Genomic DNA, 72,089 nt, shown 5'->3' on the forward strand with positions numbered 1-72,089 from the left:
AGCCCTACTGTAGGATGGGGGAAATTAGCACTTCATGGCTGTGAGTATAAGATACCATTTTTATAATCATCTTTATTTCTTCCAACAGTGAAGAAAACTACTATCTTACTTTAGGATTATAAAGTAAAAATGGGTCAGGAACATTTCTTCTTGTCTATATCCCTTTTATTTGGTCACATTTCCTCTCCTGACACTATTAGTCCAGAATTACATTTTTTTAAAAATGACTTAGTTGAATTTTTATCCTTTGAAATTACTCTCACTAGATTTCTTATAAATCAAATCTTTGCTGAAGTGAATTTTCACTTATTTTTAAAGTTCTCAGTCCCTAAGGAGCACTATATTCTTTGAGTTATTTTGGTTAAGATTTTATAATTTAGTTTTGCCTAGAGTTAGGATTTCAGATGATTTAAAGCATTGTCAATTTTCCTTTTAGTAGTAACTCGTGAAATATACCTAGCCTTTTAGAAGATACATATTTTTCAGGAAAAAAAAGTCCCCAAATTTTCATATTCCTATAGACTCACACCATTTTAGAGAAGCTATCTAATTTAAACAGTTTCAAAAACTAGTCTCACTCAAACATTGCTATTTAACTTTCCAAAGAAGCTTGAGATGTTCAAAGAAATTTGTGAATCCTGACTATCACATTTAAGTTACACACCAGAAGTTCTTTCTTATTCATTAGGTTTCACTAAGTAGTCACCAAGAAAAAGATAAAGAGATAATACTTAGATAAAAATACTGTTATATCTTATCTGTCTCCTCTGAAGTGGTAAATCTAAGGCAGGTTTTATCAATGTTTGAATTATTGACATTTTGGGTTGGGTTTTTCTTTTTTGTGGGGGAAGGGACTGTCATGTACAAGGTAGAAAATTAGCAATATCTCTAGCTACTTTTTTTTTTTTTTTTTTTTTTTTGTCGATCGTGGGGCTTGAACTCTGGGCCTGAGCACTGTCCCTCAGCTCTTCAGCTCAAGGCTAATACTCTACCATTTGAGCTACTGAGCCACTTCTGGTTTTCTGGTGGTTTATTGGAGATAAGAGTTTCTCCTACTTTCCTGCTAGGACAGGCTTTGAACTGTGATCCTCAGATCTCAGCCTCCTGAGTAGTAGGATTACAGGCATGAGCCACTGGTGCCCAGCAATCTCTATCTACTTCTAACAAATAGATGCCCATAATAAACCCTTACTCACTCCTAGAGGGAAAAGGAGGCCACAGATGCTGCTAAACCTCCTACTATGCACAGGAAAGCCTTCTACAACTGATAATACAGACTAAAATGTCACTAGTATAAGTTAATAGTGTCTTATCTTGGTTCTTATGAATGTCCATGTAACAAAAAAAATGTCCCCAGACATTGTCAAAGGTCCCTGGTAATGAGAGGTAGGAATTCTGGGGGAAGGGAAAATAGCACCACAGGAGAACTGCTACTCTATAAAGAATACAATTTTATACATCACCTAAAGATTGTAGTAGACTACAATAGGTTCTTTTTTTTTAACAGAGGCATATAACAAGGGAACAAAAACTTTATGTCAGTGAAAAATGAGTCATTTTCTGTGCAACAACATCTGATTGCAACTGAATCTCAGGTAATTTCAAAGTCATCGCTCTGTAAAAAGAACCACTCACTTGTAAGTTCATCTTCATCAGTTTCTCCCTCAAATTCTTTTCTGTACAGATGGTTTACAGCCTCTATCTGTGGTGAAGTTGTCATGGTACTACTCTGTTCTTTGTTTGCTTCACATTCTTGAACATAGCTGCTTTCAAACTTATGTAAGGTTAAGACACTACAAGAAGCAGGGATAACTATGTCCTTCTCCAAAGTTAATGCAGAATAATCAACTAGCAGATCCTCACTTCCTGATTTTCGATTTTGAAAGAAACAGTCTATAGGGAGATGTCTGATAAGATTATGAAGACACTGGAACAAAACTGTTTGATTCCTGAAATAAAAAACAAACATAATTTACCAAATCAAGGCAGCATAAAGCCATAAAAAATACTGTTGTCATCAATTATTATTGATTTGCAAACAGCATAATCACAAATAAAACAAAACCGCATATGATCATTGATAAAATTCTGACTACAGCCTTCCAATGTACATAGCCTATACCAATTCAGTTAATAATATTAACCAAGGTACTTCTTGATTTTTATTCCTGAGTAGTAACATCAATAAAATAGGTTTTAAGTTCCACTATGGAAACAAGGTAAAAGGAGATTTAGTGGTGCACATAAATGAAACTCAAAAATTAAAAGATACCTTTTTAATCTGTAAATAGTGCCAAATCAATTCATTTACCATATACCAGGTATGGCTCTGAATTGTCCCACAATAGTATCAAACTCTTCACGGAGACCTCATGCTCACTATGTTCACACATGCTACCTTTCTCTGGATTGATTCCAACTTGAGATGTATTACCTGGTATATATTGTTAAAATGCCTTCAAATTGTGTTCTTTGTTTCCACTTGAAGAGTGTCCCATAGACATCTCTTGGCTCTATACAAACGCATATTTCTGGAAATTCTTTGATTACTTCACAATTCATGTATTCTACAAGCCACATCTTCATTAAATTCAGGGCACTGTCAGATGATGTGACTTGAAAACAGTTTTTGTTCAACACTGTGAGAAGTGAAAAAAGATCTTCTATATGCACTACAAAGAAATAGTTCACAAGTTCTATCATTAAAATCAGTGCATTATCAAATCGTCTCAAAATGTTCTGATTCAATTAAGTATATGATTAAAAAGTATGTACAAAATTACCTGCTGGTTTCTTCTCTGGAAATGTCAGTAGGAATTTCTCGTTTGAAAGATCTTCAAGACTTATATAAAGTCTGCCACATGAAATAAAGCGATTTTCAGGACTTTTACCATTTTCTCTCTCCTTAGTTTGTAGTAGCACAATACAACAAAATTTATTCAATGATAAAAGTGGTGAAAATGATGTCACACCAACAATTATCTCCTCACACTCTTTCTTAGATGGCTGGTCACCAACAAAGCTTTCCTCTTCCTTGTGAGGCAACTTGATCCTTTTTGCCTCAGATCCTATTTCATGTGGCTTCACTTGTGGTGCTGAGAAAGAATCCGTAGTCAATCTAATCACCTTATTTTGACAGTTAATTAACCGAGAGACAGGGTTATAGGTTTTATCGATTAATAGCGATAACGTCACATCATTCAGGGAACTGAAAGAAATAGAGCATGGCTTACTCTATAAACTTTACATTTAAAGTCAAATAGATGATTAAATGCTCATATTAACAACCAAAAATCCATTCTCTTTTTTTAGGAAAATATTATTTCAACTGTAAATGTAACGAATGATTTAGAGAAAATGGAAATTATGGAAAGAAAATATGGAAAGCAGAAAAATATATTAAGTAATACCAAGGATAAATCATCAAAATCGAACGTACTGTTCAGTTTCCTCAAAATATACATTAGAAGACCACATATATTGACATACATTCACACACACACACACACACACACATACAAATCAAGTCTAATTTATAGAGCTTATACTGGTCCAGGATTTATGTAATCAATCTGAAATTGAGACAAGTAGGAAAAGTAAACTTCTACCAGGGTTAATTTCTGGTGGGTAATTAAATATATTTTAAAGTCCTTGGGTTTTTAGGTATACACTGATACAGTTACAGATAAAATAGTATAATACCTTTCATGCTTTAAATCTGGGGGTAGGGGTAATGAATGAATGGAGATATATATGAAATAAGATTAGTAATAAGTTGTTACTAGAGTTCAATGAGGGGCAAAGAGAGTTCACTATAATATTCTCTTGACATATGCAAAGTTTTCTGTACATATAAACATTTTTAAAGAAAGTTTGCTAAACATACTAAGGAAATAAAGAAATAAGGGGAAAATATAAGAAAATAAAAAATGACCACTCAGTCGGCCACTGGTAGCTCACACCTGTAATCCTAGCTACTCAGATCAGGAGGATGAAATCTGAGGATCTCTATTTGAAGCTGGCCCAGGCAGGAAAAAAAACAGTGAAACTCTAATCTCAAATTAACTAGCAAAAAGCCAGAAGTAGAACTATGACTCAAGTGGTAGTGCTAGCCTTGAACAAAAAACCTCAGGGACCTCAGTCAGCCCTGTGTTCAAGCCTCAGGACCAGCATATAAAAAGACTTAGATCTGGAAAGAGCAAACTATAATTATTGTAAGCTTACAATAATTATAAATAGTAAAGAAAAACCAGAAAGTAAATGATGAGGTTAAACAGCTGAAACAAGGTAAATTAGTAAACAAAAAATAGACCAGAAGGTACTACTTAAGACTCATCAAGATATGAAGCAAACATAAAAATATGCTAAGCAAGCCAGATGCCAGTGGCTCACACCTGTAATCCTAGCTACTCAGGAGGCTGAGATCTGAGGATCGCAGTTCAAAGCCAGCACGGGCAGAAAAGTCCATGAGACTCTTATCTCCAGTAAAAACCACTAGAAAACCAGAAATGGCGCTGTGGCTCAAGAGGTAGAACGCTTGCCTTGAGCTGAAGAGCACAGACAGTGCCCAAGCCCAGAGTTCAAGCCCCAGGACAGACAAAAAAAAAATGCTAAGTAACATAGAGAGTACAGAAAGAATTAGCCTAACAGGATTTCCCAGACTGCATGGAATTCCACAGAGATAGTAGAGACAATGAAGAAGCTTCATTACTTGAGCTATACTTCCAGCTACTGATGGTCACTTATTAATTTCATAAATGCCATCTTCTTCATAATAACTTGCACAGATACTTGCACAGCTGTGTTGGCCAAGACACAAATGGCTATTAAGTCCTAAATATGTGGCTAGTGTCAACCTCATGCATTAGAGATACAAAATACAAACTGAAATTTAAAAGTAGTATATAAAAATAAGTCTACAGTATCTTATCAATAATTTTTATACTGATTATATGTTGAAACGATGTTTTAAATATATTGAATTCATCAAAGCAGTAAAATTAGCTCACTTGTAAAATTTCCTGGGTGGCCTTAATTTCTTTTTTATTGTTATTATAAAGGTGTTGTACAGTATGGTTGTAGTTACATATAAGTTAGGTAATGGGTACATTTCTTTTTGAACAGGGTTACCTCTTCCCTGGTTTTCTCTAGCTTTTCCCTCCTGATCCTCCCATCACAAGTTATACAGTTCATTTTCAACATAGTATCTAATTAGTATCATGGCTGCATTTGTTCACTCTTTGTCCCTCCATTTCTGTGCTAATTTCAATTAGACACTATTAGTGTAGACTCCAAACCAGAGGGTAACAAGGTGTCATCATGTTAAAACTTACTTACACCATCAAAGAAGATGTGGTTTTTACTCCAACGATTAAATTATCATCCAATACACGATACCATATCTTCTCTATTTGCTGGTCTGAATGATGAAAAACGTCTGGCAACTTTTCATTGAAAGTATTGGCAGATTCTTCTTCCTCTTCTCCTTCCCCACAAAAATGAACAAGAGGTACCTTACAGAAAAAAGTTTAAGTAGGTGATTACAAAATGCACTCAATATAACAAAATGAAATAATGTAAATCAGCCTTGGGTTAGTGTTTATGGCCTAAAAACACCAAATAAAGTATAGACTATTATATATTTAATTATATATAATTTAATAAAATAAAAATTATGAATTAAATATATATACTTATATGCATTTTTTAACTATTTACTCAGAAGCATGGAATGATGAGGACAAGACGGATTATTCAACATAAAAGCAGCAGAAATATAATTCTATAGTCCACTAAAAATAGATTGACAATAAAATATGTACCACGGGTATAATGAAAGCAATCCAGTCTATACTTTTAAAACATTTTTATTAGTATACATTGGTTGTATGGGAGCTGAGGTATTGCACTGTGACAACTGAACTGAACCCATAACAGTAGTTTTGTATTAACAAAACTGAGTAAACTATCTTTAGAGTTCATAAAATTTTTTGCTAGATTTTACTCGTGAAGTCCAGGCCATACTCAGTCATTTTCACACATGTATAGATTATAATTACTGATAGAAATAGTAGAAGTAGTAGAAGTAATAATATATAATATATACTAAGTGCTTACTTCATGTTATGAAATGTTCTAAATGTCATTCATGCATCAATTCATTTCACTCTTACAATAACCCTAGTTATCTTAGGTCAGTTTTATTGGCATTTGTATTTTAAGCAACTTGCCCAAGGTCACGTAGCAATCAAGTAGTAGAACTGGGTTTTACCTGAAACAGACTGAACACAACTTATCCATTGTCTCTATCTGGTAATTACTTAGTAAAGAAACGAGTACTTATACAATAGTGGTGATTCTGCCTGTAGTTGTAAGATCTGAGGTAGGCTATTTATCTGAATCCTAAAGAAATAGTTAACAGATGACAATAGCAATTTTAAAAAATTGTTTCAAAATGAATAAGTCAAATACGGAATAGGTCAAATACGGAACACTGAACATAGTGGCTTTAATGTATTCATTTCTTTCCTTTTTTTTGGTAGTGCTGGGTTTAAACTCAGGACTTTGCACATGCTAGAAAGGAGCTTTGTTATTTGAGCCATTACTCCAGGTGATAAACTAAATTCTAAACATTCATTTCTCTTTCTAATATTGGCAAAATTATTGGGGAAAGTTAAGGAAAGGAATGAGGCGACTTTAACAATGAATTTTGTGGGGTCCCCCAGGAAATTAGAACAGCAATATGTAAATGCAATATTAATAGGATAGCATTAATAAGATTTATAACCTAAGACTGAAATATAGATGCAAGGCATACACTATGACAAAAATACAGCTGATTTAGGGGAAATCAGTTAGGTATTGAAGTGACTTGAGGTACTAAAATATAACAATAATTTTTTCTATGTTTAGGATTTCTTATTTATATTTTTTATTCTGGTCTTTCTCTGTATATAATTAATATCTATAAGTGTGATTTTTATGAATTCTGATGACTTTTTTCTAACAATCTATTATACTGGTATGAGTAAATACAAGGTACATGAAGAGGTTCTTATAATGGTCAGCTACAAGGAAAAAAAGTAAAGTTACGACATGAAGATAGAAAGATTAAGAAAACAAAACAACTTCAGGACTTTTCCCAGAAGAATAAATGCTCTTAGAAATGAACAATGCCACTGACTAAAAGAAAACTTAACATCCTAATGAAATAATGTCATTGCCAAAGGATAGTTGTGTAATGCTTAGTATATTCTATTCAGAAATTCAGAAAATATATATTACACTGGAATAGCTTCTATCTAAATCATACAAATTGTAAAGTATAGGTATAGCCATTATGGAAATCAGCATGGAGGTTCCGCAAAACAACGAAAAATGTACTTACCTATAACCCAGTCATAGCACCTTTAGGCAAATACATGAAGGACAGGTATATGCATTACACGAGAAAGATACCTGCATACCCAAATTTATCACAGCTCTGTTCACAATAGTCAAACTGTGAATCAGCTACAGTACCCAATAATCAATGAATGAGTAAATATGATACACATACACACACAATGAGGTACTACTGAGCCACAAAGAAAAATAAATATTATATCATGCATAGGAAAATCAATAGCACCATCAAGTTAAGCAAGATAAACCAAATCATTCTTGTTCTCCATGATCTGGAGATTAACTAATTGCTGCTGCTGATGGTGATGATGGCAGTAATGATATTGGGATGTAAAAGTAAAAGGAAGACTACCTCTAGGAGATCATCAATGGGAACAAAGAAGGGGATACAGAGAGGTGATAAGCATTGAAGGACACACACACCATACATGTATGTACAAAGACAGCATAATGAAATCCAACAACCCAACACAAAACTGTTTTCAAAAGTGGGGAAAAGGGAGAGAAGGAATGGGAAGTTGGTGGAGGAGGTGAATCTACTCAAAGAATACTGTGTGCATGTATGGAAATATCACAATGAAACCTTTTCTTACTAAAATATATATGCCAAGTCCAAAATAAAATAAAAATTTAATTGTTAAACATTTCTAAGCAAAAAGATTTATTTCCCAAGCTTATTAATATTTCACTAAGTGAGATTTTATACCCTACAGAATTACATGCAAATTGGCAAAATAACTAGCTCCTTAATCAGATGCTCCTTAAATCCATAAAAGTTTGCCATTATAATCCCTGTCACTTTTCTTCTTGATGCACTGAGCAGAATTTCTACAAAATTCCAATTTACATAACATCTCAATTGTTTGCAGATTTTCAATTCATAAAATGATGAAATAGTCACACGATTTATTTTACCTCCTCTATATTTGGTGCACTTTCATCTCGAATCACGTTTATTAAAGTTTTCCAATATTTTAAAATAAATTTTTCCTTAAGCAATAGAAGATCCTTGAATCTCTGAATTACACCCAAATATACCTGTAGAAAGAAAAATAGTTACCAGAGACATAATTTCAAATGAAACCAGACATATCCTTAATTCATGAAACGCTTTCCCCCAATGCACTATTCAATTCATTTTTCTATAGAAAAGCAAAGAATACTTCTCAGAGTAAAACTATTTTATTTATACATACTGAATCTCTATTATAAAAGAAGTACTTTCCTGCCAAGTAAAATATAGCAAATAACTGTACTATAGAGTTTATGTATCAAACTGAGAGCACACCAATGCATTTGCATTCATTTAACTACTCATTTAAAAAACTTACCATCAATATGAATAAAAATCAAATTTTTACAACATGCTTACCATTACAAAAAATCCCATGGCCTTCTTCCTGAAACAATTTCAACTTCAAAAAAAATCCATACACATAGCAGATCTCATCATGAATAGAAATGATTATTTTGAATTTGACAGTTTTAAATTTTCTGTTCATGGAACCTTTACAGCAAAAGTTTAAAGATACCACAGAACAACTTCCTTGTAAGTTTATTTGTATGCAATAAACTAGGGCTACGGTCAAATCTACTGGGAAAAAATTACTGAAAACTAATGGAAAGAAACACCACAAATTTAACTCTGAATTAGGCAGAGAAGTGCATTCCTTTTATCATACCCCATAGATTTCAGCACAAAGGATAAAGCATTCATGAAATATATTTTGCTACTGAAAATTTAAAGAGTTGTGTCATTGAACTGATAGAAGTTGTTTCATCTCAGATGGATATCTAAGGCTGTTTAAGTATTAATCTGGCCTTTAATAAAACATGTTTTTCTATATTTAAAAAACAAAATGCAATCCCTATTTGGATTTCTTTATAATTAAATTTTAAGGCAGGCAAGTTTTGTTGTTTCTTTTAAAATCAATGAATAGAAGTTGGAGGGTGAATAGAATTATTTCTATATCTTATCTCATTATACTAAGTATATAAAATGTCTAGCTAGTATTTTAAAACATCTCATGTTGATCTAGTTTTGTGGGTCCCATGTCTCTCACACTCCATCACTAATTTGCTCAGAAACTGTGGTTTGGGTAGAAGATCTAACCAAAAGTACATAGCCAAATACTCTGGTTTCTCTTCAGATTGTATAAATCTTTCACCTTTTACCAAAGGTATATATAGCCAAATCTGAGCCGCTGGATGGGAGAGAATAGGATAAAGGATGACATGGACAGACTGAAAATGAACCTTTAGAAATTAGCAGTGGTCTTCCTTCTTTCTTCATCTCAGTATATCCCCTTCCCCATGACAAAATGGGGAATCACTAGACAAGTTAAATAATATGTCATGAGGTTTTTGTTATAAAGCTATAAAACAAAAATAAGCACACTGTAGAAATTAAAGCAGTAGAGAAGTGTACCTTGTTTTCCTTTTTTAGAGGCTCAATCCCATTTGCAAATGCAACAGATTGCCCATGTATATTTTAAGGGATGTTTGCTTTCTCCTTATGAACAAAAACTCACCTAAAAGCCAACACAGGAACTCCAATACAGGAGCATCCTACACAATGTGACCCCAGACCTTGCATTCTATCTTTTAGTATGAGCTATCATACATACACACAGAAGAGTGCACAATATAGAAAACAGTGTACACACTAAAGTGAAGTTAAAACCTGTATAACTACATACAAGTCAAATGGGTAGAGCTGCCTGGGGCCCTGTACAATTGTGAATTTCCCCTTCTCCTCTGAAGGCAACACTTCTCTAGCTCCTTTAAGATAACTTCCTTGCTTCTTTTCATAATTTTGGCACCCCTCCATTCGTTTGTAAGGAAGGCATTTAGAGGGTTTTTTTTTCTACTTTGTTTCTGAGTCTTTTGGATTATAGCATCGTTCTATGTGTATTAGGTTACAAAGTAATTGCAGATTTTTTTATGTGTATGCTGCTTCTGGGGCTTGAACTCGGGGCCTGGGCACTTTCCTTGAGCTTTTTCATTTAAGACTAGTGCTCCACCACTTAAGCTGCTGCTCCACTATTGGCTTTTTAGTGATTAATTGGAGCTAAGAGTCTTATAAACGTTCCTGCCCAGGATGGCTTTGAACCATGATCCTCAGATCTCTTCCTCCTGAGTAGCTAGAATTACAGATGTGAGTCACCAGGACAAAGAATAACTGTAGACCTTTAATTATCTGACAATATTCCATTCTGTGATTATAATTTACTTTTGTTTTATTGATACAGATTTGGGTTATACCCAGTGTGGTGGAGTATTATAAACAATGCTATGAATATTCTTATGTATGTTCACAAATTGCCACAATGTTCTACTCTATCTACAATGACTGACTAGAAAACAAACTTCATAGGAAAAAGAACAGTGTAGTACAATGGACTCTAGCTGTAGCACTGCCGGCCATTAGGCCTTTCTGGGTCTCCATTGTTTCCTCAGGCTGGGAGAGGGATCTAGACTGGTCAGTCTCTGAAAGGCCTCCTTATACATGGAATTTTACTAACTACATTGATAGCTATGGATTGTCAATTATCTCTTGTCCTCTACCTCCATTTGTACCTACCATTCCTCTATATGGTTTAAAAACTTTTCATATACCTCTTCTTTGTCTTTGCCACTTTTTGAGATTTTTTTTCTAATATGTTTGCTTTTGCTATTTTGTTCTGTGTCTCTTTCATCTTGTTTCCTATTAAAGTGATCTGATAAGGTTGGGATTTTTTTTATCCCAACACGGTTTTTAGTTGACAGTGTGTTGGTTATTTCCTGTGAATAATGAAAATGACAGCATTGTTAGGGATGGTGATTGTAGCCCTAGATACTCAGGATGTGGATATCAAGGGAGTTCAGGTTAAAGGCCAGCCCTGGCAAAAAGTAAGCAAGACGCTAGCACAACCAAAAAAGGCTGCAAGTGGTGTCATTCACCTGTCATCCCCGCAATTATAGAAGTGTGAACAGGAGGATCTCAGTCCATTCTAGCTTGAGCAAAAATGTGAGCTCCTATTGGAAAAATAGCTAAAGCAAAAAGCACTGGGTATGTGGCTCAAGTAATAGAGTGTTTGCCTAACAAATGCTAGCTCAAACTCTAGTGATGCCAAAAAATTTCTTCTTTGAATTAAAAAAAAAAAACTCTTGTGGATTCCTATGAGACCCAAGATAAACATGGTATTTCAAGAGACTGATTTGTTTTTGCCCTGTGTCTGGAACATTGCCACTGCCTCCAGGGCAAAAAGAACATCAATATTCTGTTCATCTCTCAGAGTTACAACATTGAAAGCATTCACTTGATCATTTGTTCTTATACTGTCAGCTTTTGAAGCTTTTTTTGTCGGTTGTGGGGCCTGAACTCTGGGCCTTGGCACTGTCTCCGAGCTCTTCAGTCAAGGCTCTAGCCCTTGAGCCATAGTACCACTTCTGGCTTTTTCTGATTATGTGGTGCTGAGGAATGGAACTCAGGGCCTCATGCATGCAAGGCAAGGATTCTACCAATGAGCCTCCTTCCCAGCTCCCAGCTTTTGAAGCTTTTAGTAAGAGTTAAAAAAATTCATCCACCATTTTAGGTTTTTGTTTGTTTTGTCAGTCATGGGCCTGGACACTGTTCCTGAGTTTTTCTCCACAAGGTTAGTGCTCTACCACTTTGAGAAACAGCACACTTCTGGTTTTCTGGTGGTTAATTGGATATGAGAGTCTCAAGGGGTTTCCTGCTTAGACAGTCTTTGAACCGCAATCCTGAAATCTCAGCCTCCTGAATAGCTCGGATTACAGATAAGAGTCACAAGCACCAGGCCTTAAGTTGTTTATAATTACTAGCACCTGGCCTTAAGTTGTTTTTAATCAGAAGAACTAGTCCTACTTCATAAATGAAACATTTCATAAAGCTATACTTTTTTTTTTTTTAATCTGTCGTGGGGCCTGAACTCGGCCTGGGCACTGTCCCTCAGCAAGTCAGCTCAAGTGGTAGAGCGCTCTACCACTTGAGCCACAGCGCCACTTCTGGCTTTTTCTGATTATGTGGTACTGAGGAATCAAACCCAGGGCCTCATGTATGCAAGGTAAGCACTCCACCTTCTCAGCCCTAAAGCTATACTTTCATATGCTATGCTGGCATAATTATTAAGTCAGTATAAAATATACCTTATTCTTTTTGATAGATGTACAGTATTCTATGCTTTCAATATAGTATAATCTATTTATCATAATCCTAATGATGGGACAGATTTGACCAATGCTGTTATTTACAAACAATTCACAATTTTGTAAAATCATCTGGGAATAAACCTCAGTGGTAAAGTGCATGCTTAGCATGTATGAGACCCTAGTTCCAATACTTAGTATCAAAACAATTTTGTAAATGAAACCTAGCCAACTCTTCTGCCCCAGCTAGCTCCAAACCATGATTCTCAGATTTCAGCCTCCCAAGTAGCTATTACAAGTATGAGCCACCACCAGAGAGGAACTGATAGAATATTCTATCTTGCCTCAGGTCCCAAACATAAAAGCCAATTGACCATGGACTGAAACCTCTACAAATTGTGAACAAAAATAAATCATTCCAGTTTATGGTAAGTATTCTTACGTAACACTTAAAACTGAGCAATACAGAATATCAGTATGAAAGAAGTGGCATCATTACTATAACGACTTGATCATGTGGTTTATAAGACTTTGCACTGACTTGTGGGAAGAATTTGGAAAGGCTTAGAAATGTGGATTAGAACTTAATGGGTGATTTTTGTGGGAGCTCAGAAGACCAGTAAGAATACAGAAAATTACAAGACTGCTCATGAGTTCCTATGGGAAGGACTCTATCGAGAATTGTACTACAGGCCATGCACCATTGTTACATTTTGTCCATGCATGAAGCTAGAGTGAGACTAAATTCAAAGCTGACAGAATAATTAATATACTGAAGGAAATATCAAGCCAGCTCAACGTTCAGGGTGCAGCATGAGTTTGATGAACTGCTTTTAGACAAATTTGTAGTGAGAATTGGCTGCAAAATACCAGAGCAGAGAGATTTGATAGACCTGCAGTTTGGGTCAGGAAAGCTTATATAAAGTTGGAACTAAGACAGCTATGGTTTCTGAAGAGATTAGTGCCATTAGAATATTAGGATGGTAGAAAAGATTGCTCATGCTTGTATGGCTCACAGGTGTAATCCTAGCTACTCAGGAGGCTGAAAGCTGAGGATCACAGTTCAAAGCCAGCCTGGGCAGAAAAGTTCCTGAGACTCTTAACTCCAATTATCCAGCAAAAAAAAAAAAAAAAACAGAAATGGAAGTGTGGCTCAAATGGCCAATCCAGAACATGCGGCCCTGAGTTCAAGTCTCAGTACCAGCAGGCAAAAAAGAAACGTGTCTTTAGGGTTATCTCAGGAAGCTAAAAGTCACCACCTATCTCAGGCTCAAGTAGGTAAAGAGTGTTAACTCAGTTAAGCTGTTCCCTAAAGAAGAAATCACCACTCTGGTGTTGTTTGCAAGCAGTATTTGCTTTATACTAGCACCTTTTTTTCAATACTCTTTACCTCATTTCCATAGTGTTAATCAAAAAGGAAAAGGATAATACAGACACTAACTAGTATTCTGCTTTGCAGAGGTGGAATCACCAAACAACGTTTCTCGTCGTGTTCGTCAAATGAATCCTCATCATTACACTCCACTGGCTCACTCTAATAAAAAAAAAGGTTTTTAAAAAAATTTAAACACTGAAATTTTGAAATAAATTGAAAATTCATGAGACTAACAAACTACAATTATAGTTTATCTAGTCAAAGGACAGTTTATTGTGTTATAAATTATTCCATAAAAGGCAAATTATATATTCTCTATAGTGTCTTATAATTGAAAATAATACTATGGTAACTACAAATACCTGATAAAATTGGTATACTACATTGCAAAGTGTCAGCTCATTCATTTTCTAGAAAATCCTAAAGTATTTTACCTAGGAAAAGTCTTACAAATGAAAAATCACTGGAAAGATTGCTGCATAGATCCAAAACTTCAGGGGCATAATTTCTCTTACATTTAGACTTTATGATACTTTGAGTCATTACTTCTTTTGAAAGGAAATTTCATATTATTTTATTCCTTAGTACATATGATCATGTTTATTGATACAAAATGTTATTCTTCTGAAGTACATTTAATTTATAGTTCTACTTCCTTTGAGTGGTGGTATTGGGGAATTCAACCCCTTCTGCTTGGTAATCAAGCACTGTACCACATGATCCACCAAGCTACTCCTACATACTTAATTTTTTAAAGCTTACTTATGAAATCACAAGTGCTTAAATGGTGGGTCAAATGCTTTTATGTATGGACATTTTCTAAAATGACTCTTAAATATAAAACAAATAAACAGAACTTACTGAGTAGTTTATGTCACTCATATCTGTTAGTTCAAATGAAGTCAGGCAATCTGAATTCAAAGAATCCTTTAAAAGGAGCAGCACTTGTTCTCTTCCATTTCCAAGAAAGTCATCTACAAGTGCTAAGCTAAATTTTTCCCACTTCGCAGTAACCTGAAAAAAATAAAACATTAAAGGAAGAATAGGAAAAAATCAAATGTGAAATAAATTAATATTTTTTGCTTTATGTAGTTATAATTTGTTCCCTTCAGTATTACAAACAAGTAAGAAAATGATAACATAAAAACTAAAATAATTATACAGAAGGATAAAAAAACACAAGGAATGTACTCGTTATCTTGCCCATGTAATTGTAACCCCTCTGTATGGTATTTTCACAATAAAAAAACACAAGGAATTATAACAACTACATAAAGATAGTTAGACTTAGCACTTTCTAGAGACTATCAGTCCTGATTAGACTGTACAACACCACAAAATCCTGTGTCAAAACCAAAACACACAACCAACAAAGCCAAAAACTACAAACTGAATTATTATTTAAATACTGTACCTGAAAGTCCTTTTCTGAAACAGCACAAACTTGATTGGATCTAAATGAAACAATGAAAAATAAGCTTCTTCCACTTGGGACCAAAGGTTGAACTGTACAAGGACCTTCAAATGGAAGCTGGCACATACTTTTCGGGATCCCATTGTGAAATAAAATGAGTTGATTCACTCGAGTAAGGGCAATCAGAGACATTCTTAACTGGTTGTTGACAATCTCAGTTGTACAGATATGAATGTAAGTCACCACATTAGTATAAGCAGGAGGAATAATATAGGTATCACTTAATACTTTTTGACTTTGAAGAGAATACACACAAAATTTGCTATTACAAGCTTCAGAATCTGATTCTAAAGGCTTTCTGGTATATTCCATTAGCCCTAATAAAACTATACCTAGATTTTGAATCTCACCTGTCCACAGAATAGAGGAAAAATTAGCTGATATGCTAATGATTTTGTCAATTTGGGAAGAGATACAGTAGAGTGTCTTGACGTATTGCCATAAAAGTAAAGGACCATTAAGGACTCTTACAGTCTCATTCATTTCATAGTCTAGACTAAAACTCAGACACTTTTCAAACTTATTGTCGCTGTGGAGAAACAGTAAACAATATTCAAAAACACTGTTCAATTTTTTGTTTTGTATCAAAATATAAGGGAGATTAATTCCAGTTCGCAAATCTGACACACAATTGCAAAATATAATTTTTAAATGAGAGCTTTCATTCTGTATGGGAAAGAATCCAGTGGACTTCAGAGCAAATGTTCTGGTTTCATTATCAAATGCCATCTTACTGACATATAATATGGACATCTCTGCAGGCATTTCATCTGAAAATTTTCCTTTAGACAGCTGAAAAATAAGGATGTCTCCATTATAACACAAGAGCCTTTCTTGTTGATTAAATGACATTGTTCATTTGTTGGTCATTCCACAATAATATCAAATCTTTGTACTGACACAGCTTTCAAATACAAATTGATTCCAGTTGATGCTTTAAATCCTAAAAAAGAAAGGAGAAAAACTGCCATGAAATAAGACAGAGTTGAAAACAAACCATATATTTCTGTTAGCAAACTATCACAGAAATATCTTCATTTCATAAGTAAATATGTCCACACTTCTATACTATTGTGACAATGTATTTTTTTGTTAGTTTTGTTGGTTGGTTACTTTTGAACAGAAGAATTAAATGAACAGAAGAAATAAATAATTGCAATCAATCATTCATATGCATTCTCTGCTAAGTACAATACATGCAAAATTTCATTTAATGTTTATAACTATTTTCATTAAAATAGTATTATTATCACTTTCATGTGAAAATCTTATTTTAGAAAAGACAGGAAACTTTCCCAAGGTTGCAAGAGTAACACACACTTAATAGTCCTAATCAACAATGGTGCTAGACTTGGATATAAGGCTCTCAACCTCTAATCTACACTTTTTCCCCATACATTTCCCTATTTTGAACAAGCAGGTTATAGCAAATGAAACTTGAAAGCTTGTTTTAAAATAAAAATCAAGATAACATCCTGTAACTTGAATGCACGTGTGAAAACCATGTTCTTGCCAGACACCTAAAATGGCTACATTCCCTGATTGCTTACTCAGGGTATACAGCCAGATACTATATTCTTCTCTACACAGTAGTGCTAGGTATTGTTCTTAGCACCTTTGCTTCACTGTTTATTCCACTTGATATCTTCATGCTATAGGCACTATTAATATCCCATTTTATAGATGAGGAAACTGAGGACATTACAGGATTTCCTGAAATGTCTACAGATATGAAGTGACAAGAGTTGTTCAGAACCAAGTAATGTAAGTCAAAAGTAATGACTGTTAAATGTTGTAGCCAGGGGGATGAATATCAGCATAGGGCATTGGATCCAAAAGGAAACTTTAGTTATAATTCAAATATTTTTAAGGGTATTTTCACACAACTTTTCAACAATGTGTTCCTATGAAAAGATAGACATATAAAACAGTCTGGGGCAAAAGATGTTAAAGTGCCATAATATATCTGACTACAGATAATGAAAATATATCAAATATTTTAAAGGATATATTCAAATACATTTTCAACAATGTGTTCACTTTTTCTCATAAACTATAAACCTATAAAACAGTCTGGGGTGAAAGATATTGGAGTGGCATACTATATCTGACTCAAGATAAGAAAACATGGGGACTGTTATTACTTCATTGTAGTTTCCACTCCAAAAATGGAAGCCTTTATCAGTCTTAGTGATGTTGACATTCTGCTCTAGAAAACCGTTGTGTTGTCCTGTGTAACAGTGCAGGCCATTTGGTATTATCACTGAATTCTATGAGTAGGAACGAGTACAACCACAAATGTCTTTCCAAATGCCAAATCTTCCTCCAAACAGTTGGGAGCTACCTTAAGTAAACCGAAAGACACTTCATTTTTAATTTCAATTTATAGACGTGTATAAAGAGTTCAAAGATCTCAAGGCCGTTTCCTTGTTAAGCAGCTCTCAGTCTGAAGAGAGAGAATCCCCGGATTATACAGCAAGCTCTTCAAAACCAACCGTTCCACAGAGTAACAGCTTCAGGCCCGGGGACGCCCGATTCTTTCTGGTGCCTGAGCATAAGGGGGCAAAGTGCGAATCCAACCCCGCTCCCCAGTCCCGGAAGGCCCAACTTGAAAATTGTGTCCTCTCTAGCCTACCTGGGCGACAGAGCCTCGCAACGGACGTCCCACTCGGGTGACAGGGTTTTGTGACTCCAAACCTCCCGCCAGCGCGTTGCATCCTGGGAGGCCCCGCCCAGAGGTTGCGTCAGACGCCGAGGAGGCGGAGCTTGCCATCCTGCTCGGAGTCCGTTGAGCTGGGAGGCTGGGGAAAGAGATAGCACCTCCCAGGGAGGGTAGGGACAGCGAATGGCAGGCGAGCTTTCTGGGGCGGAGCTGGAGGGGGAAGTGCCAGCGAACTCACAGCTGGCGGAGGCGGGACCGCAGTGCGGGGGATTCGGGAGGGAGGAGCCATAAGAACAAACGAATGGAACCCAAGCTGACAGCCTAGTCTGGCCGCCTCCACGCCCAGGCGGCCGTGTCCGATTGGGCCTTCTTGTAGCACTTCCTTCTGTCTTCGAGTGTCACGCGACCGCCTCCCCCTCCCGCCCTTCTCTGTCTGCCTCTGGGCTGGGCTGCTTGGGGATGAGATACTCGGCTGTCAGTGGTGGAAGGGGCGAAGGCTACAACTGCAATCACATCCGCGATTGAGATCATGGCCGAGGTAAGGAGTCCAGCAATACTGCAGCTCCCTCCCCACCCCCACCCCCGCCCAGGACACCGAACCTCCCTCTGAGGCCCAGGGCCGGCACGACCACATCCAGATGGGCTGAAGTTGAGGGTAAGCCGGGTGATGAACATAAATATCTAAGATCCTGTTGTGTCTTCCATCCAGAATCAACCTCAGAATAAAGCTAAACTCATCTCTGAGACTCGGAGGAGATTCGAATCTGATTATATGACAGGTGAGCACCGGGTTCTTGGGGTTTAGAAGAGTGTACAATGAGCATCCCCAACTTTGCTAGTCTTTGTGAGTGTCCCCGTGGAAGGTGTTGGGGACCCGTTTTACCCTCACAAGAACAATGCTCTGCACATTTCAAAGGTTTTCTTCTTCATAACATATGGTGTCTGCTGCTTCAAGTGAGCAGATGGTGCGTCCCTCCGACGCTTCCATTAAAGCGTTTAATGTAAGTTCAGAACCTGTGATGTCCCACAGTCTCCTCGTGTTTCTGGAACTTCAGGAGATTTGTTAGGCCCACTACACAGATGACATTGCCCATTCCTTGGTTCTGGTGCTAACCAGAACCATGTTTTTCACCAGAAAACTGGAGAAAATAAGCGAGGAAGCTCTCATAGTACTCTTGATGTATACTTAATTGGATATGCCAGTTCATTTTCTATTTTGCCTAATTCCATATCGGAGAACCCACAATGTAAACTTTCCAGTACTAGAACAAATTCTATGGAGTCCAGAATTGATTTATTGATTGAACCTTTGGGATCCAGGTGTCAAAGATAGCTATGCTGTGAGGTTACTTAACTGATGATTGACTATTCGTATAGTAACTAGTTACAACATACAGAATAAGTTACTATAAATATGGATTTTTAAAACAATCTTCTATTCTGCCTCAAGATTGATTATAATCCTGCCCCTGTCACTCTATGGCTTACATACCTGTTCTCAGCCCATTTCCATGTTGGTGAAATGCAAATAAGGTTAGGAGGGTTAAATGAAGAAGTATATATATTAAACTAGTATTGCTCAATATATAGTAGGACATATTCAAGGAATATTTTGCCTCAGCATTTGTTTTGGTTATTGTGAAAGGAGTTAACATTAGTAATGAGCAGAAGTTTCCTACAACTTTAAAACTGGGCTAGATTGTTCATCACTCGATGACCAAGAACAAATAAGGAAACCTGCTCTAAATACATTCATCAGTAAGTCTTTTCATGCCTCCATGCCAATTTTCTTCACACTCCAAACTTTGCACCAGAGAGTTGCAAAAGCATTCGATTCACTTTTAGCCTAGAGATCTCATTTCTAATAACATCACTGGTTCCAGTAAGAAGATAATGCTAAAATTGCTTTCTGTAGAAATGAAACTCATATTAATACAATTTATAGTATTTTAATAAAGTAACTCAGTACTAGACCTAATGAATCGATGACTCAGCAATAATAAGCTACTCTTGCCTAAAGGAAGAAGCAGAAAACAGGCAGTAATTTAGCAATAGACAAGGTCTTAATGGTAATGTTGGGTCAACCTTCTTATTTAAAATGAAGAAAGTGAGGTACAGAGAGATTAAGCAATTTTCTCAAAATCCCTGGTATTAATTAGTAGCTTGACTAGTGACTAGTGCTCAGCCCTTCTAGACTTTACTATAGTAATCTTTCTGTGACATGATGATGGCAAATTATATCATGTCAATTCCTAGCTTGAAATGTTCAGTGTATTCCACTGTACTTAGAATAAAATGGGGCCCTACAAGCCCATACCTGAGCCAATTTTCTCTCACCTTTCCACCTCACCTGTTACTCTTCTTGCTAAGTACAGATTTTATTTGACTACGTCCTGCACTGAGAATATACTGTACATTGAAACCCTGTATGCACAATTTGCATCACATAACTGAAGCAAAATTTAATTAAAAATACTTACTCTGAAAATATGTGACTGATACGATTTCTCTTTAAGTTCCTTTGAAAAAAATACAATGACCCACAAAACTTATTTAACTTCCTTAAAAAAAAATACAATGACCCACAAAACTGACATCACAGTCTAAAACATGACTACACAGCCTTGTTTGTTTCTTCAAACAAAATGAGTCTGTTTCCATCTCAGGAACTTTCTACCATTTCTCTCTGCCTAGAAGGCTTTCCTCAGTCAGTGTGCATGGCTAGGTTATCCATCCATCCATCCATCTATCTATTTATCTATCTATCATCTATGTGGTTTTTTTCAAGGTTGACATGTATACAAGAGACCTTCACTATTATGAAGTAGCTTCATTGTCCTGTGTATTTTCTTTTTTACAACTGTTAACGTAATCTGTAATTTTCTTGTTCATTTGTTTGTTTGTTATTCATTTCCTCCAATAGAAGGTATGTGGGTTTGGTGGCAGCATGTAGAAATTCAGAGCAGAGGCCCTATGTATCTTACACAGTTTACAATACATATTTATTGAATGATTCTAGTAAAACATAAATATATGTTTTAGAAGAGCAGTTATTCCAAATGTAAATCTGTCCTAAATGGCTCCCTTTCCCACTAAAATCTGAAAAAAGTAGTCCTCACAATATATGTAATACACATAAGCTTAATTTCGAAGTAATGTACTATAGGCCATTAAGTATAAAGAAGGATTTTTTTCCTTAAATATATATCCTTCATTATTTATAACAGTTATAAATACTAATTTAAAGAATTCTATGAGAATTAAAAATAAAAACCTTTTAAAACTTTCTTGCCTTAAAATTTGCAGTTGTTTCCTGAAATAGGAAGAGCATTTGATGAAGGTAGAGTTTGAATATGACAAAATATTGTGTTGTTTTTTCAAATTTACCTTCACCCTTCTAATCTTACTTTTAGAAGTTAACATTGTTGTGTAGAACATCCACTTTCCTTTTTATTGGTCTTTCATAGTCTCTAATACCATCAATGATATTTTGTTCCAAAAAGGCTTATGGCAGACTTAAATAAACATGTTTTTCCTAAAGAAAAATATTTATTTTCTGCAAGTGTATGTCTTCAATCATTAGGTACCCTTCAAAAAGTCCTAGAAGTAGGTTCTTGGGAATCTCAAGCACATTTTGTGCACGTAAAAATTGTTAACAATCATGGATAAGTTTTTAGCTGGAAAAAAATAGAAAAAGACAAGTCCATAATTACAGTACTGTTTTCTTCATTGTTACAGTGAGAAATTCCATGCTGAGAAACCTTTCCCAATCTTCTCTTTGTACCAAAGAGACTAATCTCTTGTGTTGATAATTCGTTCTGTTCTTCAAGTACTTCTTATATGTTTCATTCTGGAAAACAGTGTGTTAACATTAGAGAAAGAGCTGAAGAAGGGTAGCACACCTTTGTGAACTACCATCTAGTAAAGGTATTAAAATCAGAAATAGCTGTTCAGTTTAAGGCAGATTGTGTTAAGAGTAAAGAGTGTCAAGGTGTATTCTGCAAGAATCAAAGGCAAAGAGAAAGCTCATGATTGGATTAGCACACACTTAGAAGAAATTTCACAGAAAAAAATGTGGTGCTATGGTTTGGGTATGCCCCAAACCATAAAGACTTGTTTCACAGCCTGATAGTGTTGGGAGATTTTTGAAGTCTTTATGAGATAGAGCCTACTGGGAAGTCTTAAGGTCACTGAAGATATGCCCTGAAAGGAGATTTAACTTCAGTCCCTTCTTCTTCCTGATGTTCCCTGGTTACAAGATAAGCAGCTATTTTTCTCTTGGCACATTCTCCAACCATATGTACTATTCTCCTACCATGATGTGCTATGCTACCATAAGCACAAAAGTAACCAGGCCAACAGATCATGGACTGGAACCTCCAAAACTCTAAGCCAAAATAAACCTTTTCTCAATAAGTTGTTTATCTTATAGGGATTTGTTGTAGTGACAGAGTGCAGATGAACCCAGGTGGTGTTATGATGAACTTGGGAACATGGTGGAACTGGGCCAGGTACAGAAGATGATCCAGGCAGGTCAGATAGTTTGTGCCTAGGCACTGAGGTAAAAAGATGTAAAGCATGTTTAGGAAGTTCATTTTAATAAGCCTTAAAGAGAGAAGTATACATGGTTAAAATCCAGTTGAAATATAATATAGAGAGCTTTGGACACCCAAGTGTTGTGTTTGTACTTCAGTGAATGTAAAGAGCCAGGATTTGTTTTTGGTTTGTTGTCTGACTTCACAAGTTTGAATGCATATTCATTTAAGTGAATTTAGTAAATGAATTTCTTCCCAGTCTTTTGTGTGTGCATCAAGAGAGCAAAGTTGCAAGATCACTCTGTTTATAATTAGAATGTTAGATTTATTTGGTCTGATCTTATTTCACCATATTTATAAAGTAAGTCACATTGTATATTACTATTTGATATTTAAATCTTTAAATAAAAGACTTTTATCATTTAGATAATGTCATTTTATTTTCTTTTCTTTTCTGTGCTGCTCTCGGGGCTTGAACTCAGGGCCTAGGTACTGTTACTTAGCTTTTTTGCTATACCACTTCAGCCACAACTCCACTTCTGACTTTAATGGGAGATAAGAGTCTTAAGGACTTCCCTGCTGGGGCTGGCTTTGAATCCTTCAACTCTCAGCCTCCTGAGTAGCTAGGATTATAGTTGTGAGCCACCAGCACCAAGCTAGATAATGCCTTTTGGACAGTTGGGGTATTTCAAGTTTTTTTAATACATTTTTTGTGCAGTAGTTTTGGATTCTTTGTGTTAGATTGATGCCTAGAACTAAATTATTCACAAGTAAGTATTTTTGACACACATATGTAGAACTTTCTCCATGAAGACACCAGTATCCATACCTACCAGCCTTTTCTTACCACATCCATATCCATTTTTTTTACTGTCATTTTTGGTTGCTTAACTGATAGTTCTTTTAGTTTGCATGTGACTGCTCATAAGGGTAAACTTCTTTTCATGTTAATGTTCATTTGTGGCATAATTTTTATATCGCTTTTATTACTGGTATGGAATTTTGCTTTATGGCATTTACTTTTGGCAGTTTTTTAATATATGCAAAATTGCTCATTGCTTTGTTGTTTTCTTCATTATTGTTAAATAGTTTTACCCAGTGATTTTTTTCCTAGTCTCAATTTTTTGTTTTCATTTGGTTTAATTTTGAGATTTTATGTACAGTATGTATAAAGATGTTATTAACATAAATAACCATGTACTACTGCTCAAGGGTTTATACCCAGGAGTGAAATGAGTGGTTCATATAATAAGCGTTCAACAGGCTCATTACTGACCTGGTTCCCAAGTGATTGTACTAGTGTTCATTTTAACTAGCAGTATTTGAATGTCCTAAAAATTTTATACATTAAAAAAAAATCCTTGTCAATCTGCTACAGGTGTTGGGCAATCTCATTGTGGTTTTAATTTGTATTTCTTTGAGGACCAATGAGGTTGAACAATTCTTTATGGGTCCTTTGGTTTCCACTTCTCTGAAAAACACTTCTGGTATTTGGAGGCATTTTGTTCTTCCATGTAAGTTTTAGGGTTAGTTTATGTTTCTGCAAAAAATGAAAAAAAAAATTTGTTATAATTGTGTTAAACCAGAAGCCAGTTTGGGGAAAATGGACATTATCATTGTCAAAACTTCCTAATCAAGATCTTAAAAAAATATCTGCTGAAGTCTTCCTTATTGAAAGATTTATGATTTCTCATAACACTTAATTTCTTTTTTTATACTTTTTATTGTAAAGATACTGTACAGAGGGGTTACAGTTACATGAGTAAGTTAATGAGTACATTTGCTATGGAGCATTGTTACCCCCTCCTTTGTTTTTCCCCTACCATACCTTCCCTCCCTGCCTCCCCAACTCCCCCCCCTAAGTTGTTAAGTTCATTTCAACATAGTGTCTTGTAAGTCTCATTGTTACAATGGGCCAACCTGTATCCTTGCTTCGGCATTTTGTTATTTCCCTTCCCCTCCCCAAATTAGAAAAATGTATATCCAAGATGCAGGGCACCAGAATTAAATACAATGACAAACAGGGGTTATACCATAAGGAGAAGAACATACAAAAGAAACAAAAAAATCACATAGTACATTTAAAAAAAGCAGCAAAGAAAAAATCCTCTTGTGTTCATATCTTGGGGTTCATTTCACTTAGCATCGTCTTATATGGTCATATGTACATAGCTTTTTGACCTTTTCTGCTTGTCTGGTAAGATTATCCTAGATGTCTACTAGTTATTGCAAATAAGGGAAACTATAGGATCTATGTTTCTTTGGGTCTGGCTTACTTCACGTAATATAACTTTTTCCAAATCTTTCACTTTCCTAACAAATAACACTTAATTTCTTGTTACATTTTTTTCACAGATACTATACATGTTGTTTTTGTTCTGTTATTTAAATACTGTGCCTCAAAATTTATTTTCTAAGTGATGGTTTCTAGTTTATGGAAAATGCAGTTGACTGTTTTACATTATTGAATTCTGAAATCCTAGCAATTTATTAATTTTATCACTTATCTCTAGATTATATAAGATTTCAATATAGAAAATAACATCACTCTCAGTACAACAGTTTTCTTTCTAACTTTCCAATTATTACATCTTTCGCTGTTTTACTTGTACTCTACTCACTGGAATCTTTAGAACACTATTGTATGGAAGCAGTGACAAGAACTTACTTATTCTTGATTGAAGGATACGTGATGTCACCATTAAGTACGATCTTTGTGAATATCCTTCATCAAAACAAAAGTTTCTTAGTTTGCTAGTTGAAGGATTTTATTTGGTTTGTTCCCATTAAGACTATTTATTGAGCTGGGCATCAGTGGCTTACACCTGTAATCCTAGCTATTCAGGAGGTTAAGAACTGAGGATCACAGTTCCAAGCCAACCCTGGGAGAAAAGTCCATGAGACTCTTATCACCAATAAACTCCTCAGAAAAAGCCAGAACTAATGCTGTGGCTCAAGTGGTAGAGCACTAGCCTTGAGCACAAATAGGCTCAGGAACAGTGCCCAGGCTCTAAGTTCAAGCCCAGGACTGGCAAAAACAAAGACAAAAAAGCAAACAAAAACTAGTTATTGAATTTTACTAAACTCTTCAATTATTGTATACATTTATCATATCTGATGAGATTTACATTTGAGTTCTTATAATAAAGTAGATTATGTTGATGAGGTTTTTAAAACAGACTGCTAGATTTTTTATTAATAGTTTAGGAATTTTGCATCTGTTTTCTTATATTGGCCTGCAATTTTCTTTTTAGACCTATTTATGTATAATATTAACAACAGTAAATTATTATGTAGTCTTTACAAGTGAAGAGGGTTTTTTTCTGTTCCCTGGTAGATACATTGTTCACCTCTAATCTGATAACTCAAACCTGCTACCTCCTCTAAGGTGTAATTGTTGTTTTAACTATCAGTATTTGTCTATGTACCATATATCTAAGAATGATTGATCTGTTCCTTCTACAATCATTACTGATTCATATAAAGTATAATTTTCCAGAGGACTATATTGTACTAAAACACCCTTTGTTTTGGAAATGTCTTTATTTTGTCCCTAGTTGTTTTTGTTTTGTATCTTGAATTAAGCAATTAACTTGGAGGAATGCCTTCATTTTATTAGCCTGAAAGAGGCAACATGGTTATCATAGACAGCTAGAAAGGAGAATTCTAGGCCAGGAATATTAGCAGTGAATTCAGAAGAACTCCTTTTATTGAAGGGTACATATAATTTGGACAATCCTATGGACTGCCTTCTCCAGGATATTGTGTAGTTTGTATAAGTGTCCTGGAAACTAGTTCAGGTTTTATTTATCTGTGCATCTAGAAAAAATAGCTCTTGTTTGTGCCTAGTGTCTGGTGAGTTATCACAGTCTATATAATTAGTGGGCCATTGTTTTCTTCAAGGAAGGAAGCGTTTCAAAAAGTAGGTAAACTTTTTAACATTCCCAGAATATTCCAGGTTTTTTTTTTTTTTTAACATTCTCAAGGTCAACCTTTTTCAAGTTGTCACGATGAAAATAAGGAAAAGATCTTAGAAATGTATCAGAGAAATATGAATGGATAAATTGTGTGTGTGTGTGTGTGTGTGTGAGATGGAATATTATTGAGAAGGTGATCCCATTCTTTGCTACAATGCAGATGAACCTGAAGGACTTTATATTAAGTGCAGAAAGCCAAGAGCAGAAAGTCAAATACTGTCTAATCTCACTTGCATGTGGAATGGAAGTCTGTTAGGTCACTATGAAAATCTTATTTCTAAGATGCTAATTACCTTATTTACTGCATTGACATTTGTTCTGATTACCAAGAAGCAGTGGAAGGCAGAGCTACTGTGGCCATGACTGGGATCAAGGGCACAGACATTATTGCACTTCCCATTGTCTGGAGGGTGAGGAGGCCGAGGGAAAAAGCACATTTTATTTTAGAAGACTCCCTAATGATACAGTAAATTTTATTAAATCTTGACCTTTGAGGACATGTCCTTTTAAAGTTGTATGCGAGCAAACGAGGAAGAAGTCATAAAACAATATGTGTATTTGAGTTGCCAGCTTAATTACCATCTTTTTCTTAGACCATCATTTTCTTTGAAAGTAGGACTAGTATGTAGGCTGTTATTATGTACACTTGGATATTTGGCAAAAAACAATTTCTTGAAAATGTATGAAATCAGCCTGAAACTTCAAAAACTAAATTCCATTGGTTCGGTGACCCAGTTGGATGGATGATCCTTGCTCGGGAGACAGGAGACTATATGTGACCACTTAAATCTAACTTATGCTTATAAATGTCATTCATCATTAAGGAAAAGTATACTTTGAATGCATACAAATTTTAATAACAGCTTAAAAATAAGTATAAAATATACAAAACCATTTGTTTTACAGATTAGAAAAATAGAGCGTAGGTATCAAAAATATATTGAAGGCAATGCTCCTCAGTGGGAGATTTATGGTCTCACGTTTTATAGTGCTTTTTATAGTGCTTTAAATTTCCAAGTACTTTCATATATAATTTTTCTTCTGATCCAAATACAGTACTATGAGTATATAAAACAGCTTAAAGATAAGGAAATTGAGACTCAAAGAAGATAATACTCTGAATGCACTTTATATTCTCTCCTACCCTTTCAGCTATTATCCCTGAGGACTTGAAATAAAAGCAGAGCAAATAGAGAGGAGGTAGAATCTATAAAACTTGGCTACTCACTAGATATGAAAGAAAAGGAAATGAAGGAGCCAGGAGATTTTCCAAAGCTTTTTCCTTGGACCCCTGGGAGAATATGGATAGCTGAGGAATTAAAAATTGAGACCATATGTTTACTGAAGGCCTTTTCATTGGCAAAACTGCCATCTTTTATGGAGTAGTCTAAGGGTGTATGGACACTGGGCCTTTACTATCTCCTTGGGAAATATAGCATAATTCAAAGAAAAAAAAACTGGCAATTATCTTAATGAATTAATTGTCTTAGATAAAATTCTGAGGCTATTCACAAGAGGGAAGAAATTTACTCCAGGGTACAGGGAAATTTTTATATAAGAGGAAGCATCTGAAGTAAAGTTTGCAGAAAGGTAGAATTTGTATGTGCAGAGATGGTTGCGTGAAGACAAGTTCAGTTACAGGAAAATAATGAGAGCAGGGATGTGTGCAATAGAGGCCAGTAGGAACATAGAATGTATAGGGAAATGTTGAAAACTATTGAAGATAATTATTCTAGTACATCCTCGGAATGTTGCTTGTGGTGCTTTGGATAGGAAGTGTCCCCCTCAAGGCTCATAAATTGAAGGTTTGGTCTCCAACTGGTGATAACTATTGAAAAGTGATTAGATCAAGAGAGTACTAACTTTACCAATAGATTGCAAAACCCTGTAGTCTTTAGATAACCTTATTCTCTCACATAGAAATTTGTCGATCCTTTACATTCTATTTCATCTAGCTCATATCTATATCTGTCCTTAAACAGCATGGCCTTGTCTTCCAGATATTTTCCTTTGGCATCAGTATTGGTTATTTCTCACTGCAGAATTAATCTGACTTGTATGTGTATTGCTGTTTCCCCTCCTAGAAAAATCAGATAAATATGATCCACGTGATATTGAAAGGCTCCAGCAAGATGATAACTGGGTTGAAAGCTACTTACAATGGAGACATAATGTTGTAGATGAAACAGTAAAGATGCTGGATGAGAGTTTTCAGTGGAGGAAAGAATTTTCTGTCAATGGTAAGCTGTTAAACTTAACCTTGCCAGGGTCATATCTCCAGCATAAATGCTTACTGTATTACATTGATTTAATTATATATTTGTATATTTATCATGAAAGTTATCAAAAACATCAGGATAAGATTACATTGAGTCAGTAATACAGTCATAGGAACAGCTACTAAAAAATAAGTAAGAGCATCATAAGGCAATCAGATCACCAGGGAGAAACTAACATTTTTCATGCACAGCAGCATTACCCAATCTGTTTGTGGTTCCACAGTATTAGACAACATCATGACAGCTTCTTCCATACCATGCCGATCAATAAGGAGATGCTATTTTCCTGGTTTGCTCTGTTGTTGTCCATCTTTTGCTATTTTCAGGATTTCTTATGTGTATGGGCATTACATAGGATTCCCAAATGACCAGGACCCCGATTAACAAGTGTAGCCCTAAGGTTGTCTATCGCAGCCTCCTCTTAAATTCTTCATTTTTAAGTCCACTAGTAGATTGAAATCTATTCCCAAATGAGAGTTCTGTAATGATCTTCAAGTATATGAAAACCTCTGCACAGAAAGAGTTACCTGATATTTGTCTCCTCCTAAAGAATTAATGAGAAGAAGCTGGCATAATTACCGATTTCAATTAGGTATAATGGATTTCCTGTCCTGGAAGATTATAAACTCTAGAGTAACTAAGTGTGAAGACTTAATACAAAACAGGCAATAAATAAGTCTAGAGCACAATCTCCCCCCCCCCCCACACACACACACATTCTTCACACTAGAGGAAATGCACAAGGAGGAGGAGGGTAGTTAGTAGCCAAGAAATAAATTGATTGGAACTGCGAACACTGTAGGTAATTTCGACAAACAGGGAAGAACTTGTTAATCCAGTACAATTTGTAAGCCCAATTTTAAAAACACATTTAAATTTAATAGTAGAGAAACACTAAAGACCAAGGAGAAGAAATCTCCAAAAGTTCGTGGGGAACTACCAGTGTATGAAGCAAGAGCCTTGATTTGTACTGCTCCAAAGAGTTGGTCATCAGCCTCTCCAGAGACTGGAAAGAACCTTCTTTTGTTCCTCTTGCTAAAGGATGTTACATTTTCTTGAAAGTATTGCCCATCTGCCCCAAGGCTTATAAAATTCATTAGAGTGTACAGGATATTAAACTTCTAGAATAATACCATCTTATCAGAAGAGTAAAGAGATTTTTTTCACTAATTCTGAGGCTGTATTCTCTCTTCCTTCCTCCTTCCCTTCCTCTTTCTCTTCTCTCCCTCTCTCTCTGTCTCTCTCCCTTTTTCTTTCTCCCTGCTTCCCTGCCTCTCTTTTTTCTCTCCTGCCCTCGTTCTGTCTCTCTCTCTCCCTCCCCCCCCTCTCTCTCTCTTGAGTTAACCACTGAGTCCTTACCATGTTTTTTTGCAATTATCTAAAAGTTGTCATATTTGTTTGCAAGACAGGTCATTTTATGAAACAATCAGAATGTAGAAATGTATCTACGTAAATCATGGCTAGCATGTCAAAAGAAATGAGGTTTTTCCTTTTCTGTCATCTGTATCTTTTGCAGCCTGTTTCTGTTTTTCAATTGCCAGGTATTCTATGCAGAAGTTTGAATGAACTGTATTTTTTATGTCACAACTATGATATAACGTTGCCCTGTATATTGTGTTTTAGATCCCTAAATCATAATTACTGATCAAATTTTATCACTTTTTAGACCTTAGTGAATCTTCCATCCCTAGATGGTTATTAGAAATTGGTGGTATTTATCTTCATGGTTATGACAAAGAAGGTAACAAATTGTGTAAGTATACTTAATTTATACACTGACTTCTTGAGGTTTTGCAGTGTAGCTCTCTATCTCAATTGAATTAATAATCAGCAGAACTTTTTTCCATATATAGCATACAATTTGGGATTGCCAGGGCCACCTTTAGAAGTGTCAAATACTTAGAGAAGTTCTGCCTACCGTTTGCATTGTAATAATGTATGGGCACCAATGGTTCACACCTGTAATCCTAGCTATTCAGGAGGTTGAGATCTGAGGGTCAGGGTTCAGAGCCAGCCTGGGCAGGAAAGGCCCTGAGACTCTTATTTCCAATTAATCACAGAAAAAGCCAGAAGTGGCACTGTGGTAGAGCGCTAGCCTTGAGCAAAAAGAGCCTGGGACAGTGCCCAGGCTGTGAGTTCAAGCCCCAGGACTGGCAAAAATAATAGTAATTATAATGTTCTCAGTAGAAGCAAATATTGCATTCTGTAGCACAGCCAAAATAATTCATTGCACAGTCATTATCTTTGTTCTAATTTGTTATTAACCCTGCCCAATATTTTTTGGAGAATTTTTTGAGTCACTAAAATGTTGCTAAATGGATTATTTTGCAAGCCTCCCATATTCTTCTTCGTCTTAACTGCTTCTGAAATGCGTATAATAGTAGTAGGTACAGTAATTCATGCCTTCTTTCTGGATTGTCCAGCTCAGGTCCACTCATTGGCTCTTCTAATCTAGCTACAAACTGGTCCTATTTCTTTTTTTTTTTTTTTGGGGGGGGGCGTCCAGTCATGGGGCCTGAACTCTGGGCCTGGGCGCTGTCCTTCAGCTCTTCAGCTCAAGGCTAGTGTTCTACCACTTGAGCCACAGCGCCACTTCTGGCTTTTTTCTTTTTGCTTATGTGGTGCTGAGGAATCAAACCCAGGGCCTCATGCATGCAAGGCAAGCGCTCTACCACTGAGCCACCTTCCCAACCCTGAAACTGGCTCTTTTTCTACTTCATCAGCTCATTCCTCAGTTCAGTCCCTGCCTGTCAACTCTTCATTCTCAGTTCTTTCCCAAGTCCTGGTCCATTAAAGTCCCTCCCTTGCTTTTCTACCCTACCTTCTCTGCCACCGCCCAAGAGGTACAGGAAAATCAAAATGCCTTTGTACTTCATTGAGTCCTTCAAGCCCAGCCAATGTCTATTCAATTTCTTCTCTCAGCACTTATCATATTTTACTTTAACTGCCTCAACCTGACAGGTTTGTACACTCCACTCTAGTGCTTGGTGGAACCACTGGCTTTCTTCTTAGTACACTGAAGAGCACTTTTAGGTTATTACCAAATAGTGTTTGTACACCTGCACTTTCTTTTCCCCTTACTTAAAAATGAAGTTTGTTTTTTTTTTATTTCCTAAGAGAAAGAAAAATAGTTTACCTATCTCCTACTTTTTAATTTAAAGGTCCCAAGTGCAACCATTCCTCATTTAAACAAAGGAAGAAGATTATTTTTTAACCTGTGAAACAAAATGAGTTATAAATGAAAAACCTTGTGAAAGAAAAGGTTCTATATTTAAAACAACATTAAAATGTTTCTATTTTATCTTTGGTTCTTCTTAAAGTCTGGATCAGAGTGAAGTATCATATAAAAGACCAGAAAACAATAATGGATAAAAAGAAGCTCATAGCATTTTGGTTGGAACGTTATGCTAAGCGAGAAAATGGAAAACCTGTAACAGTGATGTTTGATCTCTCCGAGACTGGACTAAATAGCATAGTAAGCATTTTTATATTAATCTTAAATTGTTGTTTATGGACTTTTTGGACAACTAAATTTGCTTCAGTATTTGTCATTGATGCTAGCTTTCCTAGAAACGGTCCCCATCTGGTACATCAGATGAAGAAGAAGGGCATTGAGCCTGGCAGGGCATAAGTCAATTAGATAGCAATGAGCTTTTCTACCTTAGCTAATATCCTCCACCACCCACCCCTGGGCCTGGCACAGAGAAAGACATTCAGTTAATATTATGCATGATCTCTGTAATGATATATATATGTATATATATAGATTTGTATATATGTCATCTTTGATCATCCATGATATTTCTGAATGTCTTCCTCTGTGCCAGGCCTAGGGGTGGGAAGATGTCAATGAACTTTTCTACAATGGTCATATGAGTTTTCTACTTTCAGTTCTTTGATTTTTGGGGAGTGAGGGGAAACCTTTGTTTGCTTATTACTTGCATTGATTTGTTTGAATTGGTTAGCTTTGAAAATGAGTTTTCATTAGGGGATTTTTGTCAAGCTTCAAAGCTAAGGTAAACAGCTGGGCACAGTCCACCTCACTTTTCTCAGTTACTTGGGAGGCTGAGGCAGGAAGATTATTTGAGCTTAGGATTTCAAAGACAGCCTGGGTAATATACAAGACTGAATCTCAAAAAGGAATAAAAGTAAAAGAGAAGTTCATTTTCAACACAGTGTCTTGTCCATCTCATTGTTACAATGGGTCAACCTGTATCCTTGTTTCAGCATTTGGTTATTTCCCTTCCCCTCCCCAAATTAGAAACATGTATATGCAAGATGCAGTTGGGGAGGTGGGGAGGAAGGGATGGTGGGGGAAAAACAAAGGAGGGGGGTAACAATACTCGAGAGGAAATGTATTCATTACCTTACTCATGTAACTGTAACCCCTCTGTATACAGTATCTTTACAATAGAACATATATATAAAGAAAATTAACATTTATAGTAGTTTATGGATAATAATCCAGATTATAGAGTATTCTAAATACTGGACCACAGATAATGTGGTGTAAGTCTAAAGTCAACAAGGTGATGATTCTTTAATGTTTCAACTGAACATTAATTATCTATTATTAGCCAACATAAAATTCAAAAACACAAGTATATATTTTCCTAAGTCAGTATTTTAAATTTATGCCATTTGCAGCATTGTTAATTGCTTTTCTGCTTTTGTTTTCTGAGAGATCTAAGTTGTTTTTCTTTAACACATTGACCTATATCCCTTATTTTATTAAGTTCCTATATTAGTAAAATTTGTAATAAGAGCTACAAGTCTTTCAGAATGAATATGCTATTTTATCATTAAACATTCACAATCATGCTGTTAAATTTTTTTAAAGTAAAAGAGAGAGAAATAAAAGGAAGAAAGTCAAATGAACCAGTTTTTAATTTAGGCCCTTTACAAACTATGTTAAGTATCTTAAAGAATTTGTGTTATTATGCTTCTTAGTAACTAAGTACTGGAAATCTGTTCTAAAGAAATAATCCTAAGTACAGAAAAAAACACTATATATCAAAGTATTTTTTCAGAGTGTCATTTAAAATAGTGAAAAATTGGGCAGGCATTAGGGTACATGCCTATAATCTCAACTTCTCAGCTAAAGCAAGAGGAGAGTAAGTTCAAGGCTAGCTGGGCTACATAAATGAGACACAGTCGCCAAAAAATAGAGTCTAAAATAGAAAGAAGTATAAATTGCCCAAATGGTAACATATGATATGTCTATTTATGGTATATCTAATACCATTCCTTAATCAAAGAGAAAATATGGCTCTTAAAAACACCTAGACTTAAAAAAATTTAGAGAAAAATGGTTTTTAAAAGTGTTCTAGTTAATAGTTTTGTTTATTCATTTATTTATTTATTTATGTAGTACTGGCCATGAGCCTTGAATTCAGGGACTGGTTACTGTCAGTGCACTTTTGTGCTCAAGTCTAGCACTCTACCTTTTGAGCCATAACTCTAGTTCTGGCTTTTTGGAGCATAATTGGAAATAAAGGTCTCATGTACTTTTCTGCTTTGACTCCCTTTGAACCATGATCCTCAGATCTCTGCCTCCAGGGTAGCTAAGATTAGAGACATGAAGCACTGCCACTCAGCAGGTATCTTTATCTTTTAAGAATCTAATGCCCTGGATATTTCAACCTGGTTTCAACATAGGTAACGAAGTTTAATATAGCTAATTCATTTCTGATTATTTTCTACAAATTGTGAAACTGTGTACTGTGTTCATTATACAAGTGTTTTCATATACTAGGATGTCCATAATAAATAGTTAAGAATGTTTATTTTCAGTTTAGTGCAATGAAACTGCATGCCATAGAAGTCACATGCTAGGGACAACTTGATAGCTTCATCTCTAGAAAATCTACCTTTCAGTAAATGTGCTGCCTTTAAGTATGCCTGATTATGCCTTTCATCTGTCTTTGCAAGGTAACTGCTCAGGATTAGTTAAATCATCTGTGACGAACCATGGAATAATATGAAATGAAATGTGAATAATATCTCCAATTTTCTTTTGTGCTCAAAGCAGAACAACTAGCGAGCTATGTTTATAAAGTCTCCCAGAAATTAGAGTCAATGAACAACACTTAAACATAAATCAAAAAACTAAACCAAGGACCCTAAATAAAAGGAAAAAATACAGCAATGAAACAGCAGGCCAATGAGATCAGATTGACTATTGTGCAAAAAAATGACTAAAGCATATTTTATTGTAGCTATCATGAGGTGTAAAAGATTTAGAAGGCATATTCTATACCAGAATTTATATACCATGTATTATTCCAAATAGTTTAAAAACTGTATGTATACTCATTTCAACAGTTCTTTAGTTGTTCTGTAGCTTTTTTAGAATTTCTCTGTTGGGATTGTTTTAGATCCATTTTATGCCTCATTGCTTTAGCAGTGTGAAATATGTAACTGGATTGAGGTAATGTGAATAATTTTAAAATACTACTAAGCATCTAATTTCTTAATCTTAGGGCTGATTAACATAAATAGCTTACTGACCTAAAACCATAATACTTACAAATGTGGATATTTGTATATGAGCTTATTTTTAAATTTAATAATTTTCTCATGTATTTAATAGTTTGTCACCTTTAGAAATGTACAATTTATAGTTCTCTAATGTGGACAGTCTTAAAGATTCATTCTTTATTTTAGGACATGGACTTTGTGCGATTTATCATCAACTGCTTTAAGGTTTATTACCCTAAATACCTCTGTAAGTACCTTACTTCTTTATAAAACTATAACAAAACTGTAGAAAATGTTTGGGAGTTGAAGAGCTTTTGTATTATTGTAGACTTTTATATTTTAAAAATTGTCCTTCAGTCCTCAGAATTTCAATCCAAAACATCCTGTAACACATATATGCACTCACACTCACATTCTCACCTGTACATACCAATATGCAACATTTATTGGCAACACTAGCTCATTTGTAGCCAAGTATGGTGGCACAAGTCTATAATCCCAGCTATTTAGGAGGCAGAGGCAAGATCTGGAGTTCAAGGCAAACCAGATGAAGTTAGAAAAGGATGGAGTATGTGGCTCAAGTGATAGCTCCCTTTCCTAGCATGAAGCCTTGTATCCAATTCCTGGTAACATTAAATAAGAAGAAGGAGAAGGAGGAGGAGAAGGAGAAGAAGGAGAAGGAGAAGGAGAAGAGAAGGAGAAGGAGAAGAGAAGGAGAAGGAGAACAACAACAACAACAGGAGGAGGAGGAAGAGGAGGAAGAGGGAAGAAGAGGAGGAGGAAGAAGAAGAGGAGGAGGAAGGATTAACATGTTTGTACTGTTTTTTCAATTTAGAAGTGCATTCAAAATATTTATTATATGGAATTTCTTGCATGGGTGAACAGATGAGTGATATTGATGAGCTATACTGTTTGTGAAGCAATATTCATATATAAAGTCTGATTTTTTTTATTTTAAAATTGTCATTAAGAAAATACTTGGGGGCTGGGAAGGTGGCTCAGTGGTAGAGCGCTTGCCTTGAGCTGAAGAGCTGAGGGACAGCGCCCAGGCCCAGAGTTCAGGCACCATGACCGGACCCAAAAAAAAAAAAAATACTTGGCCACGATGCACATTATCTTTGAATGTGGCATTTGGACTTCTATTTTTGTTTTCTTTTCCTTTTGTGGTGCTGGAGATGGAACCCAGGGCCTCACACACGCTAGGAACTGAAGCACTGTACTCTTGAGCCAACACCCACATCCCCAGCCCCATTCATTTTGGTTTCATTTCTATGATGTATTCCTTTTAGGGAAAATGAGCTGCCAACCCACATAAAGAGGCAAATATATTAAAAACCCAGTAAGTTTTTTTTTTAAAAAAAAAGACAAGAAACTACAGGAATATCAAAAGATGAAAATTCACTGATCTGACTGGGCATATTCCTGGCGAATACCACAAGTAGGGTCTTCTGGGATTTGTAAATCGGGTGACCTTAAGGCACCAAAGTCCATAAATCACCTTACTTGGGCATACTTTTATGCTATTATTGTTATTTGATGTGAGGGACACATAAAAATCATAATGGATATTGAGAGTCAGTGCAACTCCTAGTCATCAATAGGCTTTTGTGGAATTGATGATTTCCTTCAAAATCAGTCATGAAAGATAACCATTGTATCTTAAGTATATCCCAGTTGAAGACTAGAGTATTAGGTACGACTTTACTGATGATACCTTGTTCTCTTTCTGTACTTCATTTGCTTATATTAATATAACCACTCTAGGAGATTCTCTGCTCAGAGTGTGAAATTGATATTAATTCTTCTGAAATAGAAGAATGAACTGCATGTCAAAAATTCCCTTTGTAGCTTCTGGTCATTTTTCATAATAGTTGATAGGTTTCTCTATTATCTTCAGCTCAGTTCAGAAATAATACTATGTATACTTTGGAAATACTGGTTTTTTGGACCCCATGATATTTTTAAAAAGAAGAAATATTTGTTTTTTTAAAAAAACACAATGATATAGTAAAAATGGAGAGGACAGCTGTGAGACAGATCTAATATTATAGGTTCTTAAAAATTATGATGGAAACCATAAATTAAGCATGGAGATGTTTTTAATGTTAAGTGACCTTTAGCACTGACATACCACATTCAAAGACTCCATTTACCCACTGAGTTGTATTCATTTATGCCATTCAGCAAGCTACAAGGGCAGTAAATGAACAAAGGAACCAAGGCTGTTTGTCCAAGAACAGTTACAGTGTGTTATTGATTTCCCACATGTCCTCCTGGGCCGGGCCTTCTCATTGTGAGATATTAGTTCAGCTCTAGCACCACTCGCACTTTCTAAACTGGAATTCCAGCAACCAGCTCAATTTTCACTTCCTTTTAAGTTTTATGTAGGCCAGATGTAAGTAGTATTACTATAGAGGTACTAATTCATATTTAGTGAAAAAAAATTTTGTCTTTCAGCTAAAATAGTGATCTTTGATATGCCTTGGATAATGAATGGTGAGTATATTATTTATGCTTCTCTGATTTTCCTTTTTCTTACTCAGCCACTTTAACCAAATTTCTATAGCTGTTTTTTTAATTAAGTTTATATTTTTACTTAGTATGTCCCTTCAAAAAGCTGGAGCTATAACACTCAGAGACTGTTCCTAGGGAAAAGGGGTTGACATTCTATGCCCAAATTCTGGCCAGGAGTACCAACTAGTCTAAAAACAGCCTCGCTATATTCATCCATTCAGGTAAAACTACAACCAGAAGCATCAATTTGTCACCTAAATAAGGCTTTGTTGTCTTAGGAGCTTTGAGTGTTGAAGAACAAAGTGGGTGATGAATCTGAAACTCAGCTGATAGCACCTAGTTGCATGGTCTTTTTTAAAATTTATTTTATTGTAAAGATGCTATACAGAGGAGTTATAGTTACATGGGTAAAGTAATGAGTACATTTCTTGTAGAACATTGTTACCCACTCCTTTATTTTTCTCCCACTATCCCTTACATAGTCTTTTGACCCTCAAATTTGTGGTAAGATATTTTTGAAAAAGCCATTAGAATGCATTTTAACAACATTAAAGCAATTGAAAATTTAATGTTATTTTCCAAGTATTCACTTTCATTGGTATTTAACAAAGTTGATTGTTACTTAGAAAGCAACAGCAAAGATTAACAAGATAACTTTAGTTCTTTGAAAAGTTAAACACAATTGGAAAATAAACTGATAAAGAAGCTACAGGATTAAATTGCTAAAATTTGCAATTAAGGAATAGATATCCATGCTGACTTTATAGAAATAAAAGTATTATTAGAGAGTACTATGAATAGTTGCATCCGAAGAAATTAAATAACCTAGATAAAATGGATAAATTCTTAGAAAGATTTGAAGTATTGAAGTTGATTCAACAGGAATGAGAAGATAAGTATAAGAAAGTATAACAGAACAATAACAAAACATAACACTAGGATAACAAAATTGAATTTGTAACCAGAAAACCTCCTACAAAGGAAAATCCAGACCCAAATGGCATCACTGGTAAATTCTAGAAAACATGTAATGGAAACTCAACACCAATCCATTGTAAATAGGTCAGACAAAGACAAGAGCAGGGAATATTTCTGAACTTATTTTATGTGGCAAATATAACCCTAATACCAAAGAAAAGAAAAGTACAGAATACAACATTTGTGAATATAGATATGCCAGGCCTTAACAAAGTACTGAAATTGTGGGATGTGGCTCAGTGGTTGGGTACTTGGATAGCATGTATGATAACCCTGGATTCTATACCCAATCCACCCAAAGAAACAATAGCACATGAAGTCCAAAAGAATATTAAAAGTATTATATGCCATAGCCAGATAGGATTTATTGCAAGAATGCAAAATTGATTCAAAAGATGAAAGTCTACTTTATTAATAGAATGAAGGAGAAAAGAAAATTACATTGTTATCTGAGCAGACCCACAAAAAGAATTTGACAGACTCTACTAGTCCCTCAAGATAAAAGCATTTAAACTGGAGAGGAGGGTAGTTGTGGAGGTGGGAGGTAGCGGGGAAACAAAGGAGGAGGCAACAATGCTCAATAGGAAATGTCCTCATTACCTGCTCAAGTAACTGTAACCCCTCTGTACAGCATTTTTACAATAAAAAACATGCAAAAATTCATTTAAACTGAGAGCAACAAGGACAGAGTTGTAACACTTGAAATTTAGAGGAAACACAGTACTCCATACAAAACCACCCATACTTCTGACATTAGTAAGCTCAAAAAGTACTCTAAGTCACCCTCAAATTGGGTAATGTTCTAGAAGGCCTTCTCGAATCTTCTGGAAGCTATTATGCTCACTGTTTCAGTCTATTACAGAGACAAGATTCAGATAAAATTTGGCCAAGGGAAATAACAAATATGGAGCGTATTACTTTACCAGCATCATGTGGCCATGTACATGGAGTATTGCCAATCAGGAAAGCTCACCTAAGCCTCAGTGCTCAGAATTTTTATTGGGGCTATCTTCTATAGATCTGAGTGTTAACTTCTTGGTTAATCCCAGTCTTCAGTCTCTCCTGAGATTTACCCAAATCTCCCATCATAAATCACATGTTTAAATCTTTCCATTGTGGCCAGCCTCTAGTTACAATGTTCTGCCATAATTTTAGGATCCCAAGCAAACAAAGATAACTCTATAAGATATGAGGATTATCTCTTAGAAGCAGAGGACAAAGGCTAATTCTTCACTAAACAGAAGGGAACTTCCTTAGGGTATCAATGAAAATCTACAACAAGTATCATTTGTAAATTACATCTCAAAGCTTTTATTAAAAATCAGCTTTACTGGCCAGGCATCCGTGGCTCATGCCTGTAATCCTAGCTACTCTGGAGGCTGAGATCTGAGGATCACGGTTCAAAGCCAGCCTGGGCAGTAAACTCTGAGAGACTCTTTATCTCCAATAAACCACCAGAAAACCGGAAGTGACGCTGTAGCTCAAGTGGTAGAACACTAGCCTTGAGCTGAAGAGCTCAGGGACAGCGCCCAGCCCCATGACCAACAACAACAAGAAAAAAATCAGCCAGACCCAAAGAAACAGGTTGTGTGGTTTCCTTCATTTGTGGTAACTAGAATGTGCCTATAAATCTACAAGTAAACACAATAGATGGCAAAAGACAAAAAATACACTTGGACATGAAAAATTATGCAGGTCTCTAGACATTCACACAGTGAGACAGAAGGAGGATATTCTTAGGAGGGGATCACAAAGGCTCAATAGATATGTGCAGATGTTCATATAAAATGATGTTTATCAAAATGAACTCCAAGAAATGCAAACAAGGAGCTTTTTTAATTTTGCTTTTTGTTTTTTTTTTCCTCTTTTGTCACTGTTTTTGATTTCTATACCTTTTGTCTTGTTTGTAAGTTTATCTGTCTTGGGGAAGGTAAAGGGGAGCACAGAAAGGAAGGGATAAAGGGTGAACAAATGCAGCAGTGATAAATCTAGACACTATGTTGAAAATGAACTCTACAACTTGGTCAGGAGGGGGTTGGAAGAGAAAAACTGAGGGAAAATGAGGTAAGAAGGTGAACCTATTCAAAAAGAAATGTACTCATGACCTGACTTATGTAACTATAACTGCTCTTTACATCATCTTTATAATAAAAGTTTTTAAAAATCAGCTTTATGGGCACTGGTACTTCATGCCTGTAATCATAGCTACTCAGGAGGCCAAGTTTTGAGGATCACGGTTTGAAGCCAGGCAGGGTAGGAAAGTCTGAAACTCTTAATTCCAATTAACCATCAAATAACTGGAAGTGGATGTGTGGCTCAAGTGGTAGAGTGCCAACCTTGAGCAAAAAAGCCAATCCAGAACATGAGGCCTTGAGGTCAAGCCCCAGTACCAGCACATAAAAAAGAAAGATGTCTTTGGGAAGCTTGGAGACAGTACTCAGGCCCAGAATTCAAGCCCCAGGACCAGTAGAAAAATAACTTTAGCACTTTAATTTCAGTACCTTAGCTTCAAACTTGTCAATGCACAAACTTATTAAATTGCCATTAATTAAAAATTGTTATATTTTTAAAAATCATGCTGGGCACATTGCTTCCCAAATGTAATCTAGCTACTAAGCACAAGGATACCCAGATGATCACAGCTCTAGATCAGCCCAGGCAAAAATGTCCCAAGACCTCTTCCCAACGAATAAAATCATGGGCACAAAACTGCATGGTTGTTATTCCAGCTTTGTAGAGGAATTAAATAGGAAGATCGTAGGCCAGACCATCGCTGGCATAAACATGAGATCCTATTCACAAAATAACTAAAGCAAAAAAAGTGGGGATGTGGCTCAGGTGGGTAGAGCATCTATCTGCCTAGCAGGTGTCATTTCCTGAGTTCAAGCCCCAGCGCCACAAAAGGAATTTAAATCATAGCAAGCCTACGTGAAAATGTGATTTGCTAAACTACAATTTAATGTTTATTGTGCTATTCTTATTTCCTGTTTTATTTCATGGACACTTTTACACACTTATTACAATTTTTTTTCGTAAAAGTATGTTTAGAAATCTCATTAGAAGTGAGGCTTAAAAGTTTAACTATAAATAACAAATGTCATAACAGCACAACACTAATCACTCAATGTGTGATCAGTGTATTCTTATAGATTCCTTAAGTTCCTCCACAGTTATAAAAACTTAGGACCTGGGGAAAAGAGAATATTAGAATTAGGAAGGAAATCTGGGTGTAGCTTGCACCCATAAGCAGCAGAGCCTCCTCATTCTCCTTTGAAAAGGTTTTTCAGATTGAAAGGTTTATCAGAAGCATAAGGTAAATAACTTTTCTTACCATTGCACAGTTATTCCCTGAATTGCATGACAGTTTAGTTTGATATCTCCATCATTGAGATATTATTATTCAGATCACTGATGAATATGTTCAGAGACCAAAATCCAGGTGAGTTTATCAGTGAACATGAAAGCAGGTTAATCCTGCTTTCCTAATCTTCCTAAATCCTCCTAGAGCATTTGAAACTTGTAAAATATAGTCACATTACAAATGTCTACAGAAATTGGAGAATGTTAATTATCCTATCTTGTAAAATAAATATTAACTTGAATGTAGCTCAGAATGGTTTTGGAAGACTTGAGTTAGTACATATAATGAAATAATTGAAAGACTAGAATGGAAGGGATGTTAATAAAAATGACTTGATTTTCCTCAGCTGCTTTCAAGATTGTGAAAAGCTGGCTTGGCCCAGAAGCAGTGAGTTTGTTGAAGTTCACAGGTAAACATGACATCCAGGACTATGTCAGCGTAGAGTACCTGCCTCCTCACATGGGTGGAACTGTAAGTATAGTCCTTGAAACTTGTTTATGAAATAATGCAGGATAATGGCACATTGGACTGTATTCTTTCCTCCAGGAAAATGAATCTTGATCATAGATACCCCAAAGTTGGAAGCAATGCTTCAAGCATTTTTCTCATTTTAATTTTCAAAGTTAAAGTTATACTTCTGCATGAATAATATATTTGTATGGTTCTAAACTAAAGAGTATTCAGTGTTCAGGAGATTATTCAGAAACAAGTCTTTAATAAAATGTCTCTTCTATTCTTATCCCAAATCCCTTATTTCTTTCCTCAGCTGCATTTTTATAACTCCAGGAATGTATATTGCATATTAGAGCAAGCAAATATGTATAATTCTTCCTCCCAACTCTAATATTTACGTATTGTCTCATACATTGGATTTTTTTCTTCACAACACATTTTAGAGATCATTTCACAACAGTGTTGGGCAAATTTCTGCACTGTTGTATATTATTCCAGCATCAAAAAGAAGCTACTAGTTTTAAATTTTCCCTTTGATGTCCTTCCATTTTTTATTGCTCACCAGGTTTTTCCATTTATTTATTTATTTCAATTTAGCATATGCTGTCAAAGTTTTGGAGTTTTATATTGCTTTGTTCATTTCTTTTTGTTTTGGATACTAGGTATCATCCAAGAGCCTCATACATGCTAGGCAAGCACTCTACTTGCCTAGATCCCAAGATTTTTTTTGATATTTTAGTTAAATATCAAAACTTTTTAAGTTGTTTTTTTATTGTAAAGCTACTGTAGAGAGGGCTTACAGTTATATGAGTAAGGTAATGAGTACATTTCCTGTCGAGCATTGTTACCTCCTCCTTTGTTTTTCCCCTGCTATCCCTTCCTTCCCCGCCTCCCCAACTCCTCCATCCCTCCCTTCAAGTTGTAAAGTTCGTTTTCAACATAGTGTCGTGTACATGTCATTCTTACAAGATTTTTTATAACTAATTGTTTCCACTGACAACTAAGAAAGATAAGAAGTGGGTTCTGGGAAATTTTTAATACTGTGTCTAGGGTGTAGTGATGCACACCTGATACACACTATAGCACTTGGGAGTCTAAGGAAAAAGGCTATGTAGTAAGACCTTGTTTCAAAAAATTGATATATAACAATGAAACTTTATGTGATAGTGACTTTTTAAAAAATAAATAAACTGTATTTGGGCACTAGTGACTCATGCTTGTAATATTAGCTACTCAAGAGGCTGAGATCTGAGGATTGTGATTTGAAGCCAGCCCAGGCAAAAAAGTCCAGACTCTTATCTCCAATTAACCACCAAAAAAGCCAGGAGTGGACCTGTGAGCACTAGTCTTGAGCAAAAACACTTAGGGACAATGCCCACACCCTGAGTTCAAGCCCCAGGACTGGCACAAAAAAGTATACATACATACATACATACAAAAATACATACATACTTACCCAAACTGTATAAACTATAGATTTGGTATGTTTTTGGTTAACCTGAAAATATTTTAGTTATTTAATTTTTATAATCTGCTTTGTATGCTACCTGCCTGGCAAAAAATGTATTCAAGAAGAAGCAAAGACAAGCAAGTAGAATAATTTTGGTATGTCCTTCTGTTTTCTTTGACCAGGGAAAACATGAATGACAATTTTAATTTGATGTGTTCTGCTTTATTATTTTGAGACTTTATATTTTACATTTTAACCTAGAAGAACTATTATTCATTCCAGATATTACACTTAGTTTGTAGTACTTTGTATCTGAAAATTGTAGTTATTGTCTTAGTATTTTCAATACTTTGCCTCTAAAATCATTATACCTTAAAAATAATAACATTTAGTACAGTTGTTGTTACTTTTTGTTGTTGTTTTTGTGCTGGTACTGGGGATTGAACTCAAGGCCTTGTGCTTTCATTTAGCTTTTTTGCTCAAAGCTGTTGCTTTTCTGCTTGATCCACAGCTCCACTTGCAGCTTTTGCTGGTTAATTAAAGATAAGAGGCTCATGGACTTTTCTGCCTGGGCTGGTTTCAAACCAACATTCTCAGATCTTAGACATTCTTAGTAGCTGGGATTATAGACATAGGCCTCCAGTCATGGCCTTAAAATTTTTTTTGGCAGGGTGCTGTTGGCTAATGCTTGTAATCGTAGCTACTCAGGAGGCTGAGATCTGAGGATCGCGGTTCAAAGCCAGCCTGGGCAGGAAAGTTCGTGAGACTCTTATCTCCAATAAACCACCAGAAAACTGGAAACGGTGCTGTAGCTCAAGTGGTAGAGCACTATCCTTGAGCTGAAGAGCTGAGGGACAGGGCCCAGGCCCAGAGTTCAAGCCCTACAACCAACAACAACAAAAATCAATGTTTTTGTTTCTTTGCTTGCTTGCTTGTTGTGTTTCTTTGCCTACTAATGGTGGTGGTAGTTGATTGATTGATGAGCATTTTGTTTTCTTTCTTCTGTTTTTGATACTGTCTTTGTAGTTGTGCTGATTTGTTTTGATTTGTAGAGCTAGGGATTGGACCCAAGTCCTTGTACATGCAAAGCAAGCAGTGAATCCCATCCCCACCCAATTATTAATGTTACTGTGCATACTGAGATTTATGCTATGTGTACAAAGACTTTCCTTCTTAGTGGTTTTTGGTTTTGTTTTGTTTTATTCTTTGTTTAGGTTATTTTGATTTTTCTGAGAAAAGTTCACTCTATGTAGCCCATAGTGAACTTGCTATGTTCCTGAGTCTGGCCTGAAACAAGTTTTTAACCATCTTTTTGGTGTAAAGAGTAAGCTATATTTAACTTGATTCTCTAGGTAGATAGCTTTTGATTGTCTCACATTATTGTCTCTTTTCCTTTCTGGAACATAAGTAATTCTCTTGTTACAGCCAAAGCAATAAATTTGAAGTGTGTTACAAAAGAATTATTTATTTCCCTATATATCAGCAGGCCAATACAGAAAAGTAATCTTAGCAGTATTAGGATTTGAATTCAGGGTCTTGAAATTAACAGATTTTTCTACCACTTATAATCTCCCCAAACCCTTTTCCCTGGTTATTTTTGAAATAAGGTGTCAATTTTTGCACAGTCCAGCCTAGACCTCTTATTTACACTTTTCCTGGGTAGCTGGGATGACATGTACATACCATTGCACCCATTTTTTCTCATATTAATATTAGGTCTTAGACTCAGGACCTCACTCTCTTGAATAGCATTTGTGCTCACAGCTTGTGGTCTACCACTTGAGCCACACCTCCACTTCTGATTCTTTGTTTCCTAATTGGAGACACACTTACCCAGACTGCCTCCAAACTAGGATTCTCAGATCTCAGCCTCTTGAGTAGCTAGGGTTATAGTCATGGCATACCTATGTCCAGCTTGTGCCCAGTGTTTATTGGTTGTAATGGATATCTTGTTCCTGGAACCATAATCCCACAATCTCTTGCTTCTCAAGTAGCTAGGATTCCAGGTATGAGCCACTGTGCCTGGCTCACAAATTCTTTTCTTTTAGGATCCTTTTAAGTATAGCTACCCACCACTAGTGGATGATGACTTCCAGACACCTTTGTGTGAGAATGGACCGATTGCCAGTGAGGATGAAACGTCGAGTAAAGAAGATATAGAAAGTGACGGTAAAGAAACCTTGGAAACCATTTCTAATGAAGAGCCAATACCTCCTCTTAAGAAGGTAATTTTATGAATAACATAAACCTGAATTTAAAAGCCGTGGTGTAATATCTATTCTGTCAGTAGGTGAGCTGGCTCTGTAATTTGGGGTAATTCAGTGTACTTGCTACCCTTCCACATCTTCGTGTATGGAAAGAACAGATTGGATGAGTTAGTTGACTTGGAATACAGCTTCAGTGTAAAAAAGGCGGAGCCCATGCTTTGTGTAACACTTGAAGGAATAGTTTTTGTCTGGTGTGTGTGTGTGTGTGTGTGTGTGTGTGTGTGTGTGTGTGTGTGTGTGTGTGTGTGTGGTGTGTGTATGAGAGAGGGAGAGAGAGAGAGGGAGATGGTAGTAGGGCTTAGAACTCATGCTCCTCGTGCTCTGGCTCAGCTTTTTGCTCATGGCTGATGTTCTGTCATTTGAGCCAGGCCTCCACTTTTGGCTTGGAGATAAGAGTCGCAGACATTCCTGTCTTCCAACTGTAATCCTCAGATGTCAGCTTCCTGAGTAGCTAAGATTACAGTCAATCTATACTTTTTATTTGACTAAGATAAAAATGAAAGTGTTTACCTTGATCTAGTTTCTATTTCATTTTCATAAATTTTCATGTTTTTGATGGATAAATATCAACATGCTATCAATAAAATATAACATAAATATTAGAATCAAGCATGTTTAAAGACTCTGAAGGGAATGATCATGTTATATGTTCAACAGTGACCTGCTTGTAGTAGACACTCAGGTATGCATTCAAGGTCATATTCATATATGTTAAATGTATCATTTAAATATAATAAATCTATGTTAAAGACTACAATTTTAATTGAATCAAAATGTTTTGTTTGTGGGCCCAAGGACCTGTCTAACAGTGTGAAACTAAAATATCTTTTAACTTTTTTTGTTTTTATGTTTTGTTTTCTATTTCAATCTTTAGGTTAGCTCAACTGAATACACTTCCAAAACAGATGAAACAGAAAAAGGTGATTCTAAGATTAAATCTTTCAAAAAACCCCTGAGTGTATTTAAAGGACCATTATTACACATCAGGTAATAAAACTTTTATTGGCTTTACTGTCATAACGTATCTTGATCATCTTGCAGGGTGAGGCTACAAAATTGAAAATTTCTGTAGTATTTGTGAAATGGTGAAAATAGAAAATTAAGGGTTATGTGAAGGCTGTCCTTGATTTTCAGGCTTTTTAGGTACTTTTAACTAAGTTTTTATTTCTTCTGTTGAGTATGTGTAAAGGGCCTTCATCACATATTAGATAATAAAAGTGAATATCCATATCTTAATAAATATTTTTCTCATGTTACTGATGCTAGTGCATCAGTAGAAATGCCACTGAAAATGGCATTTGTTAACTTCATCTTCTGAAAAGCCTAAAGTGAACTATAAAAATAGATTTTTTTTTACTATAAAGTCTCATTTCAGCACCTGTCCATTTCTATTGCTGGGTTATCTAAGATACAAAGTGGTAGAGCACTTGCCTGCCACACCCAAGGACATGGGTTCTAAACTCAGGCTCTCAAAAATGATTTAGCATTGATTTTGCATTGTCTGAAGACCTGTTTCCAGTGTTGCTCTTGGTTGGTAAATCTATTTAGCCCTATATTGATATTTAAAGGCAGTAGGTGATAATCTAATATAGAATTTTCTGCTCCTTATCTGAAACTTTTCTTTGTAACTGTTTTAGATTTGTATCATATCAGCCATACAACTAGGCTTTTTAGGAGAGCATCCACTTGAACCATCTTGCTAGTCCATTAACCAGACTTTTACAAAATCAAATCTGAAGATTCTTCCATTGATAAGATGCATTTGTTTACATATGTTTTGGTTACCTTTGTCATTGGATTTATTTCTACTGTCTGTATATGTATGTGAGTGAGAAAAACAGACATACACCTACATTTTGTTTCCTATGATTTTTTTTCTTTACCATTTCTTCCCTTGGCAATTTGGGTTTTGTTTGTGCTCATTTTTCCCTCCACTTGTTCGGAAGTCACACAGTCCATGTTTTCACAGGAGGCCTGTCAAAGATAAATCCTAATCTGTTACTGTTGAGGTTTGACCAGAAGAACAACTAGGAAGAAAGGCTGGCTGTAGTGGGACAGCTTCCAGGGCTGCTCTTTGGCTCTAACCTTGCTGCATGCACCCCCTGCAGAATCACAATGCTACTCCTGCATATGCAAAGGGTCAGGCTAATACTCATCTCCCCAGAAGTGCTCACAATTTGTATGCTGGTTACTGAGAGCAACTCACCTGTCTCTTCTGTGGCTTAAGATAGTCTCTAAAGTGGGTGCCAGTGACTCACACCTGTAATCCTAGCTACTCAGGAGGCTTAACTCTGAGGATTACAGTTTGAACCCAGCCCAGACAGACAAATCTGAGAGACTATTGACTATTGTCTCCAATTAACCACCAAAACGTGGAAGTGGAGCTATGGCTCAAGTGGTAGAGTACTAGGCTTGAGCAATATAAACTCAGGAACAGTGCCCAGGCCCTGAGTTCAAGCCCCAGACCCAGACCCAGTATATAAACATACACACACACACACACACACACACACACACACACACACACACAAGATTGGGCTCTAAAAGGAAGCCAACAAGCATGCTATTTTACCATCTTGTCCAGAGGGTTCTTAGGTCCCTAAGACATGGGCATTACTTATCTAAAAATCATTCAATATAAAGATGTATCTGAAAGTCTAAGGTTTGTTAAAGAGTCTTTTTAATTGGACATAAGAGTTTTATGGGACTTCCTGCCCAGGATGGCTTTGAACCATAATCCTTAGATCTAAGTTTACTGAGTAGATAGTATTTCAGGTGTGATCCACAGGCATCTTGCTATCTAATACAGTTTGACTAAGATGATTAAACTACACAAAGTGTGCTTGAATCTTTATTTTTTTTATCTTAGGTTATAGGCATTACAATAGTATTAAATATTAGCAAAATTTGAATGTTGAAGTTTGCTGATTTTACTATTTAATTAAAGTTCTTCCTTGGGTTCCCACTCCAAAATTTTTTTGCCTGTTTTGTGCCTTCTCTGTTATGTGGGAAGGCTGTTGTATAGCCAGAAATTAATCTATTACTTAGATACTTTCTTAATTTCCCTTTTTACGTTATGCTCTTTTCTGTTAGCCTAACCATGCATACATTGTCCTAATCTGTTTATAACTAGGGAATGTTGAAACAGCAATACATTCAGTGCTTTGTTTATAATCCCTAGTCATCTGACATGTTTAAATAAATGCACCTTAAGATTGTGTTGATTATAAGATTAATTCAGATGCTTCTTAATTCTTCCTCTGTTCTTTCCTATTTTACTTTTGACCTTAGGGAAAAACTATAGGGAATTTTCATGCTTCCAGCATGCACTGGATCAGTAAGATTAAAATACAAAATTGTATTAGTTAATTGTTTTGTAGTCTTCTTTTTTAGAAGATGCTATATAAATTAGCATAAAAGATTAAATTTTTTCCAGTTAATATTTACATTGTTATTTGCTCTGAGTAATGCAAATGCCTTTTGTTCCTGTCACTTCCTAGCCCAGCAGAAGAACTATATTTTGGAAGCACAGATTCTGGAGAGAAGAAAACTTTAATAGTGCTAACAAATGTAACTAAAAATACAGTGGCATTTAAGGTAAATATCTTAACTACATAACAAAGTATGATATGGGATGTGCTTTAGTATATAACCTAATTGAAAGATTAATAATGAACAATTTTTATAGCGATTGAACATTGCATAATGTTTCACTTTTGTTATTTTGAGGCATGTCATACTGCCTTCTAGTTCTAAGTGGCATAGATCATCTAAAAGTTTCCTGGGATCTGTATCTCAGTCTTTATGTACACTAACGGATTACTATCCAGATTAATTCTGGAATTTAATGTTTGTTGCAAAAAATGCTGAAGAAAAGTGCTGTTCATTATATGAATTATTTAATCACATTTCTTCCTCCTGTATGGTAGGTTGTGGAGTGTGGTTTATTTTATCAGTAACATGATACTGGCTATGATTTGTAAATGTGACAGCAGGTGGGCATGGTAGCTTGCCTCTGCAATTCCAGCTATGAGATCAGAGACAGAAGGATCACAAGTTCTACAACAGCTTGGGCAGACTTAGTGCTAGAGTACTTGCCCAGTATGTACAGTCTCGGTCGGGTTCAATACCCAGTACCTTAAAAAGCATATTTCTTATAGTCACTAGATTATTCTGGATGTGCTTTGATAAGTGCACAGTTTTTAATTTCTGCACATGTGCATTCTGTTTTGTGAATTTACATCATTACATTCAGACTACTAGCAGTAGGGTAAGTATTTAGTGGATGGGTTCATTTGAAGGGTTTCAGAAGAAGGCTGTGTGATAAGTAGGACTTATAAAAGAAGCAAAAGCTGTTTTTTTAAATGTATGTCTTAAACCATCCCTCTACCATCCATGTTGGTACCATACAGATTGTTAAGTGACTACTGTTTCTGAACAGGTGAGAACAACTGCTCCCGAAAAATATAGAGTGAAGCCAAGCAACAGCAGCTGTGATCCTGGTGCATCAGTCGATATAGTTCTGTCTCCACATGGGGGTGAGTGTCCCTGGGTGACCACGGTAGATGTGCTAGAGACTGGGGACCCAGATCCTGTGGCTGAGTCTGCAGAGATGTGGGGCTAAACTTTAGAAATCAGCAGAGTATCAGCAAGTCACCTGGCCTCACTCTGGACATCTTTCTCACACATAAAAAAGGAGATGCTCAAAGGGGTTTACAAAACCCTCCCAGGGGCTGGGAAGGTGGCTCAGTGGTAGAGTGCTTGCTTTGCATGTATGAGACCCTGGATTCGATTCCTCAGCACCACATAAGCAGAAAAGGCTGGAAGTGGCTCTGTGGCTCAAGTGGTAGAGCGCTTGCCTTGAGCTGAAGAGCTGAGTGACAGCACCCAGGCCCAGAGTTCAGGCTCCACGACCGACCAAAAAAAAATAAAACCCTCCCAGCACTGAAATGTAATTATTTTTTTAATGAATGAAGTTGTTTAAACTGACCCCAATTGAAATTAAATTTCAAAGGACCAACATTTCTCATGCTCAGGATTTTCTCAGTGTTTGAAGTAATTCCTTTTCCTTAATTTTTTAAATTAATCTTGCATTATAGAATAATGCCTTAAGCCAAATGCCCAAACTGTTGTGATGACTCTTGTTTATATGTTAAATTATCCTTCTGGATTATAGGCTTAACCGTTTCTGCCCAAGACCGATTTCTGATAATGGCTGCAGAAATGGAGCAGCCATCTGGCACTGGGCCAGCAGAATTGACTCAGTTCTGGAAAGAAGTTCCCAGGAACAAAGTGGTAGAGCATAGGTAAGCTTTTTGTACTCCCAGGATTCCAGGTGTGGTGGAAGAATCAGAAATAGAGATGTGCCTTCATGGACAAGGTTCTATCCCTTTCTTCTCCGATCAATAACGTGGAGCTGCCCAGGGATTCATTGTAGGAATGTTCACCTATGTGACCAGAATGTTTGTTATAGTATTGTTTGGAAGAGTGAAAGCATGAACAGCAAGAACTCAAGTGGTCACCAGTAAAGCATTTGAATATGTCCATAGTAAAGGCTACTCTGCAGCCATTCAAAAAATGCACTAAGTTAGAGAAGTAACTGCTCTTGTGATCTGTTAATAGAAAGTAAATAAATGACAGAAAAATATGTTTTGCATTCTCCTGTTCATAGGGAATTTGTAGATGTGTGTGTGTGTGTGTGTGTGTGTGTGTGTGTGTGTGTAAACAAAAAATCTGCACTAGAGATGTGGCTGGTTTGGGGGTACCACCATACCTAGCCTTTTTTATTTTTATTAAATGATAATGATTCCGTTTTTGTTCACTTTTTTTTTTGGATCATAGGTCTTGAACTCAGGGTCTGGGCACTGTCCCTGAGCTCTTTTGCTCAAGGCTAGCATTCTACCACTTGTAGCCACAGTGCCACTACCAGTTTTCTGGTGGTTCATTGGAGATGAGAGTCTCATGGACTTTGCTGCCTGGGCTCGCTTTGAACCAAAATCCTCAGATCTCAGCCTCCTGAGTAGCTAGGATCACAGGCATGAGCCACAAGAGCCCAGCTATTTGTTCACTTCTGTGTGTTTTGGTTTGTGTTGCTAAAGGCATGGCTATGAACAACATTTCTAAAGGTTAAGAAACTAATAATCTTGGAAAATATTCAAGATTAATGTGTGGTTCTTAAAAAAAGGTTCTGAAAATGAGGAAGTTTGATTTTCGTTTTGTTATATAGGAATTGCTTTATTTTCTTTACTGCGTGTTTCACTAGTTACTAAAGGACTTGTTTTTCTGAAACTGTCAAGAGAGGATCACTGGGGGCTGGGAAGGTGGCTCAGTGATAGAGTGCTTGCCTTGCATGTATGAAGCCCTTGGTTCAATTCTCAGCACGACATAAGCAGAAAAAGCCAGAAGTGGTGCTGTGACTCAAGTGGTAGAGTGCTAGCCTTGAGCTGAAGAGCTGAGGGACAGTGCCCAGACCCAAAGTTCAGGCCCCATGACACCCCCCCCCCAAAAAAAGAGGATCACTGTTCTTTCTTAGGAAGTGGAAGGAAAGTCTGGTGGTTTGGTACTGAATGCCCAAGTAAAGCAACATCTAGAAAGGGTGGTTGCCTTCAAACTGTAAGATATTTTCATGATTTTTACTCTATCCCCCCCAAAAGCAAAAATTTCCCATTGAATCACTAGGATTGTTAAGCATTATCAACAATCTTTTTCATATATCCATCAAGAAGCTATAGGAGGGCTGGGAATGTAGCTCAGTGATACAACATCTACTTAGCATTTGTGAGGTCCTAAGTTCCATCCCCTCAACTGCAAAATAAATGAAGATAGAAGAGGAATAGATAGTTCTGAGCTGTTCTCTCACTTAACTTGATCCTCGGAAGAGCAAGGAAGCCTTTTATCTCTATCCTGTGTTCAGCTTCTTTTTGGACTTTATATTTTCTTTCCCTAAGAAAATTCCATGACGATTTAAAGAAATTGTATTTCTCTTGGATTTTCATAGGTTAAGATGCCATACTGTTGAGAGCAATAAACCAAACACTCTCACATTAAAAGACAATGCTTTTAATATGTCAGATAAAACCAGTGAAGATCTACATCTGCAGGTAAGTGTCCTTTCTTCCTAACTAAAGCCAGTTGTTAATACTAATCAACACTATAAGTTCAATTTTCTTTTTCACTGACATGGGGGAAAACCTTTGGCAGAGACACAATGAAAATGCTCTCTTGTTTGTGAAGCCAAATAAGAAGTGACAAACAGTGGGTTACTTTTGGCAATATAACCTTTTAAAAGCTCTGACCATTTTAGTTTGCAACAGTGATCAAATAGCAAAGCATCAGGTGCTTTGGCAAGTTTCAAAGAATTCCGTCATGCAACAAAGGGTTCCAAGCAGTAGATTTAGATTTGATGGGGGCTGGGCGATGTAGCTCAGCAGCAGGTTCCTTGCCTAATATAGCAAAACCCTAGGTTTGATCCCCAGCATCAGAAAAAAAGAAAGTGGTTACAGTGAAGACCAATGGGATGAGTGCTTAGGGTTAGGGTTTCTGTACCTCCAGGAAGTGATTTCTCTGCTCCTGTCTCACTAGAAAATTGGACCTTTGGAAACAAGAGTAGGCACAGACACATCTATCCAGAAACAAACCGAGTGCCTCCCTGCATTTGTAGCCCCAAGCCTTTCAGGTCAGATGGGCCCCATCCCTTCAATGTTTGAATTCTAATAATCCTATTCATCATTCCCAGCATTAATGCTTGTTTTATTAATATAAATCTCTCATTCTTTTTTTTCCTTCTCTTCAGCTCAATCGAGTATTAGAAAGCAATAGGAAGCTTGAAGACCAAGTTCAGCGTTGTATTTGGCTCCAGCAGCTGCTACTTGCCTTAACTGTGCTCTTGCTTGCTTTTGTTGTTTCTTTCTTTTATTCATTGAACAGCTAAAGATGTGGCTTCTTCATTCGTGATTTGGAAAAAGTAACAGACTCCAAATTTCCCAACCAAGCTACTAATAACATTGCACATCTGCTCTTTCCAAAAGAAAATGTGCAGCACGTACATGGGAACAACACATACTTGTCTTGAAAATAAATTGTTTGAATAAAGAAATGTTGGAGAGAATAGCAATTGCTAGACAGGAGAGTAAGTAAAACTATATGAATTGTGTAAACTACTAGTTTAATTTTAATTTATTTTCCCTTCGATTTGAAAACTTTAAAAGCTTAAGTTCAATCATGTAAATACTTTAGCTGAACTGAAAAGGACGAGTAACATGCTTTGTTGCAGCCAAAAAATAGGTGATCTGCTTTTTTATGACAGAATTAATATAGCTGAGCCAACTTACTAGCTTTTCTATACGATGTATATAAAGGAACCTGTATATTAGAAAGAGGAAACTACTTAGAGTAATTTATGTAATCATGACTTTGTACTTTGAGAATCCCTTCCAGATGATACTCGATATTCTTTTGGAATGTAAACCTATTTAATGCCAAACCACCTTAGCCTTTGTTTCTCAGTGTTCCTGAACAGCCTGCCTCTTAATTAATCCTGGGCTTTTTAATGAACACTCTTTTAACTTCGGTAGAATGTAGAAAGTGAAGCATGGTTGGCTTTTTTAAATTATGTTAGAATGTCCACAAAGAAAGTCTCTCCAAACCATCCCCCTTTCCCAATAAGTCTATGCAGCTTTGGGTTGTCCACTGTGGCTGGACACTGTTCCTTCTACATAACTTACTATAAAGGCCTGATTCTCCATTCTTCCATCTTCACCTTCATGCAGAGAAGGAGAATCTTCACCTTCATTTCTAAATGAAAGGCATTAGACAACATTTTTTAAAAGCCATTTTTTGTGCCAGTACTGAGGCTTCAACTCAGGGTCTGGGCGCAGTCCCTTAGCTTTTTTGCTCAAGGCTGTCGCTCTCCCACTTGAGCCACATCTCCACTCCCAGCTTTTTGCTGGCTAATTGGAGATAAATGTCACATGAACTTTTCTGCCCAATCTGGCTTTGAAACACAATTCTCAGATCTCAGCTTCCTGAGTAGCTAGGATTAAAGCCATCAGCTACTGGTACCTGGCTTGAAAAGTCAATTTTTTTGAGATGCTAAGCAGTATAATTACTTTGGGTACAGAATTTTCCTTGTTCATATCAGCCTTGAGAAGGAAGCATAAAATGCTGGGATTTCTGTAAAGCCAAAAAGAAAACATACACACACAAAACCCTAAGAGCTTGAGTGTTAGCTTGTGCTTAGAGAATGGATGGACTTTAAAACCTTCAGAGCAAATGGACTTACTTGATACTCTGCCTTTGGTATGATAATACCTACCTGGAATGGTCCCTAAAGTCTTAAAAAAGATAGACCTTGCAGAAGCAGAGGCTAATGAAGTCTGTTTTCTCATTACTATGACTGCTTTCAGTCCCTTTGGACTCACATGTATATCTGCTTTTTATGCCAGAAAATATAGTCTGCCTGTAAAATAAATGTTAAGTTCTGATTGAATCATGTTTGGAGATTTATTATTATTCTGAGGTTAAGTGTCGACTTTCATGTTGAAGAGATTGATTCGGTAACTGAGTTGTGAAGAATAATAGAATGGAGTCCTTGAAGATTGGCCTAGGAAATAAAACCTTAAAAGGACACTGGCATGATCCTTTGTCTTAATTTAGCTTGTTTTTGTTCGTTTGTTTTTTCTATTTGCCAGCTCCAAACATGAAGCAGAAGGCCAGTCTACCCTAAGTACTGGGTATAGTAACCCTGTGAGCATGCATGGCTTCCTCCTTACATGGTGGGTTTGGGGCCTTAATATTATTAGCCCAAAGGACCTATATATGTTTTTCATTCCTTAGCAAATAAGTGAGAAATTAATTAGCCAAGATGGGAAATGTCTTGATCTGACAGTGTCCCTTTAATGTTTTATCTGAAGATGACATTAACTCACTAAAATATCCTTGCTTGATATCTTGTCAGTTGAATTTAGTAACAGACCTTGTTAATGTTTGTGTGTCTTTTAAACGTGACTAACCAGATTATTGAAAATTAACCATAAAATCAAAAGCATCTGAACTTTTGGACTTGTCTTGATTAGTCATAAGATATTTATATTTAATTGTATGCTGTCTTTATTTGGTTTTATTTGGTCACATTTGCATGATTATTACTTTGGTACCTTGATCAATCATTTTATTTTTAATCCTGTCTTTGCTTATTCATGACCAAATTACCAAGGACTTCTGTTTAGATTTAGACTTTTGGTTTCACTTGAGGAATAAAAATTAATAGATTTTCCATGGAAACATCAATGAATACCATTAGCTTAATCTGCAAGTAGCCTAAGATACAATTGCTGGTAAGCTTAGCCTCAAATTTCATATCATAACTGTTTTATATCTTATCACTAATTTTGACTGGATTTAATAGCACTTTATTGTACGATTATAAAAGATATATTCCTAGAAATGTTGCCAGTGTAATTTCTCTAATGTTCTGGTGCTTTTCATATATTTTAAGTATTTTTATTACTATATTGGTATTTTCTTTGTATAAATTGATCAACAAAACATGTTTTCTATTTTAATATGTTTTAGAAAAATAAGTACATTTATGAAATAAATATCATCAGGATAAAAAAACCTCTGGTCTGTAATTGATAAAACATTTTAAAGAAATCAATGCTCAGACTCACTCTGACCTTTTAAAGATGGTAGTAATTCCTTTCAAATCTGCTTTGCATTTTGATTAGAACAGTGCTTCAGGCTTCCAAACAAGTAGTTCCTATGTCAGATGAGCCACTCCTTTAATGTGCCCTAATTCTCCTTGTTCCTGTGTGAAGTCTGGCTGCTGTTTCGGGCTCTTCCTGCCTTGGGCCTCATTGTTGAATACATCCCTAAGCTAAAATGAGTCTGGATTGCCCCATGGACACTCACACCACCCTGCCCCTTATATACCTTCCTGCCTGATGGGAAAAGCATCCGGCTGCCTGCCAGGCATATGGAAGAGTGGATAACCCCATTGAAAGTTCCCAAATTAAGTGTAGGGTCCAGCCTAGGGCAAGGTGGGGGGAGGGGGAGGGCAGCCAAACCTGGTGAGAGAAGAAGCCTTATGGTCCCATAAGCAATGGAAGACGATGTTCTGAAAGCCATCACTGTAAAAATTAATTAAGACAGGATCTTCTACACTGAAAAAGAAAGGGTAGAAGTACAAAATTGGGTTGGTAAAGAAAACAATCATCTGATCAAACCCAAATCAACAACATACAAAGTACCACATACTAGCATGGGAGTGATGTTTCCTAAAGGACAAGTTCTGGCAAGAACAAGTTCTTCTAGGGGACATCTCTGCTAGGAAAGTATTGATTACAGGATCTTCAGGTCTTTTTTTTCCCCTCTGAATTTTCACTTATCAAAACTAGATTTCCTCACATGTGAACTATCAGCCTCCAGAAGTGTGGGACTGACCCCCGCTCCCTGGTCCAAAGGGACAGACTGGCAATTGGCAATCTCCCCCATTTGCTCTGTGAATGGCAGTTGGGGAGAGGGATCTGAGTCCTACTTGTGTCTGCCTCTTACTTCCTGGGTGACTTGGGAAAGTCAAAGTGAGTCATCCTACTCCCCCTGCCAGTGCAGAATAGGTGTGAGGATGAGAGGAAATAATACACTGACACTGTTCTCATTCTACTGATTTATTGCCTCCACTGCCTTCCATCTCAGTTTCCCAGAACTTGCTTGTGACACTTGATCTTGCTCAACATTTCACCACACTATATAAAACTAAATATCAGTTCTCTAGACTTTACCCTGCTTCGTTTTCCTGCTTCTGTGTTCTTGGCACCACAGTAAGACCTCATCAGATCTTTTACAAGCATCTTAATTTTATCTTTTTGTTTAAAAAATGACTTTTCTGTAAAGTCCAGTCTCATAACTCATCTACTCGACTAATGTCTTATCATGAGGAATACAACTGATTTTTCTGTACATGTTAAAATATTTGAAGATAAGCCAGGCCCTGGAGGCTCAAGTTGTAATGTTAGAGCTACTCAGAAAACAGATCTGCAGATCATGGCTCAAAGCCAGACTGGACAGAAAAGTCCATGAGACTTTTCTCCCTATCCATTTAAGATACATGGACATCATTGAGTCTTTCTAGAGCGTGAATTTGATCTTTGAAATAGTCGTTCTCCAAACTCCTTTGCCCTCAGCAATCTGTGAATATGTAAACCCTCATTTGTTTTTAGACAGATAAGGAAAACAAAGGTCTAGGAAGTCATTTTTCCCCTGTCAATTTTAACCTTGTGCTGATGGCTCACTCTAGTAAGCCTAGCTACTCTGGAAGCTGAGATCTGAGGTGTTTGTTGAAAGCCAACTCAGGCAGACAAATCCTTGAAACTCATCTCCAATTAACCACCAAAATGACAGAAGTGGGTGTAGTTCAAGTGGTCGAGCACCGGTCTTGAACAGAAAAAGTCAACTGAGAGAACAAGATACTGAGTTCACTCCCCATTGCTGACACACAAAGTTAACTTAGTTTACCACATGCCTGTCATAACCAGCCAAAGTTTAAGTGTCTGAGTAGTTGGTTAAAATGGTAGGTCTGACAGATCTTTACATTCTCTGAATAGTCCAAGAAGGAAAGAGAATGAAGAGTAATCTTAAAGTGAACTGGGTGATAGAATAGCTACTCTCTCACTATGCGTGGTTGGAAAAATAAGATTCTTGGTTTTCTAAGCTACAGATGGAACTTTGAAGACTGTGTGTGACCCAAAGTTACTGTGATGGAGTGGGTTGATGTGCTCTGCTCAAGGGAATCTAGAAGGGTGTGTTGTCACTGGTTGTCACAGAACGGTAGCCTACTGGCCTGAACAAGTTTTGCATTTAATCAGATTGGAACAGGTATTAATTTCCTGTTCCCATAATACACATCTCCACATATTTGACAACAGAAAACAGCACACATTTACTTTCCCTAGTTTCTATGGGTTGAGTCTGGCCCAGTATGGCTGTTTTTAGCTCAGGCTCTCATAGGTCTGAAAGTGCCAACTTGATTGTGTCTTCCCTGGAGGCTCAAGTGGGTAAAGATCCAATGTGAAATACATTGAACTTGTTGAAATAGTTCATTTCCTCATAACTAGAGGACCAAATGTGTTGATTTCTCATAGACAAGGATGCCGGCACTCAGTACCGAGAGGCGACTCCAATGTCATTCTTTGTCCCATGGCCTCCACCAGTATACAATGTGGCACTTTCCAGTTCAAATCTCTTCTTTCAGCAAGTGCCAAGTTCTTTTTAAGAGCCCAAGAGAAAAGGTCAGGCTAATTCACAACAATTTAAATACTTGTCCTTCAGTCCCTTTTATATTCTAAACTCCACAAAGGGAGGGAAGATTTTCACCAGCAAGTCCCCAGCATATAGCATAATATTGTGGCCTGTGTAGAGCCTAACTGATCAAGGAAAACTTGGTGGAACTGAATAAGTAGAGTACTCTTGCCTGGTGTGGTGGTTCAACCTGGGATCCTAGCTCCTCTGGAAGACGAGATTAAGAAGTTCATGATTTGAGGGCAACCTAGGCAAAAAAATATTTAAATCTCATCTCAACCAATAAAAAGCCAGGTCTTTTCAAGTCTTTCCATTTCCTAACAAATAGGGTGGTGTCATTCTTTCTGATGGAAGTAAAGAATTCCATTGTGTCTATATACCACGTTTTCTTGATCCATTCATCTACTGACGGGCATCTGGGTTGGTTCCATATCTTAGCTATGGTAAATAATGCTATGATAAACATAGTTGTGCTGGTAGCTTTAGTATGGCTTTGTTTGTGATCATTTGGGTAAATGCCCAGAAGTAGGATTGCTGGGTCATAGGGGAGCTCTGTGTGTAGTCTTTTAAGGAACCTCAATACTGCTTTCCAAAGTGGTTGAACAAGTTTACATTCCCACCAACAGTGCAGTAGGGTTCTCTTTTGGCCACATTCCCTCCAGCATCTGTTGTTATTAGATTTCTTGATTATAGCCATTGTAACTGGGGTGAGGTGGAATCTCAATGTTGTTTTGATTTGCATTTCTTTTATGGCCAGAGAACTTGAGCATTTCTTCATGTGTCTAATGTCCATTTTATTTCTTCTTCAGAGAAGTCTGTCTTTAAGTCTTTAGCCCACTTATTAATGGGGCAGTTGTTTCTTTGAGGATTTGTTTTTGGAGGATTTGGTTTTTTGAGTTTTAAGTATATTTTAGATATGAGACCCTTGTTTTTTGTATAGCTAGTGAAGATCTTTCCCAGTTTGTGGGCTTTCTATTGATCTTACTAGCTATGTTCTTTGCCATGCAGAAGCTCTGCAGTTGGAAAAAATCATATTAAGTTGAAGTAATCCCGACCCAAAGAAATATAGGCCCCATGATTTCCCTCATTTGCAATAATTAGTATACGTCTAGGATAATTTTATCAGATGAGCAGAAAAGCTCAAAAGCTATGTATATATGACCATGTAAGATGATCGTAGGGCTGGGAAGATGGCTCAGTGGTAGAGCGCATGCCTTGCATGCCAGAGGCCCTGGGTTCAATTCCTTAGCACCACATAAGCAAAAAGAAAAAAGCCAGAAGTGGTGCTGTGGCTCAAGTGGTAGAGCGCTAGCCTTGAGCTGAAGAGCTGAGCGACAGTGCCCAGGCCCAGAGTTCAGGCCCCGTGACCGGACCCAAAAAAACAAACAAACAAAGATGATGCTAACTGAAATGAACCCCATGATATGGACACAGGTCTTTCTTTGTTGGTGTTGTTTTTAATGTACTGTGATTTTATTGTTTCTTTTGTATGTCCTTCCCCCTATGGTATATCCCCTGTTGTCATTGTACTTGACTTTGGCACCCTGCATCTTGTATATGCGTTTATCTGATTTGGAGAGGGGAAGGGAAATAACAAAATTCTGAAACAAGGACACAGGATGACCCATTGCAACAATGATACCCACAGGAAACTATGTTGGAAATAAACTTTACAACTTCAGGGAGGAGAGGAGTGAAGGAGGTAGGGGAGGGAGAACAACAAGGGAGGGGGCAACAATGCTAGACAAAAATGTGGTCACTGCCTTACTCATGTAATTTTAACCCCTCTGTACAGTGTCTTTAAAATAAAATAAAAATTAATAAAAAGTCAGGTCTGGTGGTGCACAGCTTTCATTCCAGCTATGAAGGGAAGCATAAATAAAAGAAATATGGCCCAGACCAGCCTGGGCCTAAACATAAGATTGTATCTATAAAGAAACAACTGAGGCAAAAGGGGCTGAGGTGGAAGAGATGTGTAGATCAAGTGGTAGGAAACTTACCTAGCAATCACAAGGCCGTGGATTCAAACTCCAGTCCCACAAAAAGGTATACTGTTTTTAAGTTCTAGACTAGCATTCCCTTTCTTCATTTTTTACCCCTATGTACATCTACCACCTAGCATTCACTGGATATGTAAGTTAATGCTGTAAGACAAAGAAAACAAGTATAAGAGACAGTCACTGTATTCAAAGCCCTAATAGGAATTACAGGCCAGTAAGGCCATTGTCTCTCTAGAACATGCAGATAATTCTTCTGTCTTGGTTTCACTGGAAGAGACCAGTGTGAGGGCTTATGCAAATGCTTTGCGATCAAAAGACATCCCCCAGATTTTTAGAACCCACTGACAGAATTGTTTCTCAGAACCTTTTTGTTGTGTTAGTGGTAGTGTTAGGAATGAAAAACAGGGCTTCATATAAGCACTCAACTACTAAAGTACAGCATCAGTGCAAAATTTCTCAGAATCTGTATTGTGCTAATATGTATAACTCATCTCTGAGAAATGTATGTATGTCCAAGACTTATAAACCCAATGGGTTAAATAAAAATTATAGATGAAAAAAATTCAAAAGCCGAGCACTGGTGGCTTATGCCTGTAATCTTAGGTACTCAAGCAGCTGAGATCTGAGGATTGTGGTTCAAAGCCATCCCAGACAGCAAAGTCAGTGAGACTCTGATCTCCAATGAACCACCAGAAAACCAGAAATGGAGCTAAAAGTGGTAGAGTGGTAGCCTTGAGCAAAAAAGCTCAGAGAGAGAGTGCCCAGGTCCTGAGTTCACGCCCCACAACTAAAAAAAAATTATAGATGATTGCTGTTTTTTTCCTAATCTCTTCACCCAACAGAACAAGTTAAAAAAAAATCAAACCTGGAATCACACTAAAATTCCACTTAATTAAGCTGAAACAAAGCTTTTCTTTCAGACCTAATCTTTCAGATTAGAGTTATCAGCCAAATTTTCCAAAACAGACCAGATGGTAATGAAGTTTCATTGCTTTAATCTTCACACAAAAGAAGTAACCTGAAATGACTTGATGTTAACTAATCAACTATTTGCCAATTGTTCACTCTCTGTCACTCTCCACCTTACCAAGAAAATAGCTAAAATGACCATATTAGTTGGGCCCACAACTTACTTGTGGTACAAGTTACTTGGGATGCTACTGCAGAAGACAACCACCTTGAGCAACATAGTTAGACTGTCTCAAAAACAATTATTTTTTAAAGATTATTCAGCTTTCTGTATTTATTTTTTCTTTCTTCAATCCCTTCTCTGTCTAGAAAACCAAACTCTTTGCTGAGATTACCAGACCATTGATTGCATTTTGTGGAATAAAGTATAGCTTGATCCTAGAATTAAAAAAACCTAATTAAGGTTGTTTAATTGATTTAAATTATTATACTTTTTCCCTTGACATGTGAGTTATCTTTTCAACAACCAGACTGCAGCCAGAATGGAAATCAGAGTGGAAAGTGATGGCCAAAGTTCAAATTCCATGACATGCTGGCCGCCAGTGGCTCACACCTGTCCATCCTATCTACTCAGAAGGCTGAGATCTGAGGATCACGGTTTCAACCCTGCTTGAGCAGAAAAGTCCCAGTGTAACTCTTATCTCCAATTAACCACTCAAAAACTGGAAGTGATGCTACTGCTCAAGTAGTAGAGCGCTAGCCTTGAGCACAAAGAAGCTCAGGGATAGCACCCCAGCCCTGACCTTAAGTCCCACAACCAACAAAAAATTTTTTTAAATCCATGACAGTTATAAATAATGGAAGTGAGATTCCCAACTAAACCCAAGGATAGCTATGTGTATTCTCACTAGATTGTATTTGTAAAGTAATTAAATGAGACAAAGTATGAATTTTCACTAAAAGCACCAATGGAATCTCAAAGACCTTCCTGTGGATTTTCCTTTCACTGTTTATTTTACTCTCTACAGTAGTTTTTACTTCAGTCATGGCCAGATTGTACTCTACCATATCTTTTTTTTTTACCTTTTATCTTTCTGCAGATGGGTTAAATAAACAAAAAGTGCTTGAAACTCACTGAGATGGAAGGTCATCACTAAAGTCATCTATTATTATTGCTCTCTGCTCACTGCTCTGAAAGACTTTAACCAATCCATTCAGCTCTTGGGGGCCAAGCTGTGGCAAGTAGGCAATTATTACCTGAAGGAAACTTATCTATCATTGTTTAGCTTTCATACATCATTCAGAACAAAATCAAGTAGACATTGGCGGGGGGGGGGGGCATTATAGGAATCCTTATTTAGGGAACTTCATTGCAGATACTAAAGTATGCAAATACTACTTCTTTAAAGTTAATGGTGTTTTCTGAGTGTTGGCAGACTTAGATTTAACTGCATGGAATCCTTTCATGTCAGCTTCCTCCTCAATGTATTCATGATCATTCTTTTTTGAGTCTTCTTTCCATCTTGATATTTTTCTGAAGACAGAAATTCTGTTGGCTACTTCACTTCATTCCAGTGGTATTTTCTTCGTCATTTACATCTTAGAATGTCACTGATTCTAGCACTGTTGTCTGGCAAATTGTTCCTATTAATCCTTCTGTTCTATGTCTTAAAATCAATATACCTTTTCGTTAAAGGCTCAAGAAAAGAAGTGTCTGTAAGTTTCCTATATATAAATGAATTTTACTTACCCCAGGTTCCTCCTGCTACTTATTGAATCTAATGTTCCTTAACTCAATTATAGGTGAAATTTCCACATGTCTTTTCTTGCCCACAGGACTCATTATTCAATATTGTATTTTCCTGCCCTCCCAGGAAACCACATGCATAATAGGATTACACTGTTTGTTAGGCAGTCCCTAAGCAAACATGGCTTGAATCAAATGTACTGAAAGCTCAAAGTTATATAGTTCCAAAAAAGTATGAAGAATAGAAAAACTGCTTTGTTGTCCCTTCACCATAAGCCTGGAAAAGCCAATCAGTCATCACAGATAAATAGAGGTATCAAAGAAAATAACACTTTTTAAGCAGGGCCAGGTAACCTTGGAGAAAGATCAATAAGGAGTCCTTGGACCTTTTGAAAGAATGTATTAGAAGATATCATTGAAAGACGATCCGGAGTGTGACTAAGAAGGGCTGAAATTGGGCCCAAAATCCCGTATTTCTAACACTAGGGCAATACTGATATCACATTGCCTCAACCATGCTTTGACAAGGAAGACTTAAGAAATGTCAGAAAAGATTTGATCTCAGGCTTACCCCAGGTCCACCACACAGAATCCACATGTTCACTGCATCCTCAGGTCATTCATTTATATATTAAGCTCTGAAAACTCTTTATGGAAAGGATTCCTACTTTTCTCTCAAAAGTCCTTTATGCTAAGGGTCTTCTCATTATATTTGATGATCAAACACTCCTTTAGCCACAACGGTTGTGTTTAGAAGCTTTTGCTAGCCAAATAGTTCATGGCTATGTTATAGATAGATAGATAGATAGATAGATAGATAGATAGATAGATAGATAGATAGATAGATAGATAGATAGATAGATAGATCGAGATAGTTATAGATATAGATTTAGATATATAGAGATATAGACATATACACACATACATACATATATACATATGTTGTTTAAAATGAATAAAATATTTATTGAATGTCTTCTAGATGCTGGGTATTGTGCTGGGTACAATGTTACAAAGAGAAGAAAATGTGGCCTCTGTCCTCAGAAAAATCACAGAGGTAGGATGGAGTGATCTTGGCTGATGTTTAACAGATGAAATATTTTAGTATTACAGGCGTGTTCGGGAGACATCACTGACATAAAACTAACTATTTTGTTAAAAGTCATCTTCATTTTATAGTCTGATAACTAGAAGCATGGCATTTTTCCAGCTAGGCGTGCCGCAGTAATGCACAGATTCCAGATGAGTTTGTGAGAGTAAGCAGACAGCTAGCAGATGAGTAGGAAAGAATATGGGTCCCCCATCCCCCACACCTGAGACATTCCAAATATAACAAGCACCCTGGGTTTATGATTAACAAAACTCTGCTATAGCAGCCCTACAACCAGCCAATATGTACAAATGCCCTGGCCATAAGAAGAGTTACGAATAGACCAAAGAGTTCTCACCAACAAATTCCCCTTTCCCGTTATCAAACAGAATGTGGGCAGAGGTCACTTCCAATCAGTCAGACTCCTCTCCTGAACGATCAACCCCCATTCTCTTCAGAGACATACTGTCACTGTTAATAAAAGTTTCTTTTCACAATAAAGCAATAAAGTCTCTTTCACTACTAGACTTCCTTTGCTGGCTTCTCTTTTTTCCTATAGTGTTCTAATTTTAGACCCAGAGAACTGAAGTCATTATAACTCAATCCTACTCAAGGGCCACTGCTAATAAGTAACTAGTTTACCATAACTAATCACTTGGTGTATCTAAAAACTTGGTGTATCTAGACAAAAATCATCTGATAGATAACGACTCCCCATTAGTAGAATCCACCAGGAAATCTAATTAGCAAATCTACAAGATTTGATCAGGTTATGTCTCCTTGTATCCCTGGGTAGAAATGAATGGCTGGAGAGCAGACCAGCTGTTAAACCCTTCCTTTCCATTTACATACATGTGCCATGATGAGAGCTAGCTGATAATGTGCATGGTTCTGAGGCTAGGCTCATCAAAGGGGGAAGAATAAGCACACAAAAAAGTTTCTATGGAATATAACTCACCCTAGTCTAATGAATGCACCCAGGAAATGTAACATCTAAAGCAGAGTAAATGATGAATGAATGAAAATACAAATCTGTCAGGGCAAATAGTTTGAGACACTAATTGATTTATAACATATACCTATGTTGTCTTAATGATGAGCCCACTTTCATACCAGTGGGAACATACTACTGCTTAAGTCAACTTAACATGGTAAAAAAAAAAAAAAAAAAAAAAGAAAGAAATGAATGATTTACCTGACCTCTATTTTGCAGGGATGTCCAGTAGTTAGAACTGATTTAATCACTAGCAATGAATGGCCCTATGTTCACTTTTCTTTGACAAATCATTTGATATTCAGCTTTGTGAAATGAATGCAAATGTGTATCACTCCATTGAGAACTTAAAGATTTAATGCTTAATACCTATGAGTAGAGGCTCTCCAAAATACTTTAAAAAAAAGACAACTGAACAGGTACCATTCACAGCTTTTTGTGGTGTGAGTGCCATTACTAGGAGCTTTGAAATCAGCGCCTATGTGTTTTTTCACTCAAAGCTGGTGCTTTGAGCTACAGCTCAACTTCTGTCTTTTTAATGGTTACTTGGAGATAAGAGTCTTGGATTTGTGTGCCTGCACTGGCTTCCACCCATAATCCTCAAATCTCAGTCTCCTGAGTAGTTAGGATTACAGATGGGAACCGCTAGTGCCCAGCCATTCACAGCATTTATTTTTTTATGCCTGAACCAGTATGGTATACATTCTACCATATAACATGATCCTTGGAAATAGAAAATTCTTCCTGATCTCTCTCAGAAAGCCTCCTTATTAATGAGTATGTTTCATTTCAGTGCTAATGAAATGGATTTTTCTTTGCTGGATCAGTGAAATCAACCCAGTTTTTGCTTAGCTCCTTCAGATAAATAATAAGTCTACTACTTTGTCTCTTTTTTTTTGGGGGGGGGGGGGTCCGGTCGTGGGGCCTGAACTCTGGGCCTGGGTGCTGTCCCTCAGCTCTTCAGCTCAAGGGTAGCGCTCTTGAGCGGCAGTGCCACTTCCTGCTTTTTTCTTTTTGTTTATGTGGTGCTGAGCAAGGCCTCAGGCATGAAAGGCAAGCACTGCTCTACCACTGAGCCACCTTCGCAGCCCCTACTTTGTGTCTTTCAATCTTTCAATGAAAAACACAAGGTTCCCTAATTTAGGGCTAGCTATCGAGCATCCCCAGGATGGGAAAGAATAGCTGGGCTTCTAGATGAGAATTAGTACTAAAGAAATGCCACTGGATGGCAGATGGGAACAGAAGAATTGCCTTGCTTAGCACAGTATCTCCACCATCACTGTTAAGGTGAGAATCAAAGTGCAAGTTTCAATCTACAAATATCCACTCAACAAAAGCAAATCTTCTGAGTGTTGCTGCTGCCAATAAAAAGATTCTGTTCCTTGTTACCAAATGAGGTAAGGGCTGGGTTGTACGAAGAGAGAGCTCCTAGCTGAAAAAGTCTTTAGAGTAGGTGCTAGGGCTATTAAAACTATTGTGTGGGAGAGTTACTATAGTTAAGAAATAGCAGACATTTGTAATATTCACATTTGCAAATCCATAAATTTCATAAGTCCTCAGAATGATCTTGCACTCAAAGTGTTCCAAAGATTTCACAATGGTGAAAGAAATTATTGTGATAAAATTTAAGTGAAAGAAAACAATATACATGTATCTATAACATACACACATACATATATATTTATATATATTTATTTGGAATGTACAAATTAAAACAAAATGTTCAATCTCTCCAGAGAAGAAAAAATGAAAATGCATTATATTAACAGCAATTGCTTCCAATGATAGGTTTCTTGTCATTTTTAAAAAATCTTTTCTCACTTTTTAAATGAGCTTATGCTACCCTTACTTGTCATAATTAAAGTTTTAATAAAGAATTCAATGAAATCTTTTGAAAAATGTGACTTTTCTCTAGTACTTTGAAGATATTTTCAAACCAACATCAAAGTTGAAAAGCCTAAGCTGACTTTGAACCACTCTCCTTGGAATCACTGAATAGAAATAAGTCAGATAAACAGCACAGTGTGTTTCACATCTTAGATCTGCTTTGTGTTTTTATGTTCATTTTGTGTTTATTCTCTTCTCTTTTCAAGTGAACGCCCAGGCCTTTCTCATCAAAGCCAAAATCTCAAAACCTGAATATATTTTCTTGTTTAGTTAATGGACCATGAATGATGATAGCCTTAATTTCAGAAGAATTCTCCCACAGAACTTTGGTTTGCTAGGCAGTGATGTGGACAGTACTAAGGATTACAGGAGTACTCTGCCTGCTCCAGCCAAAGTTTTGCCCTCTGTGTCAAATCCCTATCTTCACATTCACCAATCACTTAACCTTTTAACCTCCTTAATGTCTCCTGAAAACATCAGCTTTCTTCCACAATACCTGGTATCTATTGCAAAGGAAAGTGACTTGGGTTAATGTTCAGTTAGCAAACCTTCAATGTCTTAAACATCTTATAGTGGTTACACCTAGCCAATCAAAAATTCAGCACTTGTATGTCCTAAAAGCAGCATTTCCAACCTCTTATTCAAAGGCAGATTCTGATTTAGTGGGTATGAAGTGAGATCTGAGATTTGGTATATCAGTGTACTGTTGGACCTTGATACCATCCCTGTTGTTGTAGTCTGCTGTGTGTTGCTGTAACAGAATACTTGGGACTGGACAAGTTATAAAGCAAAGACATTTATTTAGCTTATAGTTTGAATACTGAAAATTCAAGATTCAGCTCTGTGAGGCATTAGAACATGATAGAAAGTAGAAGGACTGGTGTGGAACAGGAAGGCTAACCTTCATTTAGAACCACCCATTTTCATGGTTACTAATCCAGTCCCTAGACAAGGATATTATTAAGCACACAAATATTGTATGTCTTTTTATATGAAAACAACACAAACCCTAAAAGATCATGTCATAATTTTTAACACAAGAAAAATGAGGAGAAAGATAATTCTCTTTCTTAATGACCTCATTACTCTTTAAATGGTTCTATCTCCTAACAATACCACAATGGCAATCAATCAGTTTGGTTGGGACAAACCATATTCAAACCAAAGCAGCTAGCATAGCAAGAGCAGACAAGACCTGGATTCAACTTCTGCATTACTTCTCAGCCTCATTTTAAGAGGCTCTTCCTTTTAGCTTCAGTCACAGTTTACTCTCTGTTCCCTGTAGCGATGGTGACTAAACTCCTGAATACCAACTAAGCAGTCCTTGCTACTTGAAATTCTCCCTCGGCCTCCTCTGCTTCACCCCCCTGGATTGTCACTTTCCCCAGGAAGATTTCTAGATCGGCATTCCCTCCTGTATAGGTTGAATTTCTCCGTTACTGATGTTTTGATCCCTGGGGTTCAACTCAATACCAGATACAAAATGGGTTGTTAAACAAATCCATGTTGAAGTAACTAATTGATCAATGAATCAAAAACTGATGCAGTACCCAGAAACCAAATATAGTATGTTACTTGAAGACTCCATAGCCAGCATGATTGTGGATGACAGCGATAAATGATCATGTTTTGTCAGTTGTTTATTCTTTCAAAATTATGACAGAATATGCCAAGAAAATCATTATGGTTAACTTTAAATACATAAAGTGAAGGTGATAAAAACTTGAACATGAGGTAAAAATAAGAAGACAAGAATTTATTACTATGCTACAAGTAATAAATACAAGTATTAATAAAGAATGCCTTTTTTGTCTTGTTTCTACTCACTCTTCACTCTCATATTTCTCTTCTTCCTTCTTTCTCTTAATCATTTCCAAGCTAGTACCACAGAAGATTGGACTCATTGGATTCATTACCATGTGAAATAAATGCAGAAATTGGGAGTGTTTAGCAACACTTTTTAACATTAATTTTGAAGAATACTTTTGTTACTGCGTTTAAAGTAACACTACATCTTTAAAGGACTATATATTTACTATAATAATATATAATATAATGTATATAATGTATATAATTTAGGTTTGTGTTTAAACTTAAAGCCTTGTCAGGTCAATGCTCTACCACTTGAGCCACACTCCAGCTCTTTTCAGCTTCACTATTTTTTCACATAGGTTCTCATTTTTTGCCCAGTCCAGCCCAGACTATAATCCAGTTACTTTTTACCAAGGCTGGCCTCAAACCACAATTCTCTTCATCTCAGCCTCCTGAGTAACTCGAATTACAAGTGTAAGCTACTGCACCCTGCTTATTTTTTATTGCATTTTAATGATGTGTAGATTCACAGTAAATTGAAATGTCTTCAAAAACAGACTTCTCTAGTATTACTTTGAGAGGTATTGCTCTAAACCTTCAAATTTGGGTCAAAGCATTTGATGCTCAGTCAGGTAAGACATGTAGCAATGTCTAAAAATATTTTTGAATTTCACAATTAAGAAGAAGAGTACTATCTGTTTGGTAAAAACCTGGGATAGTGTTAAACCATCTACAATGCACAGGACACCTTTCCAGTGAAGGAATGATCCTCAAATCTTTAGATTTATCAAAATTTAGAATATTAGGGCACTCTAATAAATCTTTAAATTTATTTAAATCTAGACTATTAGGGCAAAATACTCTATTTGGGGGCCAAATACTTTACTTCTTTCTCTCTCTCTCTCCTCTTCCCTCTTTTCTTTCCATAAGTCACAGTTGCACACCTGCACAGAAGTCTCCTTTACTTTCTCTACCAACCTGTTTATTTCTTTGGGGAGCTGAAGTTCACAGCAGATTAAATTACAATATCTGGATCTGTCTTGCTGTTCAGGGATGGAGTGAGAAGACTTGGGCTTCCCTCTCAAAAGAAAATGAGAGGAATATTGAAGATATTGATGCTGTCAATTATCTTTATGAATTTTTGGAGGGCTTTGTGATCATATTCCAAGCATGAGTTCCATTTCTAGTTACATTTTCCTGATGTGCTTCTTACTTTAATTAGTTTTAATCAAATTTCTGTTCGCCTCAACCACCAGCTTTTACCTGTATATCACTTAATTGTGCATTCATTCATTCACTATGCAATATGATTAACATGAATGCATTCCTTTAGAGGAGCTTGGTGAAAGCAGGAAGACCCCTAACTAAAGTATCATTTTCCTGACTTAAGGGACTTAGCAACATCTTCACAAAATGTGAGAATTTGATCTGGCCTTCCAGCCTCAGCAGGAAATCATCAAGCAGAAAATAGAGGAATGTTTGAGGTGATAAATCCTATATCAAAGACTAGATAAAATCTGTCCTATTTATAGTACAAGGAATCCATATTACTGTGACCTGAAATCAAGGGAGGCATTGACTCAACGACTGAAGAATCTCACAAGCCCTTTTAGAAAACATACTTTTCCCCTAAGAGGAAAATATTGTTGGAGATTATAAGACTCCATAACAGTAAAGAAATATTGTTAGTCACATGAAATTTTGAAATTGGTAAAAAGAGAGGGAGGGGGAGGAGGGAAGAAAGGAAGAGAGGGAGGGAGAGAGAGAGAGAAAGAGAAGTGAAAGAGAAAATGAAAGAGAGAGAGGGAAAAAGAAAGAATGAAAGAGAGAGGGAGGGAGGGAGGAGAGAAGGGAAGGAAGGGAGGGGAGGGGAAGGGAAGGGAAGGGAAGGGAAGGGAAGGGAAGGGAAGGGAAGGGAAGGGAAGGGAAGGGAAGGGAAGGGAAGGGAAGGGAAGGGGAAGGAGGGAAACCAGGAGGGAGGAAAGGAGGAAAGA

At 36.5% G+C, this 72,089-nt stretch overlaps 2 protein-coding genes across 3 annotated transcripts; one reads left to right on the forward strand and one right to left on the reverse strand.

Annotated features, from left to right (window-relative positions):
* Positions 1-1,431: 1,431 nt before the first annotated feature.
* Positions 1,432-18,100, reverse strand: Fancb (FA complementation group B). The gene is given in 10 exon segments (XM_042680479.1): positions 1,432-1,666; positions 1,668-1,949; positions 2,435-2,672; positions 2,784-3,208; positions 5,338-5,513; positions 8,320-8,442; positions 13,997-14,089; positions 14,792-14,944; positions 15,345-16,347; positions 18,040-18,100. Coding segments are annotated over 9 exon segments (2,535 nt in total). The 5' UTR covers positions 16,257-16,347; positions 18,040-18,100; the 3' UTR covers positions 1,432-1,533.
* Positions 18,101-18,408: 308 nt separating this feature from the next.
* Positions 18,409-54,467, forward strand: Mospd2 (motile sperm domain containing 2). 2 transcript variants are annotated; one of them, XM_042680516.1, is made up of 16 exons: positions 18,409-18,604; positions 18,776-18,845; positions 28,663-28,818; positions 30,524-30,610; positions 32,178-32,332; positions 35,524-35,584; positions 37,795-37,833; positions 42,537-42,661; positions 46,142-46,318; positions 47,235-47,347; positions 49,861-49,957; positions 50,802-50,898; positions 51,537-51,666; positions 53,358-53,460; positions 53,942-54,035; positions 54,153-54,264. In XM_042680516.1, the coding sequence occupies exons 1-16, from the start codon at positions 18,596-18,598 to the stop codon at positions 54,176-54,178; spliced, it is 1,539 nt and encodes a 512-aa protein (XP_042536450.1). In that variant the 5' UTR covers positions 18,409-18,595; the 3' UTR covers positions 54,179-54,264. The 2 variants fall into 2 exon arrangements, with proteins under 2 accessions (XP_042536450.1, XP_042536449.1); XM_042680515.1 differs by lacking the exon at positions 53,942-54,035 and having other exon boundaries at positions 18,413-18,604; positions 54,153-54,467.
* The last annotated feature ends 17,622 nt before the right edge of the window (positions 54,468-72,089 follow it).

The sequence above is a fragment of the Dipodomys spectabilis genome, unplaced genomic scaffold (assembly GCF_019054845.1).
Source record: "Dipodomys spectabilis isolate Male_0828 unplaced genomic scaffold, ASM1905484v1 ptg000061l, whole genome shotgun sequence".
Classification (NCBI taxonomy): Eukaryota; Metazoa; Chordata; class Mammalia; order Rodentia; family Heteromyidae; genus Dipodomys; species Dipodomys spectabilis.

What these genes read in the sequence shown, in the direction of transcription:
- Mospd2 (XM_042680515.1), top strand. An exon ending in CTCCTCACATGGGTGGAACT is followed by an intron (nt 42,662 to 46,141) that starts GTAAGTATAGTC and finishes CTTTTCTTTTAG; the next exon opens with GATCCTTTTAAGTATAGCTA. An exon ending in AACAAAGTGGTAGAGCATAG is followed by an intron (nt 51,667 to 53,357) that starts GTAAGCTTTTTG and finishes GGATTTTCATAG; the next exon opens with GTTAAGATGCCATACTGTTG.